Raw genomic sequence first — 72089 nt, 5'->3', positions numbered from 1 at the left:
ATTCCCCACACGGTGTGCTAAATGCTATACAGACAAATATGGAGGCAAGGTTCCTGACCCAAAGTGCTTAATAGCTAATAGGGTGACCAAGTGTTCAGTTTTGGACCAGAACACCCAGTCGAAAAGGGATCCTGGTGGTTCCGGTCAGCACCGCTGACCAGGCTGTTGACTGTCTGGTTCGTGGCATCGCACACTGGGGCTGGCAGGCTCCCTGCTAGCCGCCACACAGTGTGGCTCCTGGGCTGGGAAACAGCCAGCATGTCCGGCTCCTAGCCTTAGGGGCTGCCAAGGGGAGTCCTCATGCTGCCCCATCCACAGGCGCAGCTCCCATTGGCTGGGTCAGGGCAGGGGAGGAACTAGCGCCAGTCGCGAGCGCTCAGCAGGTGGCTGTTGAGAGGTCATGTGGAGTGCGCTTCTCCCGCTGCTGCCCAGCTCTCTTCTCCTCACGCTTCTCATGTGGCTGGGCTCGAGCTGCAGCATGTGCCCTGCTGTGAACTGCGGTGAACTGTGAACCTCGCCGGCACCCAGGAGTTGGAGGTATGCGTATCCCCGGCTCCGAGTGCTGGGAATGGGGCTGCACCCCCACCCCCCTCACTACATCCCTCCCCATCCCAACCCCCCCACACGCCCATCCCCTTCACTGCATTTCTCCCTGTCCTACCCCCGTGCCCCCATCCCCCCGTCACTGCATCCCCCACACCCCATCCCCCCCCACTGCATCCCTCCCTGTCCCAACCCTCCACACACCCATCCCCCTGTCATTGCATCCCTCCCCGTCCCAACCCCCTTACACCCCCATCCCCCTCACTGCATTCCTCCCTGTCCCACCCCTGCACCCCATTCCTCGTCACTGCATCCCTCCCCGTCCCAAACCCACCCCACACCCATTCCCCGTCACTGCATCCCTCCCCGTCCCAACCCCCGTGCACCTCCATCCCCCGTCACTGCATCCATCCCCGTCCCAAACCCCCTCCGCACCCCCATCACTGCATCTGTCCCCGTCCCAAACCCCCTCCGCACCCTCATCCCTCTGCAACTGCAGTAGAGGCTCATGAACTGAGGTCCCGGGTTTGATCCCGCCCACCGACAACCAGCGTCAACCAGCGTCTGTCGGTGTAACACAGCATCTGGCAGTTGAGGCCCTGATCCTGCAGTGAGCTTCATACATATTAACCCTTCTGTCTGCAATGAGTTCATTGCAGGATCAGCTCTGCAATTTGGCCCCATCTTTAGCATTGGGTTTCATCACAAAAGATTTGCACAGCTTCCCCTGATCACCACAAAAGTCTAATCCTCCTGCTTTTTTCCTTGTGGAAACTAACTGCGATTTTTAAAAAAAAAATCTGACCAATTTTTAAAGCTAGAGAAGTAGTCTGTCATCTTAGCCTTGAGAGTGTGAATAGACAAAATAACTTCAGACGCACTAGATCACAAAAGCAAAATGAAAAATTACTTCCTCTAACGTTTCCCATTGTGAACCTAACCAAAGGGATATTATATTTTTTATTCCCCATAAAATGATATTTAAAAAAAAAAATTAAAATCAGCTTATTTTGTAAGACTCCTTTTTTCAGATTCATACCTTTCATATTTCAACAATAAATCTTTAACTTTCTGTACAATATTTTATTATCCTAAATTATTCACCTATCAAACTATTGCCACTGTAGTTCAGAGGATGATCAATGCTTTGATCAGGCATCGCTACTTTTTCATATTGTTTAGAAATATAAGTGATGAAAATTAATCTGTACTCCATGCCATAAAAACAAGTCTTTTAAGTGAAAAATCAACTCCAACATGACATGAACCGACAGTTCTCTCTACACCAGTCACCTTCACCTATACCTTCCTTAGGGTCTGTAACCAAGCAAAACCAAACAAATAAAAGGGGGACACATGCAGTCCCATGAATGGAATTAAATTGGATTAAAGATAAGGACAAAGTCCTCAGAATTCAAACATGGTGTTCCCTAATTTGTACCAGAATATAAGCGCATACTAATTGTCATGAAATTCACACTCAGTTTGTTATAGTAAGTTTAGCTACTCCAAAATGAGAGTTTATCAAGTATTTTGCCATCTGATTCTACAGACCTCTTGTGCACACAAAAATTCCATTGTGTTCCAAGTGGACAATCATGGTAGGATTGGATTTTTTGGCAACTGTACATTCAAGTGTGTTGGAACGACAAACATAATTATATAGCAATAATTTATTAATAAAAATCAGGCAAATTAATGAATATTACTTAAGTATAGGAAAAGGAAAAAAGCCAGGGATTTTATCACTGTGTTGTTCCACCTCCTCTCTCCTTCTGGATGAGCCTTAAAACCGTAGTTCTCCGCACCTCTGGGAATTAAAGATCCTATGATATTTTTTTTGAGAGTAGTGGTGTTAACTCTGTTATATTGGCCAAGTTCCAATTCTACCAATTACATTTTACCTATCTAAATTTCCTTTATAGTTTCTATTGGGAAAAAATGTGTTTAGTTTCTAAACTCATCTGATCTGGTATGGAGTATTGTAATGCAGTGTAAAACAGTTGCACACTTCACCCAGAGGTGACTGAATTTCAGAGGTGGGTGATAATACCCGTGTGTATCTTTTGTACAGCAATGTAAATATGCAATGTAATATCATTATTTCTCCATATCCAGCATACCAAGTAAAGTGATACTTTTCTTCTATGTGATCCTAAGAGGGATGAGATTTGTGCAAATCATAATGGCTCAAATCCTCACTTCCAAGTTTCAAAAGTGCATGTAGATGAGAGATCAGTAGAACCTTCTACTTCTGGCCCAAAATTGGCAGATACCCTGTGTGATTTGCTACCCAGCCAGAACTCCCCTATCTACCTCCTTAGTGCTGAAGAAGCTGAGCCTTCTGAAGCAAAGGGATAGGTGGCATAGGAGGGGCTGGAGCTGCAAAGTAAGCTTTCTATATCATTTTAACCAGTGATGCAGGGCAGCAAGCCCTGTCCACGTCTCGCTGGCTTCCTCACTGTGGGTTTTTCCACTAGCTGTGGCCATGAAAATGACATGCTTCTGCCAATGTGGCCTTGGAGGCTTTGTGATCCAAGAAATCAAATTCTCTCTGGATTTGTTAAATTCAACCTATTTGGCAGCCATTAATTCCATGTCTCACTTTTCACCACTTATCAGGTTCAATATTCTTTTGTGTGTGTGAAACATTTAAGTGGCAGTTGAGATGAAGAATAATTGCAGTCATACAATGTGACAGCACAATAGAGATATGCCAGATAGTTATTTTAGATACTGTGGTTATCCATATAGAAATTTGATTTAAAGATCACACTTATTTAAAAAGTACAATGTTATTACTTTCATTAGAGTTCACAGCAGACATAAAATGTCACTGCTGCAACAGCAACTACTGTAGATAGCTGGCTATTTTAGGTATTTGGAGGAAATATGGTTTACTAGCAAGAGCAAGCATTTTCTCCAGGATAAAGCACAGGCCTAATAGAGAAGGTATCCAGGTTCTACTTGCAGTTTTGCCACTGACTTGCCTTGTGAACTTTAGTAAGTCAGGTAGCCTCTCTGTGTCTCAGTTTCCCCCTTCAGTAAAATGAGGTTAATAGTACATTCCCTACTTCATAGGGATGTTCTAAGTCTGTATATAAACCTCTTAGAGATTGTTGCGGTGGGAGATGCTCTAGAAGTACAAAATATTAATACACAATATGAGTAATCCTCTTCTCTGCCTCTTCACCTGCTGCTGCTGCTTTTTGAACAGCTCATGTTGAGGAATAGGATTGTGACATCCTTATTTCCTTTCTCCCTTGTCATCTTCTTGGTTTTGCTGTCCTTGGGAACTGAATGGCAAATTGTTACCATTTCCAAGGTATCATGCCTCCATCTCTTCTTCTGACCTCCCTCTTCCTCCATGTCATTGCCCTCAATTCGTTTGCATTGTGGTTGAAATGAAATTACTAGAAACATGATGACAGGTTTCAGAGTGGTATCCGTGTTAGGCTGTATCAGCAAAAACAACGAGGAAGTGGGTGTGGGTTTTAGCCCATGTAAGCTTATGCCCAAATAAATTTGTTAGTCTCTAAGGTGCCACAAGGACTCCTTGTTTTTTTTTTTGTAGAAACATGATGTTATGTCTGCTATTTGCAGACAGAGCGCCTGGCTATAGCTATTACATAAGGCAGAGTGTACAGATTTTAAGTGATTGTTTTAGAAACTTACTTTTTAAAAATATGATCCATTCTTTTAAAATTGTGGGTATTTTCCAGATAGTAATCACTACTGACTGTGGATAAGAGATGTTTGATCCCAAAAATGTTTTCATTTAGACCTATTGCGTGGGGTTTTATCATTTCATTTTTGATCACCACATGGTACACTGCACCCTCCATAATATGAAATACTGTACTCTAAAGCCTGCATTTTATTTTATAAAACAAAATCAGTGATGTTAAATGAAATAACTAATATTAATGCAGTGTTAAGGTTAATAATAAAGGATAATACTCGAAAGTTTACATCTAACAAGCATAGCATTGTTTATTGTACATGTGAAGGAACTCTTTGGTGCTGTTAATAATCCACCAGGATTTTTTCACTCTGATAACAATCACAGCCAAGTTATTAATAAGAATACCTTGGTAACATAATCCAACAAATTCTTCCTCATAATGAGACATTATCACTAGAGAGCATTTAAAACATTATGGGCCAGACTTTGATCTCCGTTACAGCTTTGTATATCACTGGAGATACTCCAGAACTAGATTGTCATAGCTGAGATAAAAATGATTCACTGCACATCTCTACATTTGCACAAGGAAAACAGTAATAGAAAATATATATATTACACTCTCTCCCCCATATATGGTTGAAATACCATTCCAATAGAATTCTCAGTTTTTGAATTATTTTACTATGAATGGATTTCTCAACATTAACACTGCACTAACATTAGTTTTTTGCATTTATTTTCCTCTAGTTTCTTTTAAAAACAAACAATATTAAGAAAAATCACCACTAAATTGCTTTGAAGATGCCCCAATGATGTTGAAACATTTTGGATCAAATCCTCGTTAGCTGAAAAATTGACATTGTTTCATTTATGCCATTGACTTCAGTGGAGATCTACTAATTTACACTAGCTGAAGTTCTAGACGATGGTTAATAATAAGAATACTTTGTACTTTGGTAGTGCCTTCTATCTTAAGATCCCCAATTGGTTGTCAAGCATTCTCTGTCTGGAATCACTGAATTAACTGGAGAGCTCACACGCAATTGTAGTTCAAGACAATAAAAATCATATTCAGCTGTGGAGGACATAAATCTTATTATACACTTTTCCACAAATGCAGTGTAAAGGTGACAGATGACCAGAGCAACCTCAAACCACACACCTCTGAACAATTCCCTCAACCCATGTAAGACATATTGGAACTGAAAAGCAACTGGTATACACAACACTCTGGCTCACTGAAGAGAAATTGAGAACTATGTGGAAAGTGGAAATTGTTGGCAAGATACAATATTCCTATGGGACACACACCAGATGTTTCTTATTCCTGATGACCAAACTGCTGATTTGGACTGATAGGTTAGTAAAACGAAGGCAATCAAGAATATTTTCCCCATTTATCATGTCATTCTCCATTTTCATGCAGTATATGTCCTTTCAATCCCTAACTCTCAGCAGGATGTTTATATGGTTATATCTCTTATCTCTTTCCATTTCATATTGTTCTGTCTTTTCCCCCGTTATAATCCATAACTATTTCTCTGTCTCAGGTATTTCCCTTCTTTTTCTCTCCCATATTGTTTGATTACAGTAATCTCCCGCTGTAACGCCCAAATTATTTTTCTTCTGAATATTACACTCCTTCCAGTTTGCTGCACAGTCTGAAGACAGAATTTGGCCCCAAACCTTACTTTTCTCAAGTAGCATTTTACTTATCCCAATGTAGTTGTTATTATTCAGCTCTTTGGCCTTCACATCAGTTTAACTCCTCTGTCTCCATATGCATGACTTGCACTGTATTATGGACTCAAGTTCAAGTCAGCATGACTCATCTTTTAATTTATGTTTTAAATGGATATTTTGAGAGGAGAGTTTAAGGAGCTTTCTTCGCCAATAAGCCTCAGTGCCAGGATTGAATATAATCACAGTCCTGGAAGGACTTAGGGCTAGATTCCCAAAGACGACCCTCCCCACCCCATCATAGTTAAGAGCCCAGTGGTGAGTGTACTCACCTGAGATCAAATCCCCGATTATGAGCAGAGACTTGAACCTAGGTGTCCCACACTCCAGGTTAGTGCCTGACCTACCAGACTCTTGGGTATTCTAAGGCTTTCTCCATCTCTCCAGTTGAAGCGGCGCCATCTTGTATAATTACATATTAATTGGGCCAGAGAGAAAGCGTGAGTGAGAATGACTCTCTAATCTGGTGGTTAGGGCACTCACATAGGGTGGGGGGAGGATCAGGTTCAAGTCCCTGCTCCATTTGAAATTGTTGTCCTTTTTTTTTTTTTTTTTGACCTGAGCAGCTAGTCAAACTTTGGGGCCCTGGAGATGTTCTAGCTGGAAGTAGAAGTTGATGGAGTCTGGTATTTTCTTTGATGCCATCTTGTTTATTTACAAGGATTGTACAAAGTCCTGCTTCTCCAAACGCAGGAGGAACCAAGAACAAAAGAAGCAGCTTCTTAGCTTATACCCCAAGCCTCTTTAGCCAACAGACTCCAAAGCTACTGCTTGGCTTTCTTGCTTTTTGCCTCTGCTTGTCTGTGTCCTCCGCTTCTGTGTGTTCTTTTATCCATTCACACACACAGACTACTCAGCATAAGCTCTTCACCCACACAGTCCAGTCTCCTGAGTGGGTTTTCAACCCCCTTTTATCTTAGGTGGGGGGCTTGTGATTAACTCATCCTGACAGTTATGTTAGCTGAGAGTGCGTCACACCCAATCTCAAGGACGTTTGTGATCCATGCACTCACCAGTACCTTTCAGCATAACGATACTTCATTATTTATACAAAGTGGAGCAGCTCCAGTGGAGAGATTGAGAGCAACTGACCCCAGAAAGCTCAATAGCCAGGTGGTTAGAGCATTCACCTAGAATATAGAAAATCTGTCTTCCAGTCCCTCCTTCAAATCAGGCAGAGTGGGGATTCGAACATGCCAGGAGAGGAGAGCAGAGGCACCTGCAACCATTTGCACAGTGCATACCATTGGCAGGGGTGCCAAGTTATCAGTGTTGGGCCCTCCCAAAGGCAGTGGCAAGGAGGAGCAGCATTAGCCACCCCACTGCCCACAGGTTTGGACCCCACAACCCCTCCATCATGACAAGGGAGGGTGTGGGGCTGAAATTGAGTGAGTGGTGGTGTGACCCGTTGCACAGAGGTCACAGTCCTGGGAAAAATTGCTGGGGGTGCCCCCGCAGGAGAGTGCCCAAACCACTGGGCTATTGGGTCTTCTGGGGCATGCGCAACAACCAGATTCCTGACCTGCTAGTCCCCAGATGTCCTTTGTGCAGGGTAGGCATGCTCAGAATGCATCTACCAGGGAAACGCCTACTCTGAGAATCCCACAGGGGCTGGGGTATGAGTGAGGGCTCCAAGCAACTCGTTAGCTGCAGGGGTGGCATCGGGACTTAGGTAGCTTTTGCAGACCTACTTGCAGAAACTTAGATACGTATGAGGCTTTAGGCACCTACTTGGTTAAATGGCAGCTGAGTGATGGTTTTGTGAATGTCAGTGGCACCTAAATGTTGGGCTTAAAGAGGCAGTTAGGTGTCTAAATCGCTTTGTGAGTCTAGTCCTCACTGCTAGCAGCTCCTAGGTATCCCAAAGCAACTGGGGATGAGGTGGTGCCATAGCTCCACCCTCCTCACTACACTGGCAGGCTGAGTATGCCATACACTGCATCCTCTTACTGGCCGACTAGTCTCCCTACTTGCTGAGGCCTCTGGGAGCTCCATGGTAGGGGTGATTTCATTCTGCCTCCAACATAGCACAGTGCCTATAAGGCTTATTATTTTAATTTAAAACTGACTGCATAGTTTTACTTACTGAAGTGTCTATAATGATTTTGGCCTATGGATAGCATTATACACATGACATAGAATGTGTTTTTGTTTATCTTTCACATGTTCTGCACTCTAGTTAGGAACTCTGTATCCCTCCATGCTCAGATCTATCACCCCCTGGCTTTCCCAATACAGATATAATTGAGGCCATGATAGCATCTCACCAAATTTGATTCATATAGTGCTGAAGATAGGCTATATCTTCCAACGATGCACCAGTGATAGTGCAGATATTTCTATCTGGGGACAGAAATGGGTAGCAGTGACATCTCTTTCCAGAATGTTAAACAAAAGACTTTCAACTTGTTTAAGGCCCAAGTTCTGGTAGATGGGTTTTGTATATATATTGAGTAACTTTACTACCATTGAAGTTTTAATGCAAAAAACAAAACAAAAAAGAGTGGCAACATCTGTATTTGTAAAGCACCTAGAATGTTGGGGTCCTGATCCATGACAGGAGTTCCTAGATGTTACGTTAATACAAATAATAAATACTTTTTCAAAGGCTGGCAGTTTAGTATCAAGCATTTTATAATCTGTAGATTGCTCTGCTTGGCAGATTCCTAACAAATGCTCCAAATCTGGAACCACCATAAAATATTTATATTAAAAAGGCCATTTAAGCTTGTTTTTTCAAACAAAAAACTTCATCTGCCTGATAAACTCTGCTATCTGTAGTAAGTAAACTCAAAGTCCCATAGCAATCTTGCTGTCACTGCCATATTAAAGTGATTACATTGTGAATGATGAATAGTCCAAATCTTTAAAAGTTTAACTGCACATGCTTTGCTGCAGTAAGTAACTAGTATTTCACACATTTTACTATATTTTGTAGGGCACAAAGAGTGTTCCAATAGAACTAGACAAATTCTGCAAAATTTTCCAAGAGAAATAACATCCATTTCAGTGTCACTGCTTGCATTTTGTTTTTTGACATTGGAGCACTTTTATCCTAGTTAGTAAACTGATCTTCACTGAGAACTTTATCCAGCAGCCTAGAGTGTCCCAGATATCAGCCTTGCAGATCTCATTGTCCGATGCTCTGTTTCTATTTGTCCAGGAACTAGCTAAAGTTCTGATTGAATGGGTGGTAATTCCATGGGGGACTGGCATGTTGGATTTGGAAAATGCTACTTCAATTGCCATTTTGCTTTAAGCCAATGGTTCTCAAACTATTGTACTGGTGACCCCTTTCACATAGAAAGCCTCTGAGTGTGACCACCTTGAGAAATTAAAAACACTTTTTTATATATTAACACTATTATAAATGCGGGAGGCAAAGCAGGGTTTCGGGTGGAGGCTGACAGCTCTCAACCCCCCATGTAATAACCTCGTGACCCCCCTGAGGGGTCCCGACTCCCACTTTGAGAACCCCTGTTCTAAGAGATGCAACCCTGATGTTTTAGATCTCTTTTTAGACTTGCAACTGGGAATGAAGAGAGTGAGATTTATAAAATGACTGTTTTGAAGGAGTAGTTCTTAATGGCCCCTCTTAGGTCCAGGGATCTTAGCTGAACTCTCTTGATGTTCTTTAGTTTGTGTAGCAGTGCATTGGTCCTGGAGCACACATGCATAACTCATCATCCTGTTTCAAGGGTCTGGCTGACCAGCTCAGTCAGTTGATCAAGGGTCATGTGACAGGTCAAAGGCAGCACTTCCTATAAGAGGGAGCCTGCTCAGTCAGAGAGAGGTGCAGAGAGTCTCAAGAGGGCTATCTACACCAGAGGGAGGATCTGGTAGGAGATACCTGCAGGGAGCATGGGCAGAAGTGTTAATAATATGAGGCTTTAGGAAAGCCCATGCAGCAGGTCATGGGTTTCGGGAAGGAACAACAGTCTATGAAAGATGTGTTTTAAGTTGACATTGAACAGTTTTGCTAATAAATAAATAAACAAACCTGAAGAAAGGGACTGGAAATCTGCTCCTTTGGGGAGCCTTATTCAATGTACTGGCTGGTGAGTTAGCCCACTGGCTTATAATTTGGGGCAAGGAGAAGGAGGGGAAATGTCATCTTCACTGAAATGGAAGAAAATATGGATTGTAAGTATGATTGTAGGAGGCGGTTGAAGAACTGCCTTGGGTGGAAAAAAAGTCCCAAGCTGCCAGGGAAAATGGGCTCAGAGGTAGTCTCAGCACATCAGGTGGCAGTCCCAAGGGGGTTTCTGTGACCCAACCCGTCACAAGTAGTCATCTTGAAAGTCCAGAAGGTTCCTGAAAAGTTGATGTCGCACACAGACGCATCACTGTGCTCTTGTTCCTCCTTGTTTTGTTGTTTCCCTTTGTCTAAAATAAAAACTATTCAGACTAAAAGTGTATGGATGCTTTTTTGTAAATGGAAATGCCTAACGGAGTTGAGGAGAGCTCAGATCTGAATCTCTTTAAGTAAGCAGAAAAAATTCTATTGGACCTGTTACAGAGACAGTGAAATGGATGTTTCTGCTGCTGCACGTTAGAGTTGTGCATGCACTTGTAGGCATACTTATTATTTTTCTTTAGACTCTTGTGGTAGCTGTGAGTCACAAATCTAATAGTCTTATCGAGAGGGTCTCCAAAGAGATGCTAGTCCAGGGGTCGGCAACCTTTCAGAAGTGGTGTGCCGAGTCTTCATTTATTCACTCTAATTTAAGGTTTTGCGTGCCAGTAATACATTTTAACGTTTTTAGAAAGTCTCTTTCTATAAGTTTATAATATATAACTAAACTATTGTTGTATGTAAAGTAAATAAGGTTTTTAAAATGTTTAAGCAGCTTCATTTAAAATTTAAATTAAAACGCAGAGCCCCCCGGACCGGTGGCCAGAACCCAGGCAGCGTGAGTGCCACTGAAAATCAGCTTGCGTGCCGCCTTCGGCACGCGTGCCACAGGTTGCCTACCTCTGTGCTAGTCATTTACAGGATCCAGATGCAGTGTGTTTGGAAATCACATTAGGCCTTGCCTTCCCAGCTCTGAAGCAAATTATTTTCCTAGCTAAAGCAGAACTAGAAGAACAAGTGACATCATGAGACACCATTACACACACAAGGGAAAGGACTGAAGTTTTCTAAGATTAGTTTTAACACATTTAACCTTGGCCTTAGCTCTAATCATGTATTAAACCTACAACTGACAGGCCCTACTTTTAACAATACATGACTCACACAAGCTGTAACAAAGGCATCAGAATCTTTCTTTAAACTATGCTCTTTCTGTTTGCTCACTAGATCCTTAGAAGCTGAAGTGACCTTTAGTGAAATGATTGGTTTCTTAATAAGCTGTAAGATATAGACATTAGTTTTGGTTACTGTGGATCAGTTATCTGCCTTGTACTTTTGCTTCTTAAAACTTTTTTGGAAAACTCTATAGTTTTTTTGGTTTTCAAGATAAAGATTCTCTACATCAACCATAGTTACCAGAGACTTATATAAAGGAATAACATGATTCCATTTAGACTTTGTCATTTTGAGAGTCTTTGAACATGTTTACCTTTCCTTCTTAATGTTTAAGGGCTAGATTTGGCCCCACTAATTTACTTTGGGGCAGTACCTTATCCCATGAGTTATCTCATTAATTTCAAAATCTGACTTTAAAGAATTAATTCTCAGAGTAATTATGATGCCAACTTTTTCATCCTCAAACACTCTTCCGGAATCAAAGTCTTGTTCACGTTAAGATTAAAAGGAGGAATAGGAAGCAGAAAGTTCTCTGTCCTCCATGGAAGAATTGGATTTATTTAGAAGAGAAGTCTTGAAAAAAAACAACAACAACAAACCTTGAGTATACAAGGTTTATCACACAGATCAGATACTACAGCCCTTATTCATGTTGGGTAGTATTTATACACATGAGCAATCTTATTGAATTTTGATTACTTGTGTGAATAAATACTACTAAGCTTAAGAAGAAGTTCAGAATTAGAGCCAATTGGAAGTGCAATGAAAAGAATCCTTTCTTATATCACTGTACCTGGCCAAGGATTCCAAATTTAAGAGAGGCTCTGCTAGAGGGGGGGAGGAATAGCTCAGTGGTTTGGGCATTGGCCTGCTAAATCCAGGGTTCTGAGTTCAATCCTTGAGGGGGGGACTTGGGGCAAAAATCTGTCTGGGGATTAGTCTTGCTTTGAGCAGGGGGTTGGACTAGATGACCTCCTAAAGTCCCTTTTAGCCCTGATATTCTATGAAAATAAAAAGTCATCTTATTTCTCAGCCTATATAATCAGTCTGTTTTTTTCTAGTTTCCACTGCCATGCAATGCATAATATTGCACAAGGAAAAAAGAAGATGCAGCAATTTCTGCTTGTGAAAAGTAAATCATCTTCAGGAGAGACAATTAAGAGAACCATCCTTGGATCTAGTAGATAACTGTCATCCTGGTCCATCAGCTCATTCATTCGTTTTTGTATGTTTTTGTAGTATGTTTGTAGTTTTACACATTTCCATAGTATGTATCAAATCAGTATGTACTGCATTACATCATATATTTTATAACTATGATATGTGTGCATGAAGGTATAACTGATACCATTCCTCTGGGATCAGAGGCCTACAGCTAGCTGGCTGGCTAGTCCTGTCTGCTAAACCTAAGAAAGAGCTGGATCTTAATTAGCTGACATTTATAAAAAAAAAGGGGGGGGCAACAGGATGGGGGGAATGCAAGTCTGGAAGTCTGAGGGGCCAGGTAGGGTTGCCAACTTTTCACTCGCAAAAAAACGAACAGCCTTGCTCCCCTGCCCCGCCCCTCCTCCAAGGCCCCGCTCCTGCCCCGCTCCTTCTCTGAGGCCCCACCCCCCCACTCACTCCATCCCTCCTCCCTCTGTTGTTTGCTCTCCCCACCCTCACTCACTCGCTCATTTTCACCAGGCTGGGGCAGGGGCTTAGGGTCTGGGGGGGCTAAGGGCTCCGGCTGGGGGTGTGGGCTCTGGTGTGGGGCCAAGGATGAGGGATTTGGGGAACAGGAGGGGGCTCTGGGCTGGGGAAGGGGGTTGGGGTGCAGGGGGGAAGAGGGCTCTGGCTGGGAGTGTGGGCTCTGGGGTAGGGATGAGGATGAGGGGTTTGGGGTCCAGGAGGGTGCTCCAGGTTGGGACTGAGGGGTTTGGAGGGCCGGAGGGTGATCGAACATAGGAACGGCCATACTGGGTCACACCAAAGGTCCATCTAGCCCAGTATCCTGTCTTCCGACAGTGGTCAATGCCAGGTGCCCCAGAGGGAATAAACAGAACAGGTAATCATCAAGTGATCCATCCCCTGTCACCCATTCCCAGCTTCTGGCAAACAGAGGCTAGGAATGCCATCCCTGCCCGTCCTGGCTAATAGCCATTGATGGACCTATCCTCCATGAATTTATCTAGTTCTTTTTTGAACCGTGTTATAGGCCTTCACATCATCCTCTGGCAAGGAGTTCCACAGGTTGACTGTGCGTTGTGTGAAAAAATACTTCCTTTTGCTTGTTTTAAACCTGCTGCCTATTAATTTCATTTGGTGACCCTTAGTTCTTGTGTTATGAGAAGGAGTAAATAACACTTCCTTATTTACATTCTCCACTTCCGTCATGATTTTATATACCTCTATCAGATCCCCTCTTGGTCGTCTTTTTTTCTAGCTGGAAAGTCCCCGTTTTATTAATCTCTCCTCATATGGAAGCTGTTCCATACCCCTAATCATTTTTGTTACCCTTTTCTGAACCTTTTCCAATTCCAATATATCTTTTTTGAGATGAGGCGACCACATCTGTATGCAATATTCAAGATGTGGGTGTACCATGGATTTATATAGAGGCAATATGACCCCCTCAAAGAATTCTAGTAGATTGGTGAGGCATGATTTCCCTTTACAAAAACCATGTTGACTATTCCCCAACAAATTATGTTAATCTATGTGTCTGACAATTTTGGTCTTTACTATAGTTTCAACCAGTTTGCCCGGCACTGTAGTCAGGCTTACCAGCCTTTTATTGCTGGGGTCACCTCTGGAGCCCTTTTTAAAAATTGGCGTCACATTAGCTATCATCCAGTCATTTCGTACAGAAGCTAATTTAAATGATAGGTTACAGACTATAGTTAGTAGTCCTGCAATTTCATATTTGAGTTCCTTCAGAACTCTTGGATGAATACCATCTAGTCCTGGTGATTTATTACACCTCTACCCCGATATAACGCTGTCCTCGGGAGCCAAAAAATCTTACCGCATTATAGGTGAAACCGCATTATATCGAACTTGCTTTGATCCGCCGGAGTGCGCAGCCCCGCCCCCCCAGAGCGCTGCTTTACCTCGTTATATCCAAATTCATGTTATATCGAGTCGCGTTATATCGGGGTAGAGGTGTACTTAGTTTAGTTTTATCAGTTTGTTCCAAAAACCTCCTCTAATGACACCTCAATCTGGGATAGTTCCTCAGATTTGTCACCTAAAAAGAATGGTTCAGGTTTGGGAATCTCCCTCACATCCTCAGCCGTAAAGATCGATGCAAAGAATTAATTTAGTTTCTCCGCAATGGCCTTATCATCCTTGAGTGCTCCTTTAGCATCTCAATCGTCCACTGGCCCCACTGGTTGTTTAGCAGGCTTCCTGCTTCTGATGTACTTAAAAAAATTTTTGCTACTACTTTTTGAGTCTTTGGCTAGCTGTTCTTCAAATTCATTTTTGGCCTTCCTAATTATATTTTTACACTTCATTTGCCAGAGTTTATGCTCCTTTCTATTTTCCTCACTAGGATTTAACTTCCACTTTTTAAAGGATGCCTTTTTGCCTCTCACTTCTTCTCTTACTTTGTTGTTTACCCAGGGTGGTTCTTTTTTGGTTCTCTTACTATTTTTTTTTTAATTTGAGGTATACATTTAAATTGAGCATCTATTACGGTGTTTTTAAAAAGTTTCCATGCAGCTTGCAGGGGATTTTACTTTTAGTGCTGTACTTTTTAATTTCTGTTTCACTAACCTCATTTTTGTGCAGTTCCCCTTTCTGAAATTAAATGCTACAGTGTTGGGCTGCTGTGGTGTTTCCCCTGCCACAGGGAGGTTAAATTTAATGTATCACGACCACTGGCTCCTCCCCAGCACTACACATAAGTCTATCTAGATGTCTCGAGAGATCCACAACCTTCGCACCAGGCAAGCAAGTCACCATGTGGTTCTCCCGGTCAACGCAAACCCAGCTATCTATGTTTCTAATGATTGAATTGCCCATTACTAATACCTGTCTCTTCCTAATAACTGGAATTCCCTCCCCGGGAGAGGTATCCTCAGTGTGAGAGGATACCACAACATCATCAGGGCTGGGCAGAGGGTTGGGGCGCTGGGTGGGAGGAATGACGACTCCAGCTGGGGGTGCAGGCAGTGGGGTGGGGCTGGGAATGAGGCGTTTTGGGTGCAGAAGGGTGCTCCAGGCTGGGACTGAGGGGTTTGGAGGGTGGGAGGGGGATCGGGGCTGGGGCAGGGGGTTGGGGTGCAGAGAGGGGTGCAGGCACCAGGTGGCGCTTACCTCAAGCAGCTCCTGGAAGCAGCAGCATGTCCCCCCTCTGGCTCCTATGTGGAGGCGTGGCCAGGTGGCTCAGCACGCTGATCTGTCTGCAGGCACCGCCCCCGCAGCTCCCATTGGCCGCGGTCCCCAGCCAATGGGAGCTGCAGAGCCGGCGCTTGCAGTGGGAGCAGCATATGGACCCCCCTGGCTGCCCCTACACGTAGGAGCTGGAGGGGGGACATACCGCTGCTTCCTGGAGCTGCACGGAACCACGGCAGGTAGGGAGCCTGCCTTAGCCCTGCTGACCGGACTTTTAACGGTCTGGTCAGCTGTGCTGACCAGAGTCACCAGGGTCCCTTTTCAACTGGGCATTATGGTTGAAAACTGGACACCTGGCAACCCTTGGGCCAGGGGCTGTGCTCCCTATGGACTGCTCCTGGAGCTAATGCAGAGAGGAATTGTTCCAGCAACCAAATGGACAAAAGAGAGACTGTGTGAAGTCCTTGGTTCCTCAGGCTGTGGGGTAAGAATCAAGAAATTTTTGGCTGCTGAAGTTACTGGTTTGAGGGGCAGACTTGGGGAAGGGACTATTTGGCCTGTGAAGTTTTTATTTGTTTTGTGAAAATGGCCTAAAATAAAGCCCCTGCCCCTGCTGGAAACTGCTTCCCTGGATTCCCTGAGAGAGCTCAGGCAGAATTGTCCCAGGGAGTGAGCTGGCTCAGCAACAGCAAAACCTGCTCTGGCAGGAGAAGGACGCTATACGATAGGCCCCAATCCTTTCCAGTGTGGTTTTTAGCAGTTCAATAGTGATCATGAATTGAGAAATAATATTGTACTTTAATTCTTTATTGCTATCATTTGTGTTAATGCACAGAAGTTCGCCAATGAAAAGAGAGTCTCTAGGTATGTTTTTTTATATATTTTTTCATGATTCCAGTTTTCTATCATTACATCTACAAAATAATTTATTTGAAGTTGTTTTTTTTCCAAAGGCTTTTAGAGGGTTTCTTAAACTTAGCTGTTCTGGTAAGTTTCCTGAGTAAGTTTGGTTGAGGGATTCTGTTTCTGTTTTAAATTTTTTTGTCTGGGGAGGAAATAAACAATAGAAGAGTCTGTGAAGGGAGGCCACATTCCCTTCTCCTGGGATCCTTCCTGTCACCACCAATAAATAAATAAATAAATAAATAAATAAAAATTCAAGCTCCTTATCTTTGCTTTCAAGGTCATGTGTAATCTTGTCTTCACCTACATCTCAGCTCCCATTTTCTCCTAGACCTTCTAATCCACAAAGGATAAAATTCATCCATGGTACTAAAGGGCCAGTGCCAGGCCTTTTGTACCACTCAAGCCAGAACTGTGAGCAAAGAAGCCATGCAGGGGTGTCTCAGTGACCTCTGCAAACTGTTGAAACTGTTTTTGCACAAGCCCCTTGGGGGGGCAGCAATGGGTCTGAGCTATGGGATCCGCTGGCACCACCACATAATGCAAGTGGCATGGAGGGACTGGAGCTGCAACGCCAGCCTATAGGCTGAAGCAGTGGCCATATGGCCCACTATGCACACATGTCCCTAAATGGCTCTCTCTTGAGATTTTGGATGTTTAACCATGATGGCATAATCAATTTTCCTGAGCCTTATGTGAGCATAACAAATTTGAGAAACTGATAAGTATTTATTTCATTGACTTGTATAAATTTGAGACAAATGTTTCAGAAAATCAATAGCACTTTACTGGATTCATGAAACCAGCAATCTTTTCATTGATTTCATGCAACAATTAATTTGATCCATCGATTGTACCAATTACATTGTGAATCAACTAACCCTTCCCTGTCCGAGAATGATATTATGCAAAGCACATATTTTAAAATAAACGTTACCTAAGTGATAAAATAAATATTGTAGTTAAACTTTTTTTGCTAAGTATGCTGCCTGTAACATAACGTAGTTCGAGCAGCCAGACTCTGTGCTGTGGTGTTGCTCAAGGGCTGCGAGGGAAGCCTGACCACTCCACAGCAGAAGAGCTACTCTGTGCCTCCAGAATGGAGTAGCCCGTTTATCACTTGCACCTTCCCCTTCCATGGATAATAATGGCGGGTGGATCTGCATAGTGACAGAACCACTGACTCTACCACCAAACACTCAATAAACAGTGGCATGGAGGGAGAACCCTTGACTTGACTCCCCTATATTAACTCCCCAAATCCTGCACCCCTGTACAGCCAATCTGCAGCAGTTCTGCTACAAGAGGGCATCCTTAGCCACAGAGGAGGAAGCAAGATTTCCACTGAGAGGTCTGAACTATTTCTGCTCATTTCACTGAGACTCAGAGATGTTTCTGAACTATTTTAATGTTACCCCTTGATTTATATGGCATTTCCAAGCTTCATTAACTGCCCCTCTCTCACCTACCCCATACTTTATGCACACTTTGATTCTACTGACCACTAGTGCTCAAACTTCTGGCTGGTGACCAACTAGGAAATTTGTCAGGGGTTAATTATGTTATTCGTTAATTTGAACTTTTTTTCTTTAAAAAAAATGCAAATTATAAAAACAAACAAAAAACATCCTCAAACAAATTTACCACCAAGTATTACCATGGTATCTGAGCACTTTCCAGTAAAAACTGGAGTCTGATTCTTCTCTTACTTACCAGTCTAAATCAGAAGTGTTCACAGTGACTTCATTGGAGTTAGAATGAGACTTATAGAAATGTAGAGCTGGAAGAGACCTTAAGAAGCTATTAAGTCCTGCCCCCTGCGCTGTGGCAGGACCAAGTAAACCTAGAAAATTACACCATCCTGAAACTGGTGTAAGGAAGAGTAAATCAAGCCCTTTGTTTTTTGTAAAAATCTATTCACAGAAAAGATTAATGACAGTAGGTTATGCTGGTACTGCATGGAACCGACTTTGTTACACTTTTTTTTGGTTGTTTTTTTGCAGTCTTATTAGCTAAGGCTGAGAATAATCCACTCCAATGTCTTGACTGCAGATAACGTCAGTAGCGTGGTAGGAGTGTATCAGAATGCCTTTATGAAAATAACAAAGGTAGGCAGATCAGTGTTTTGTGAATTTGTTTGTCTTTCATTTGCTAAATACTGGGATATTAATTCCTAGAGTCTTTTAGAGCATATATAACTAGCAGTCTTTCAGGGCTGTTGTGACCCAGGGAGCCAACTCCCTGTGACCTCAGTGCCAGCTCACACCAGGCCTGACATACTCATTGCCCCAATTCACTGTTGTCATAATCTATATCTAAAACATGTCATGTGTGATCAGTTTGCATATGATACCTTATACTATCACTAATGTTATTGCATGATATATGTACAGGTGGTATATAAAGAACTCTAGAGGTGTGCTGGAAATATGTTCTTAAAATGTGTTAGGCTGGGGTTATGAACAGCTTGCCAATCCCAGACAAAGAAATGTTGTTTTGCCTGCTTGACTGTGCCTCTAATGTAAATTGAGCAAGTTGAGTCCAGAAACAATGGATGTACATTTACACAGAAGGTAAACAAAGCCATCAAACTAGCAAATGGGGGAGATGTCCACTTAATGATCATGACGGGGGATGGAGGCTGGATCCTCAGGAAGCCTTCTTGGCTCTTGAAATAGAGACAATGGACTTTGGGAAATATAAGCAGAAACAAAGTCATTTTGGCATCCATCATCTGAGGGACACAAGAGGCCAGAGCTCTTAAAATCTGAGAAAGGTGGATCTCTCTGGGAACTGACTGTTGGTGAGAAACCTGCTTAGACAAAGATTGTAACTTGCTGAAGTTAAGTTTTAGTCACTAAAATTGTTTTGTTTGTAACCTTTCATATCTTGAAATTACTTAAACCTGTGTGCTGTGTTAATAAAACAAGAATTAATTTATTACAAAACCATCTCAGTGCTGTTTTATTTAAGTGAAGTGTGGGTCCGCTGCTAATCTAACAGGCTGATGAGTGCTCTGTCTCTTTGAAGGCAGTGAACTGACCTTCTGTGAGTGTCCAGTGAGAGGGACAGACACTGCTGAAAGATGCCTCTGGAGAACTTGGGAATTGAGGTTCACTGATGGTTACTTGCAATGCAAAGTTTGGACCGGCAGAGACCTGAAGAGTTTGCTGGCAAGGCAGAGAAGCTGGTGTGTAGGGGAGCTGACACATAACTTAGCAGCAGCAAAGCTCACTCTTGCTGAGGCAAAGCGGTAACACAATGGCTCACAATTCTGGATGACCTGATCAGGATGTCACAGCTGTGTCTTCTCAAACATTATTAATAGCCCTTAAGTGGATTTGACATGCAGCAAACAATAGTGCTCTGTGCACATTTGAAAAATACAGAGATGCATTAACCAGGTAATTTTCCTTATTTTGTTTTGGATCATGCTCGTACGTCAGTTGATGTACTCAGCACTGACTAAGAATAGCATAAGTTAACTTTTTTACTGGGTTTTAAGTTATATATGATCAAAGAAATATTATAGATTTGACATTAGATATAATACAAATAAATGTATTTTGCTCCACTTTGAGGAAACAGCTCTTGATAAAACATCTCATGTGTTTAACAAGATGACCATGTGTTACACAGGAAATGACAAAGTAAAAAAGAGGAAAATGGTATAACTTGGATATTCATAATTTTTTCTCACAACTAACATTTAAAAAAGAAGTCAAGGGAATTCCTGCTATTGAATTCAATGGCAGAAGATAACCATTTCTTTTCATGAGTAGTTCACTCTGTGTGACATAAAATATTATTTGATATGAAGAGTTTGACCTAAAAGTGTATTTCTGAAAGCTTGTAAGTGGCTCTTAGAACTCTCATGTCAGTAGAATAGAATGTTATTGCAGGATAAGGACTTTATTATAATATAAATGGATCCTTTCATCCAATCAAAATGCAGGGTAAAAGTCATCTTACTGTATGATTCCTGTCTTTGTATCCACTGTTCAAATAATGCCATACCAAGTATTTAGCTATCTGAGTAGTCTCAACGCCTGCAAGTTCCAAACACAAAAGAAAAATTCTGCTTCTTGTTTCAACAATGATCAGATTGTCCTGTAAATCAAGGAGGTGACAATATTTGTTGCCCCAAGTCTGATTACACACTGAAAAGGAACTTTAGAAAAGGCACCTATTGGTTTCACATTTGTATCTCACAAGCTGCCATAACAAATTCACGAATGTACAAGGAACAGAAGGTTATCTGTGCAACCTCCATTCTGTCCCCTTAATCCTGGTATTTCCTAATCTTTGAACGAATTACTCTGTAACCCTAAAACCAGGTATTTTAGCATAAGTCTTTTTACTTGTGAGTGAGACAAAAACTTTTATCAGGGAATTAATGATCATCCGCTCACCCATCATATTAGTAAAATGTGATTGCCTAGCTACAAATATGACTGCAACAATATCACCTTGCTCAGTAGGTCTCTGGGTGTCATATCAGCTCACTTTAGTAACAAATAAGATTTTGCTACTTATGGGCCAGTTGGAAGCTAATTTAGCCATACAAGCCATACATAGTCTCTATAAACTACATTTATGGTTTAAATGGCTTCTAATTGGCTGAAGCACTTAAGTTATGTAATCCAATCAAAAAGCAGTAAGTTAACATTTAGGAGGAGCGAGGAGACAACACAGACTTTATGAGGCACCCAGGGAGTTATATTTGGACTGTGATCCAGTGGAGACAGTGAATGTGGGCAGCAGGGGGTGAAGTGGGGAATTGGAGGTCCGGATGGAGGAGAGAGACAGATGAGATGAGGAGCTGCAACAGACTTGGCAAAGAAAATGGGATGAAGAGCTGCAGGGGGCACTGACACTAGGTGAGAAGCCAGAGGAGGGGTATTTGGACTGGGAGCCAGTGAAGAAAGGGAACATGGGTGGGGAAAGCAGGGAGAGGAAATATAGGGGGACTGGAGTCTGGCTGGTGGGGAGGAAAGGGAGACTGCAGCCCAGGGGGGAGAGACAGATTGGATGAAGAGCCAAGTGGGGGGCAGGGGCTGGAATTGGCTAGGCAAGGAGACTGGGGACAAAGAGCTGGTGGGGAGAGGAGGAGAACTGGGAATGGTGGTACAAGGATACTGGAATTGGGTGGGAAACTGGGGCAGGACGTTCAGAAATGTGAGAGTAGGTAAGGACATCGGGACTGGAATGAGACACCTGAGAAGTGGAGACTGGGACTGACGAAGTGAGGAGAATGGGACTGGGATGAGGAGCCAGGGTTAGGGAAGAGGCAGGACTAAGACAGCGATACGCTGGTGGAGACAGTGCAGAAGGGATCACACTCAGGAGGAATGAGCAGATGAGCCTGTGCCCACCTGAGCACACTCCCTTCCATAGTCTGGAATGGAACTCTGGATTCCTGAGTCTCATCATTCCTTTGCTGACAGCAAATATCTGTGAAACCCACTGGCAAAGTATCTCAGCCCTCTCTAGTACTGGTCCACAGAGAGGATTACAACCTACTACTGCTATCAGTTACTCCATTAACACTGTTAGCATAAGATTATGTGGTGGAGCTAAAAATCCCAACCCTGCTGATGACCCATATGGGTGTCAATATTATTAAGGTTGCAAAGTCAAGCACTCCGAAGTTAGGAAATGCCAGAAATAAGGTTGTCCTTACAACCTAAATTTGCCCCCTTGTGTATACTCATTATGACACAGTTTTTGATTACATGATCACATAGTGTTCTTCCCACAGGACCTATGCCTCATTCATTGCATAGGATGGACCTGCTCTGGGGATGAATCAGGGTTGTGTAGTGAAGGAAACTATTGTCTGTAGGACCCTGGCCTCATTTGTTGCAGAAGTTGGAAGGTGTATAGTGAATGAGGCAGGAGATTTCTGAAAAAGTGAGGATGGTCTCTGACTAAGGTAAGTGCATGATGCCCTGGAGAACTGCTGTGATCCCTGCCTGTGCCACAGAGTTCCTATGTGATGCTAATCAGGTCACTTAAACCAAACTTTTCACAGCTGGTTACAAATTGCATTGCTCATTTTCTGGATGCCTGACATGAGGCCTTGGGGTCTAATTTGCAGAAGCCTTGAGCACCCACAGCAGCAACTGAAATCACTGGGTTCTATGCTTTGAAAATATGAAGTGCATATAATACTTAGTACTCTGAAAAATAAGGTCCTAGGCACCTTAAATTTGGCATCCAAAATCATAGACTTTTGACCTTACTCTCTCAGGGGAAAAAATAATATTCCCTAATCTCACAAGAGTCTTGTGAAAATAAATTCATTAATGTCTGTGAAGCTCTTAGACACCATAATGATAAGCACCATAAAAAGCCTGTGAGGAAATTAATAATTCTATCTTCAGAGAAAGGTTTGAAGTAGGCAGTAAACAAGGCCACACATAGAACAATGAAGAAAAATAAATATATTGAACAGTTGCTCACTCATTGAGCACCATCCATTCTATGCACCGAATGAGGCAGGGGTCGTAGGCTATAGAAAAAAATAGTGTGTGATCATGTAGTTAGACTGTATCATAATTCATGCACACAAAGGGGCCGAATTAGGGTTGCACATGCAACCTTAATTCTGGCGTTTCCTAACTTTTGAGTGCTTGACTTTTCAGCCTTAATGAAGTTTTTAACCTAGTTTTTGCATGTGTAAGTTGAACTTTGCATCATACCCATAAAACCAACAGCAAAGCATAATAAAACTGTAGTTAAGCCATAAAACACAACAACTAGCAGTACAATCTGGCTGTAATAGTATTACATAAAATGAAGCTGAAAGCCACATGACTTTACTGACCTGGATAGTGAAGTTACCACCTTAAAATTCATTTCTTGGTTTGTTTTGTTGCTAGTATATGGAACTATATAAGAAAGGAAAATAGATCCATGAATTTAATGGACATGATATAAATATACATTATGTTAACAGAAGTATTTATTAGCAGAAAATTAAGATGCTCCAATACTTGTCATGATGTTATCTTTACAATGTAGTTTAATAAGATGATATCTGGGCTTTATAAAGTAGGTAATAAATCAAATAACAATGTTATTTGGAAAACTGTTCTTTAGCAGTGCACAAACAACAGCATTGAAATATCAAGTCAATATAAATCAGCATTATAATAGAAACTAGGTCATTGAAATGGGACATCCAGCTCTGCTTTACTGGAAAGTTTAGGTACACAATGTCGTGCTGAAAGTGGATCCCAGGATATTTTTAACAACTGTAGGTGTCTTTCCATTTTCTGTTAACTGATATCATGAAAGCACAACTGCAGCCTAAAGCCTTCCCTTCTGCCTCACCATTAGAAAAAGACACAAAATCAAAACCAATGTTGCAAAAACATAGCAAAAGGAAAGTAGAATGTAAGAATGGCCAAACTGGGTCAGACCAGTGGTCCATCTAGACCAGTATCCTGTCTTCCAACAGTGGCCAGTGCCAGATGCTTCAAAGGGAATGAATAGAAAAGGGCAATTATCAAGTGGTCCAGTCCCAGTTTCTGGCAGTCGGGGATTATGGGACACCCAGAACATGGGTTTGCATTCCTGACTGTCTTGGCTAATAGCCATTGATGGACCTATTTTTCTTTATGAACTTGTCTAATTCTTTTTTTAAGTCAATTATACTTTTGGCCTTCACAACATCCCCTGGCAATGAGTTCCACTGGTTGACTGTGTGTTGTGTGAAGAAGTACTTCTTTATGTTTGTTTTAAACCTGCTGCCTGTTAATTTCATTGGGTGACCCCTGATTCTTATGTTATGTGAAGGGGTAAATACTTTCTCCACACAATTCATGATTTTACAGACCTCTCTCATATCTCCCCTTTGTTCATCTTAGAAAAGAGATTACTATCTCAGTCTTTGTAATTGACATGTTCCTGAAAACATCTCTTACATTACCACACCAAGCCGCTATGAAACCTGCTCTGCCACCAGATTTTTGCACTTTTAATTTTTATCAGTGAGTGTGATTTTATTCAAACAAACAAAAGGGGAAGATGACTAATTAATGGACTTCACAGGGGAAATAGTGAAAATTATTATAGACAAAGTGGAGTAAAATGCACAAAGTAATATTTATATTCTCTAATCTCTTTATTAGGTGTTATTTGTAATAATAGTGCATTAAAAAGATTATGCTGATTGTGTCCCTTGAAAAATTTAAGAGATACAGTAGAAGTCATTATAAAATCAATATTTGGTAGCTGACCATACAGTTACCAAAAGTATTTTCTATTCTAAATAAGGGGGGAAACTAGTCATTTCAGCTATATCTCATTTACTGTGTGGTAAATGTCAAATGTTGACTGTGTCAGAATCAGGTTTATTGTTCATTACATATTGGTCAGTCATGATCACAGAAAACTTTTAATAGCTGCCTGCTTGTTTTGTGTGTCCTACTTTTATTATTTTGGCAACTTAATGCCCTCAGTCCTGATTTTTCTAAATGGTGTTTGTTGGTTTCCCAGGAAGATGAAGATAAATGCTGTGTTATGCCAAAAAATAAATTTTGGTATGCTTTAAGTATCAACATATTGTTCCCCAAATCCCAGCAGCCATGGATTGAGGGTTAGAGATTTGATTTATCAAATGATGTTAGACTTACAGTAGTGAGGACTAATGTTAGGAAAGATTTTTGTCATCTGGGTAATAACGGCTACTGATGTGAAATCCGAAAGCTTTGGCTCAGCATTGCTAAAGCATGAAAGAACATTTTAAAGACATGAAAATAATCAATGATGGCTCTATTTTGAGAACACTAAAGAATGTGAAATGCTCAGAAATTAAATTGGTGACCTGGAAAAGAAGCTCAGATTAAAAGGTGGCATGCTGTTAAGAATTCCTGAAGGTGCAGCAAGAGGGGGAGAATATATTTTTCTGCAATGAATTTTAAAAAGGTTGAAGATGACATAAGAGGAGCAGATCCTACATGTAGCAGCAGATTGTATGTCACAACATCTGCATAGAATTTTGCAGTGATCAATTCTGGGCTCAAATTGAGAAGGATACTGAGGAAGGAATACTATCCTACTTCATAAAGTAATCAATATAGGAAGAAGACAGAAACTATAAAAGTCATGATAATGCATTTTAATAACTGGCATGTTAATCTGAGCATCAGAACCGCATAAAAATTATTGAATGCTCATTAAAAATGTTTGGCTTTTATACGTGGAAGCAAATACAAAAAATATGGGACATCTTCTAATCTCAGTATGTAGAGAAGGGGACTAGGTGTCAGCACTTGTATGTGCTATTCCTGACTCTGCAACTGACTGTTGTATAGCTTTCTGCATGTCACTTAACATCTTTAGGCCAAATTCAAGGATGATACATCTGATAAAAGATACGTTAGTATAAATTGGTGTAAATCATTATAAATTGGTGCATATTATAAGCTGGTATCAGAAGGGTGTGGTTTCAGCAGGAAAAGTAACAGAGGTGTAAGAACATATACAATAAAGAACCTCCTGGGGCTTTCTTACATCCACCTGCTGCAACCTCCTCCTCCCACTCCCATGTAAATTACTCCACTTGTACACACTTAGACCAACTTACTGACATAGCACCATGTACATCACTCCTGAATTTAACCCTCATTTCTGGGTCCCCATCTTCAGACACATACAGGGGGCCCAATTTTCAGAGGCTGGTTGTTCAGAACTTACTTTAAAGGGAATTAATTTTCAGTATCTCAAGTAGGGCACCCTAAAATTGAGCTATCCAAAATCACTAGTCACATCTGATAATCTTGGTGAAGACGTCTCTCTGATAGTGCTTGGTAGAAAAGAAAGGTGACAACCAAATAACTGCATAAAACATCTCATTGTAAGATGCTATGTGCTGTTCTGTTTTCATTACAGAGCAATGATTAAGTTGGTTATGGCAAATCTGCACTGGTGGAAGCAGCAACATCTTTCAATCATTGACATTCACTTCCCCAGAGAACCTTATTTAGCACAACAGGCCTGGGAGTATTTTTTTTAAGTTAAAAGGGAGATATGTGAGAATATTAGAAGGACCTTTTATGTGCAAAAGAGAGTATTTGTGTATATATGGATGGATAAGTGTGCCCCTCAAAGCATCAGTTCAGTATTTTCATTAATGACTTGGATAATAGAGTGGAGTGTATGCTTATACAAGTTGTAGATGACACCAAGCTGGGAGGAGTTGCAAGCAACTTGGAGGATAGGGTTAGAATTTCAAAACATCCTTGACAAATTGGAGAACTGATCTGAATTCAACAAGATGAAATTCAATAAAAAGACATGCACAGTACTTTACTTAAGAAGGAAAAAAAAAAAACAAATGCACAACCACAAATTGGGGGGGGGGACTGTTTAGGGGATAATACTGCTGAAAAGGGTCTGAGAGTTATAGAGGATCACAAACTGAATGAGTCAACAATGTGAGGCAGTTGTGGAAAAGGCTAATATCGGTTTGGGGTGTATTAACAGGAGTGTTTTATGTTAGACATGGAAAATATTTGTTCTGCTCTACTCAGTACTGGTGAGACCTCAGCTGGAGTACAGTGTCCAGTTCTGGATGCCATACTTCAAGAAAAAAGAAGACAAATTGGAGAGATTCCAGAGAACAACAACAAAACAATAAAAAGGTTTAGAAAACCTCACCTATGAGAAAAGTGTACAATAACTGGGCATGTTTAGACTTGGGAAAAGAAGGCTTAGGGGGACCTGATAAGCTTTTAGATATGTTAAGGGCTCTTATAAAGAGGACTGTGATCGATTGTTCTCCACATCCACTGAAGGTAGGACAAGAAGTATTGGGCTTAATCTGTGGCAAGGGAGATTTAGGTTGGATGTTAGGAAAAACTTTCTACCTATAAGGCTAGTTAGGCTTTGGAATAGTCTTCCAAGGGAGGTTGTGGAATCACTGTCACTGGCAGTTTTTAAGAACAGGCTGGACAAGCACCTGTCAGGAATGGTCTAGGTTTACTTGGTCCTACCTCAGTGCAGGGGACTGAACTTGATAACTTCTCAAAGACCCTTTCAGCCCTACATTTCTATGATTCTGTGTTGGACTAGCTTCTAATTCTAAGCCTCCCTCCATGTGTCTCAATTCATACACCACTTTCCACATGAGTGACGTGCACCAGCAACATGACCAGCAATCAAGACAATTCTGAGAAACACCATGCACTATGACTGTTCTCACACACAAAGGCGTTTTACCCAAGCAGAAGCTGCCAAAAGGAATTGACTGGAATCATGTGATCCCAGTCAGTTTCATTCCATGTCACATCTGGTGGTAAAGTCTATTTCTGTAGCAGTGTTAATCCTTGGCTGCTGCTGGTAGTTTGACCCAGAATAAGAAGAGACAGATACAGGAAATAAAGAGGAGCAAAAGAAAGGAGAGTTAAAGTAATAATGATGGTACAGTGTACTTCTGTAGTGCCTTTCTTTTAAGGATCTCGATGCACTTTAAAAGCATTGCCAAATTGAGAAAGTGAGAGAGCAAGGAATAAGAACAGGAGACACAGAGTGGGAGAGAGAGAGAGAAAAAAATATAGGATAAGAGAGGGGGAAGCACAATACAGAGGCCTTCATTGTTCTGATCAGTGGACAATTAAAAAAAAAACCCACACAACTATGCAAAAAACATTGTATGTCACATGCATGTGATTATCCTCCCCAAATGGATCGTAAATTGCATCATGTATAACCAGTGTAGGTAGGAGCCAGTTGGTACTCAACCTGCCCATCAAAGGGAATGTTTCTGTTTATTACAGAGATGCAGAAATTGACAAGGTGTCTGTGATTACCGGAGCCTGCTTGGCAGCCTTTGTAGAGCACCATCCCCCACCAATAGCTAGGATAGCACAACAGCTCAGGAATTGTTCTGCTCATGTCTCTTGTGTGACTGCCACCAAATCAGGAATGGACAATACAGACAAATATTAGCGAGCACCAGGAATTTACTCTTATACACTCTAAAACCCCAAGCTGGGCAGATGTTTTAGCTGACAGACACTCCAGGACCTTTGGCAACACTTGTATAGTTTGTCATAGCAATAAAGGTATTTTGAATTTGACTGCTACAGGTAGCAAGCAGTTCCAGAAGGGATGTTGGAGAAGAACAGGTTTGGGTTTCACCATGGTACATGCTCAGTGACAGATAATGAAGCAATTTCACTAGTACCTGGCCTATGAAGCAGGAGGTATGAGATTGGGGATGTGCCAATGGCACATCTTAGTTCTTACATGGTGACTAGAGTGCGAGAAGTTTGGTTGTTACGGGGTTAGGCAAGGAAATTCAAATCATCACGCCATGTAAAGGACCTTAATTACACCTGAGGGTAGATTGAAAAGATAGCAAAGGCTGACTTCTGCCACCATCCCAGACCCATCATCATACTTCAGGCCTGTGACAGCACTTCAATAATACTATTGATGCTGGTGAACGATCTGCTCTTGCCATAGACAAGGGGTCTATGCTCATCCTGCTAGATTAGTCAACAATGGTTGACACCATAAATCATGGAGTGCTGCTGATTCACCTAAGAGAGCTGGCAGGAGAGTGCAGTCACAATGAACAGAATCTAGTGAGTCCTCTCAGAAAGATCCCAGAGAGTTGTAACAGGCAGTTGCATCTCTGCCATGAGAGCTCTCTCTTGTGAGGTGTAGCTCAATTCTACACTCCATCTTGCTCAGTATATGTGTAAAACTCCTAGAAAAGATTATGAAATGAAATTTATTTCTTTGCCGGCAGTATGGAAATGATAAACATATAAAGAAATGCTTGGTTTTTTTAACAATGCTTAATTAACCTATGCATGCTATTGCTATATGATATTACTGAGGCCAAGAGCTTAGCATGCTTAAGAAAAGGATTAGAAAGGATTAGACATTAATGTATTGGAGCTGTTATGTACATAAAATAAGGTTAAAAGAAAGGGAGGAAAAACCCCCAGTAAGGGATATAAATATTTACAGAGATTGTAAGCTCTTTGGGGCAAGGATCTTTTTGTTTTGTTTTTTTGTTTTGTATGTGTACAGTACCTACCACCATATGCCCCTGAGACAAGATTAGGATCGCTATGTGTAACCATAATACAAATAATAATAAACTCTTATGCTTCAGATATAAATAGGGCCCTACCAAATTCATGGTCCATTTTGGTCAATTTCATAGTCATAGGATTTTAAAAACTGTAAATTTCATGATTTCAGCTATTTAAATCTGAAATTTCACTGTGTTGTAGGGGTCCTCCTGACCCAAAAAAGGAGTTGGGGGGGGGAATCACAAGTTTATTGTAGGGGGGGTTGCGGTTCTGCTACGCTTACTTCTGCACTGCTGCTGGCGGTGGCGCTGCCTTCAGATCTGGGCAGCCAGCTGGAGAGCGGCAGTTGCTGGCCATGAGCCCAGCTCTGAAGGCAGAGCCACTACCAGCAGCAGCGCAGAAGTAAGGATGGCATGGTATGGTATTGCCACCCTTACATCTCCACTGCTGCCTGCAGAGCTGGGCCCTCAGTTAGCAGCTGCCACTCTCTGGCTGCCCAGCTCTGAAGGCAGCAGCGCAGAAGTAAGGGTGGCATGGTATGGTATTGTCACACTTACTTCTGTGCTGCTGCTGGCAGGATGCTGCCTTCAGAGCTGGGCGCCCGGCCACCAGCCTCTGCTTTCTTGCCACCCAGCTCTGAAGGCAGCGCAGAAATAAGGGTGGCAATACTGCGGGCCCCCTAAAATAACCTTGTAACCCCTCTGCAACTCCCTTTTGGGTCAGGACCCCCGATTTGAGAAACGCTGGTCTCCCCCATGAAATCTGTATACTATAGGGTAAAAGCACACAAAAGACCAGATTTCGTGGTCCATGATGTGTTTTTCATGGCCGTAAATTTGGTAGGGCCCTAGGTATAAACAAATATTAACTGCCCAGTGTTAGGAATAAAGTTCTCTTGATGGCAGGTTCTCATACTTCTCAGGTAGGGGTTTCTTGCACCTTCCTCTGACCATTGTCAGAGAGGATATCTGATTAAATGGACTGCTGGTCTGCTTCACACTGGTAGCTCTTATGTTCCTGGGTAAGCTTTACCTCAATAACAATTCCAAGAATACTTTGGTTAGATACAGAAATTATTGAAACTACACTGATGGTGAAGTATAAATACCTGGGGAAAAAAATCTTAGCCCAAGCATCCACCTAAACTGTCTGTGAAGAAAGGATGGCGAATACAAGCAAAGCTCCTCCTAAAGAATTTTAAAAAAATTAATCCTGGAACTAACATGTAGTTTGCAAGCCTGTTCACTCCACTTGCATTTTGTATTCCTTTCCCTCACCCTGCATGTGTCTTATATATTTAAACTTTTCATGGCAGGGATTGTGTATTACTCCATTTGTACAGTGCCTAACACAATGGGGACCTTTCCAGGGTGGCATCCAGGAGTTACTGAAATACAAATTAATAATAGTGGTCAGACACTATGCTGATGGATGCAAAACAAATACCCAGATAGACAGAAGCAGATGAGCCATGCAGAGTAAACTGCAGCAAGAACATTAATGTCCATCCATGTGGTGACATTCCACTAGTTAGTTCTCTACTCTTTTTCCTTTTATTCTCAAGATTTTTTTCCAGAACCCCATTTTTCCCTCTCAACTTTTATTCTTGTGAGACTGCCTGTTCCTATTCACTCTGTGCTGTCTATTATTCACCTGGATTGCTACCTCTTTCTGGGACCTCCCCTGTCTGCTGATGTGTTCCTTTACTTTCATACTGGCTTATATTACTCCCTACATAGGTTAGAGCAGCTAGAGCAGTGGTAGGCAACCTGCGGCCCACGGGCCGCACATGGCCCGTCAGGGAAATCTGCTGGTAGGCTGTGAGATAGTTTGTTTACATTGACTGTCCACAGGCACAGCCGCTAGCAGCTCCCAGTGGCCACGCTTCGCTGTTCCCGGCCAATGGGTGCTGCAGTACATCCCTGTGGCCCGTGCTACTTCCCGTAGCTCCCATTAGCCAGGAACAGCAAACTGCAGCCATGCCTGTGGACGGTCAATGTAAACAAACTGTCTTGCAGCCCGCCAGTGGATTACCCTGACTGGCCGCAGATTGCCCGCCACTGAGCTAGAGACTATTTTACTTCACACATGTTCTGTGCCTTTGTCAAATGCATACTTTTAGGTAATTATCTAGTGCAGGTGTTTTTCCTCTGGCCAGCCCACACTGTCTATTACAATAGTTCATATCTACTGAGTTCTGTATGCAAAGAGAACAGCCCATTATCCTTTGTGCCCAGATGCAGCATCACAGTGGATGGAGGTTGGTGAACTTTAGTCTGTGGCCACTTTTGCACACAGTTTGCCCCATCTCCTGTGCCTTGTGCACTGTGCAACAAATGGGATAATCAGGAACAAAGGTGGACATAGCAGAAATAATAGTGTTAATCTTAATATTGGTATTTCAAATTGTTTTCCACTCACAGACTCAGATGAGTCATTTTAGCCTAGAAATAAGATACCAAAATACATTTTCATAATTGTATATTGTACTCTTAAATGAATAATTCTGAGACAGTCCTTGCCGTTGGCTTTTGCCTCAACCTCCTCTATCACTACCACGCAGTGCTGACAGGAGGGAAGGGGAAACAATTGTACTAGGGCCCCAAGCTCAGAGGATCACCCAAATGTAGTAGCATCTGAGTAAATAAAGTGAAATGAGAGGGGATTTGGTCACAGCAAACATGATGTACTACAGCCCAAAAGTTCTCTCACCGGGCCTGCCACCAAATCCAGCCTGGTCACTTTACACAGCATGGCTGTGGCCAGACACCTACCTCCAGTTCAGATACATTCCCAGACCCACCAGCAGAGACTCCAGACTGAACTCTAAAGCGGATTGGACTAATTGGGGAAAAGTCCCTCTTATTCCAGAATAGAAGTGTCCACACAGGCTGTTATTCACAACTAGCTATTCCAGAGCAACTTCACAGGAAGACAAGCTTTTAGGCTACCTCTATGCTACAGACCCTATGCCAGCCCAGCTGTGTCGGCACAGCCAGGTAGGGTAGAGGCAGCCTACACTGCCAGAAGGGGGTTTCTGTCCATGTAGGAAGGCCACCACCCAGAGCAACATTCACTCTGGCGAGAGACGCTCACATCCATTGAGACAGCTGCATCCACACGAGAGGGTTGGTGGCACAGCTGGGTTAACAGAGGTGTGAGTAAACTTCTAATACAACCGGCTACAATGTTTAAGTGCAGCCCAAGCCTCAGCGTGGCTGCTCCCTCTTTGAAGAGGTTTAGGACAGCCTGGCTGTGTGCAGACTCAGAACCTCAAGGGCCTGTCATTGGCGGGGCCAGGCAGCTCCTTCCCCTCCCTCGTGGGGTAGAGCCCCGTAGGGCGCAGCAAGCCCCACCCCTCTGTGGCCCAGCAGGGAGCAGCAATAACAAACCGCCGCCGTGCCACCGCGGTCGCAAGAGAACCTCACTCTGATTGGCGAGAGCGACTGTCTGCAGCGATGAGAGACGCGTTGTGATTGGCCGGCTGTTGCCGGTCGGCGGCGGAGGCGGGGAGGCGGAGCGCATATATGGGGGGGTGCCCGCGCCGGCGGCCGGTCGGAGCGCAGCAGGCACTAAAGAAGCGCCACGGGAGTGCAGGGCAGGGCAGAGGCGGCACCGGAGGCTAGAACGGACGAGTGGCCGGGGGCGGACCGCGGCGCACTGGGCAGGGTGTGTGGCTCGGTCGGCAGCGGCTCCGGTGTCCGAGGCGGGGGCCGCGCTGGCGGTGGATGTCTGCCCCAGCCATGCTGTGCTATGTGACCAGGCCGGACGCGGTGGTGATGGAGGTGGAGGTGGAGGCCAAAGCCAACGGCGAGGACTGCCTCAACCAGGTGAGTCGCCGCCCCGGGGGCTCCCAGCCGCGCGGCTCCTCAACGGCCCTTGAAGCCGCAGCCGTTGCGGAGAACGCGACCAACCCCGAATCCCGCACCCCGACCCTTCGCGAGGCGGGGGGGCTGCCCCGCGCGGGGCTCGCGCGCCCTTAGCTAACGTTCCCCGGCGCGCCCACCGCCCTCGACGGGGCGGTTGCTGCGCGGGAGAGGGGGGGTAGGAGGAGCCGCTGGTGCTTCTGCTGCTTTCCTGCGGCGCGTCTCCCCGTTCCTCCTCCATGCTGGCTGCAGAGGCTGCGGCGCCCTCGGATGTTCGGTCTCCCCCGGGAAGGGACCCCGCGGGGTGGGGAGAGGCCTCCGCGTCTCCCCTCCCCTTGCGGCGAATTCGTCCTTCCCAGGCGCAGGGGTGAGGGGGCGGGGCGGGACCCCCTTGCGCATGGAACCCACCCTAGGCCAGACCCCGGCTTGTGCTCGGGGTTCCCCCCGCGTGGCACCGCAAACATTCCCCTAAGCATTAGACACGTGGCCGGGAGGGGGCTACCCGGGTGTCTCTGATCTGCCCGCCCTCCCTGCCCCAGCTGAACCCTGCTGCCTGCTCAGTTGACTCCACGTTGCCCAAAATAGCCAGACCTGGGTCACTCCGCCTGTGTTGGGCACCTAAACAAGTGGCCTGGTTTTCAGAAGTGCCCTTGGCTTTTTTGGGAGTTGCTGATGCTCATAAGAAGGGCTGTGCTAGGTCAGACCAATGATCCCTCTAGCTCAGTATCCTATTGTGCAGGCAGTGACCAGTGCCAGGCGCTACAGAGCATGAACAGAACAGGGCAGTTATTGAGTGATCTGTTCCCTGTGGGTTCCCTGTTATCCAGTTCTAGCAGCTGGGTAAACAGAGGCTAGGGACACCTAGGCTCTGAGCATGGGATCGCTTCCCTGACCATCTTGGCTAATAGCCATTGATAGAGCTATCCTTGGTGAACTTAACTAATTCTTTGTTGAACCCTGTTGGCCTTCATGATATCCCCTGGCAATGACTTTCACAGGTTGACTGTGCCTTGTGTGAAGAAATACTTTCTTTTGTTTGTTTTTAAACCTGCTGCCTACTAATTTCATTGGGTAACCTGGTTCTTTGAGGGTAAATAACACTTATTTACTTTCTCTTCACCATTCCTGATTTTATAGATCTGTCATATCTCCCCTTAGTCCTCTATTTTCCAAACTCAGCATCATGGAGAATCAAGTCACTCTTACTTAGGTGCCTAAGTTTTGGGGAAAAAATAGTGGTAACTCCTGTGATGTGTGTTTGGACCAACAGAGATGATTCCTGTTTTTATTGCCATTTCATATACATATCTGTAGGTTGCCATCTGAACAGCTTCTTTAATGCTTTGCTTAGTTTTGATGACTTCTTACTGAAAAGTGATTCAGTAAGATAACTTTATTATTTGAGTGTTGAGGTTTTGTAACATGTGAGCAGTTTTAAAAAAGCTACACTTCTGTGTTTGGGTGATGGTTTTGGTATTAGCTATGTTGTAGATCCACTTGTACAATACTTCCATTTTTTATAGGTATGTAGAAGGTTGGGGATTATAGAAGTTGATTACTTTGGACTGCAGTTCACTGGCAGCAAAGGAGAGAGTTTATGGCTGAATTTGAGAAATAGGATCTCCCAGCAGATGGATGGACTAGCTCCTTACCGATTGAAACTGCGTGTCAAGTTTTTTGTAGAACCACATCTTATTTTGCAAGAACAGACAAGGTAAAATTAATCCAATCTTGAGTCAACTTCATTTCACATTTTCATGTTCTGTAATTTAATACTGTAAAGTAGCTGTATGTTGTCTGTATCAATCATTTAGTACCTCTTATATTCAGCTTACTTGCTTTTGAGCTGTATATATAGCTTGCTGTGAAAACCTAACCTGACTTTAAATGTATTGTTCTGTCTTTTTGGATATTGAAGAGGAAGGGTGCTACTGTAACTTATTCATAATATGTAGCTAAATATGAGAGCTAAGAACAGCATCGTTATTCCATACATATTTAATGCTACAAGTGAAAGAAAAATACAGGAGGTAGCATGTGATATTTATATTGCGTTTGCATGCCCGATAGTAACCTCTCTTCCAGCATGTTACTGCAGGTCATTCTAAACTGCTTGTGCAGGAAGTTGTTTCTACCACAATGCCTAAACTTGCTAAACTCCTCTTAGTCTAGTGTCATATTACAATAATTTTCGAACAGCTATAGGTCCTCTCTCAAGCTACAAAAGGAACAGCTGTTTTGCTTCTCCTGTAGAAGACCTACTAACAAAGCACAATAACTAAATTGATGATACATTACATTTCAGAAAAATGCATAGTTGCCAACCTTTTGAGTTCCAAACTCCTGCAAAAATAGTAATGAAGTCTTATTGATTTTAATTTACACTAGAAAATGTGTCACATCTTTACTTGATGGGTCAATAACTTTCTTCCTTTTGAACTAGCAACATAAAGCATTTGTATATTTAATTTCTGTCAGCCATCAAGTTCTAGTGTTAGATGGGGGCCATAAACTGATGAACTCTATCTGAAAACAAGCAGCACAAAATTATGATCTACTGTCTTAATGTGATATTCAAGTTTATGACCACGAGTATCCCAGGATTTCACTTTGTTTTACCAAAAATGTTCAGCTAATTCATTTGTACAGTGTGGTTGACGATCTGATCTGAATGCTTATTACACAGGAGAACTACATATTAGGCATGTCCTTTCCTCCTTTTTATGATGTATGAAGACCTGAATTTTTTTCTTTTTAAAAATTTGTTTTATAATAGAAATTCAGATCCTTTCTATCTTGGAAATTCTTGGTCATCCAGAGATTTAGTGAAACTGCTTGACAACTTACTGAAAGTAGAGCAGTTGAGAGGGGAAAGCATTTGAGAGTGGTACTTTAGTTTACATATTGAACTCCAAAGAACATTTGAGAGCAAGAGGCTCTTGTATAAAGATAGAATACTGCTGGGTATTCAGTTAAGGTGTGAGAGCTCACAGCCTAAAGCCTGAGAATCTCCAAGAAGTCCTCTATAACAAGGGAAGAACTCGCTTGACGTTCTTGATATTTCTCCAGTTGAAAAGACGGGAAAAAATGTATAGACTTCCTTTATAATAAAAATGCACAAACTTAGTTGTAACTGAGGGCTTGTCTACACTCCAAACGTTAGTGGCCCAGCTATGGCGCTGCAGCTGTGTGCCTGTTATACAGTAGTGTAGATGCTTGCTACAGTGATGGAAGGGATTTTTCTGTTGATTTATCGTTAATTCACCCCCTCGAGAGGCGGTAGCTAGGTTAACAGAAGAGTTCTTTCATTGAAGTCATAGCGTCTATATCAGCACTTAGGTTGGCTTAACTACGTCTCTCGGGGTAGCTAGGTCAGCCTAAATTTTAGGTTTAGACCAGGCTTGAGACCACCTATCTTTGTTGTGTAATTTACACAAACAAACTTTTTTGCACTCACATATTGAGGTAAATGGATCTTTTAGGCTGCATCTGCGCTAGATAATTAAACTACTAACTGAACTGGTGGGGTTACAATAGTGCAAGCTGCAACAGTATAGGCCATACTAAGCAATGCTCTTTTGGATATACACGGCACAACAGCACCCTTGAACTGCATAATGTCTGTTTTTCTTGTAGTCACATTTCTGGGTTAATTCAGTTAATTCCAATATTTCTGTCCTGCAGAAAGTACTACACGTGGGCAGTGAAGGCCAGGAGCTACAGCCTGGTACACATTTACACACGCAAACTGCAGATGCCATGGTTGTTCTCAGGCCTGCATGGAATAAGGGAAGGACATTGAGGAGGGAGAGCAGGCCAGAAGCTTGTCTGAGCTATCACTGAATAGTGAGCAGGTGCACTGGCATTTTTGGAGGAACATTTGTACCATTACAACTGCAATACCTTGTTTCTTCATTGATCATTGCAACCAGGCAGATAACACAGGGATGAATGACTTGATAGTCAGCCTTATTCAAAGCAGTTGTGTAAATACCTGTCCATTGTTGATGATGATTTTGTATGCAAAAATGTTATTGGTGTCAACCACCGTTTTGGCCATTTAACATGACAATTCTCCAGTGTAGATAAGGCCAAGAGGTCTAGTTTGTACCACATTACATACTGTCTCTGAAGTTAGCCCGTGTTCTTCACACCGCAATACCATGACATATGCAGATCACAGCACTGGATTTTCCTTAAATTAACTAAATATCATAATTGTTTTTAAATTGCAAAAGCATGTTAGCTGTAAATTACTAGACACTACAATATTGAAGAGCCGGAGTGACACAGTTGCAAAAAAGTGTTTGAAAACCCCTTTTTTGAATGGTTTTAAAGACAGAACACAAATAGACAATTTTACTGTTTCATTAGAAAGATCTCTGTATGCTAACACTTATGATTCAACTTAGAGGCCTGGTCAATGCTTAGAAGTTAGCTTGACCTTGCTTCATTGCTCAGGGTGGTGAAAAATTTGGTGCTCTGAGCACCATAGTTAGGTCGACCTAACCCCTGGTGTGGATGTAGGAAGGTTCCATTGACCTAGCTATCACTTCTTAGACGGGTGGATTAAGTACATCAAGAAAACCCTTTCATCGATGTAGGAAGTGCCTGCACTGTGGCTCTGTAGCTGTAGTGTAGTCATGGTCTGAGTGCTTAGTTTAGTGTCTATAATTTTCATGTCAGTTAAGTATTCAAAACAACGTCTATAAAATAGATGCAGAAAGCTGTTTTGACTGCTGAATACTAGCCTCTTTTTTGCCTACGTGGAAAATAGTGTGACTCTTAAATATTTTCTGCAGTCTTTATTTTTCTTTGCATTGCTGGGCTTTCCAGGGCATAGCAGATTGTTAATTTGTCTAACCTTTACGGACATGAAACAGCTTCCATTAGTTAAGTAAGTGGAGGTGTTGCATGAAGTATCTTATGCCTACTAACTTTTTCTTCCTTTTTAAGAGTGGGGAAAAAGTTGCTTTTATTATTGGTGCTCTAGTGTGGGTTTCAGTTTATTGGCTGGCTGCTGGTTTTTAAATCTAAATCCTTTGTTGTGGTGAATTATGGCTGCAAAGTTAACCAGTCTAAACTTGTATCCAGTGAAATAAAAGGTAAAATGGATCAATGCAGGCATAGATCTATTGAAATAATATGCTGTGGCAACTCAAATTTCACAAGCAAGTCTTCTCAGACCTATAGAAAGGAGCAGGCCTATTTCAAAGACCTATGTTATAGACGTTTCCAGTCTGAGGCTTCAAAGGTGTCCTTTGAGTAGGAAATAAATTCCTTTGAGAAAGAGAATACCTTTTCATTTTATCTGAAACATTACCAGTTTATGTTCTAACACAGTTTAAAAGACATTTCCATCTTTTGTGGTTTTCAAAATATTTTTTTGCATTTGTAAATAGACATTTTAACAGATGGTCCAGGCTTTGTTAAAGCAGTTTGTTCATTAGAATAACCTATGCTGTCAAGTGATCACTTTAACAGGGTTCTTGCTCCATTTAATTCGAAGGAATCCGGATTTAAGGAGTGGTGTTTGCTGTATCAAAGAACTTGCTATAAAACAGTTCTCTGTAAGAGAAGGCAAATGGGATTTTAGAGTAGGGAAGCAAATGGGTTTGAAGTTGTGATCCAAGATGATTGGCAGACTTCAGAAGAAGTTTAGCTTTATACTTTCAGATGGGTTTGTTAAACTTTAAAACCTCAAAAGTGACTAGGAGTGGCTCTTTTGTTCTTGTTTTAGCACTGAGAGGCTTCAGAGGCGGCTGTATGGCTCCCTATGGTAAAGTAATGGTAATGTAACTTTAGGTCATTGACTGCGAGTAACCCCTGAATAATAGCTACTAGGCATGTCTAACAAATCAGTGACTGCTGCATTGGAACACAGCCCAGGATCTGAAGACATTCAGTTCCTGATTGGCTTAGAACTCTTGTCTCGAGGCAGAAAGTTCTGCTTTTGTGGTTAAAAGGTTTCTTTGTGAAATAAGTACAAGTAGCAAAGAAGTCTAGGAACTTGTCACCTTTATAACAATAAGCAATGTTTGCCAAACTGTGTGAAGGGACAAATTGCAGTAAATAGTAATACAAAATAATAAAGCCGTACATTTCAAAAGGAAAAGTCTGTTAAGATAAACTCAAAACTTGAGCCCATATGTACAAAATGTGCATTATTTATGAAGTATAGCATTAAAATTAATTTTAATTATTCTGAATAACATAAAGATTATTCTGAATAACATAAAACAAGCTTCATTTTTATTTTTTAAGCTCTTTATTTAGGAAGGTTTAAACAAGCTTACGAATCCTTGCCTGGTAAATATCAGAAACCAAGCTATCATTACAACAGTTCTCTTTTGTATAGAGACATTATACAGGAATTTAATCATCAAATCTTTCTATTAAACAGGGTGTTACCATATTAGAGTAAGCATTTTCACAACACCTGTATTGTTTGTAGTGATTTTATTAAATTGAATGAAATCTCTATATACACCTATTTAAGACAAGGCATGTCTATCAAATGTTAATATTTAAAAAAAAGATGGGTGTATTTTGTCTGAGTATTGAATAAAAGGTAACCAAATATCTAATTATCAGTCTGCCCTCTGTTTGTTGGGTTAATTGGTGTTCATTTTTCCATAACCACAACCTCCCATATTTTTTTGAACCATTCCTCTGTGGTTGTCTGTTTTTCTTTTTCCAGTATGAGGCTGTCAATAGTGGAGCGGCTATTAGCAGATGAGACCAATTCTTCTTTTCCTTTTGTGTGACCAGTTCCACTAGGAAGCCCCAACGGGATTACCAAAGGAGTCTTTGGTAATAAATATCCAACAATTTGTGATATTTGGTTATGGATTGCATCCCAGTACTCTGACTGGACATTGACCACTGGATAAGCATAAAATCTTTCACCATAATTTCTCCAGCATTTATTTCCTTTTTATATTTTTAAACTGACTGATGTGAGGTACTGTTGGAACAGTATCTGAAAGAAATTTTATTGTGTTACTGAGGTCTTTTCCAAATCAAACCCCATTCCTCTGGGGTAATTTGTCTGTCAACATCTTTTTTCCATTATGTAATATATGGACACTTAATTTTGTTAAGAAAGCTTTCTGCAAAGATTGATGTAAATTAGTTGTTTTGTTTCCTAATGGACCAGAAGCCATCACTTCTATTAAAGTTAGCTTTCTGTTTAAAACAGGTTTTCTAGAAAGCCGAGAAACATAATGCCTGACTAAAATAAACTTTATTAATGTTATTTCAGTAACCTGACACTGAGACAAAGTAGGTTATATAATTTACTTGTGTGACTGGGTTGAAAATCAGATATTCATATACAGCTCTTGGCACCTTTTTGTCAAACTGACATATTTCACTGAAAAGTCTAATGAATTAGCATTTAAAATAGCTCTGTTTTACTTGCTTGAAAACTGTTTTGTTCAAAAATATGGCATTGCCATATTCCATTGAGGAGTGTTTTGTGTACTTGTGTATTTTTTAAATATATGTATAGTGACTCAGGAAGGAAAATGCAAAATAAGGATTCTGGTTTAAAGACCAGTACAGTGAACTGCTTCATTGCCACATTACCTAGTTGCACCTATGGGCTAATTTTAGTAAGAATGGCTGATTTGTTGATGTAAATTTATAGCTATTTTAGACATTTGATTATATGGGGGGGTAGAGTGAGGAAATGGCCAGTTTCTCGCTCATTTTACATAGTAACACTGGTTGCCCATGGACTTAGATTTAGATATGTTGCTCTCTTATTTTATAAGAGCAAGTAAAAGCTAACTGCTGCCATTGTTTGTTGAATGCATCTAATTGTTTATCTGAAGCTGAGTTGAATAGCTGTTAGTAACCTTTCACCTACTTTTACAGAGAGCAAACTAGGATTGCGATACTGGGAAATATAATAGGAGTACACCAGGTGCAGAATTTTAGTTTCTCATATCAGGTGACTTATATTGGGTCATCTTGTTGGGGTAGGTGGGCCTTATTTTTTCAGCTTTTCAAGTGGTGATTTTTCAGCAGAATAACTCCATTTTGAGAGAATTAGACTTCATAGTTCAAATTCACCTCATGCAAGGAGCTGCAAATTACATTTCAGTATCCGTGAGAGGGCCCCCAGGTACTGGAGCAGTTTAGCCACCAAAGGACTGGCAGTATTTCTACCAGGAGCACAGTAACTGGAGGTTCCAAGAGATGCATGTTCCTGGTTGTGCCACCTAGTTTTTGGGGAACACTGGTCATCTGTTGCCTCTCCCGCCACAGAGTGGAGATTGCAGCTCTTCTTTTTGCTACCTCAGCCTCATTTCCTTGTAGGCACCATTCAGCTGGAGCATGGAACAAGAAAAGGATTAAGATAGCACTGTTGGACTGTTCCCATATTTACCTTACTAGACTAAAAAGATTTTTAATTATCTTTGTATGCAAAAGGAATATTTTGAAGTCAGAACTTGCATATTAAGTATGAACTTTTTTCTTGAAGGGAAAGTAGAATTTCAAATCGGACTTAAAATCTGGAATAGGTACAATTATACTTTCTGTGGGTTGCTGAATTTTGCCCCGTCTAAATTTCATTATGGTTCCTAAGTACCTGTTTCTGTTTGCAACAGCTGTCACTCCAGGGACTCTGCATAAATCACATATTAAGGGAGGAATAGTAGGCACAACATGTAGATTTGTGTTAGTGATTAGGATTGGTAGTTTTCAGTACCCCTAAAATTATTTTCATACTGTCGACCATTCATACAAAAATCCTTATGTTGACCACCTTTTCTGCATCAGTATTGCTTTTTTACATTGAAAAAAATTAAGTGCTATCAAAAAGAAAAATCTAAGCCAGTATGCATTTGATTCTGAAATTTTTTTCTAAGGCCTGGTCTACACTATGGGGTTAGGTCGATTTTAAAAATGAACGCGTCTACACAACCAACCCTGTTCTGTTGACCTAAAGGGCTCTTAAAATCAACTTCTGTACTCCTCCCCGACGAGGGGAGTAGCGTTAAAATCGACTTTGCTGGGTCGAGTTTGGGGTAGTGTGGATGCGAATTGACGGTATTGGCCTCTGGGAGCTATCGCAGAGTGCTCCATTGTGACCACTCTGGACAGCACTTTGAACTCCGATGCACTAGCCAGGTACACAGGAAAAGCCTCGGGAATTTTGAATTTCATTTCCTGTTTGATCAGCATGGCGAACTCGGCAGCACAGGTGACCATGTAGTCCCCCAGAATCGCAGAGCGTAGAATGTTTCTACACTCCCTCTATCACCTCCATCCCTGAAGTTATCGCAGATTAGAAAGAGAAAAAAAACGCACTCTCAATTACCTGTTTTCCAAGCTCATGCAGTCCTACTGCATCGAGGCATTCAGTGGCAGAAGCTAGGAAAGAATTAAGGGAGCGCGAAGAGTGGAGGCAGGACGCGATGCTGAGGCTAATGGGGGAGCAAACGGACATGATGAAGCATCTGTTAGAGCTGCAGGAAAGCCAACGAGCACAGACCCCCGCTGCATCCACTGTATAACCGCCTACCCTCCTTCCCATGTTCCGTAGCCTCCTCACCCAGATGCCCAAGAATGTGGGGGGGAGGCACCCAGCCACTCCACTCCAGAGAATGGCCCAAGCAACAGAAGGCTGTCATTCAAAGAGTTTGATTTTTAGTGTGGCTACAATAAGCAATGTGGCCTTGTCCTTCCCTCCTCCCTCACCCCACCCAGGTTACCTTGTCCATTATCTTTTTTAAATTAATAAAGAATGCATGGTTTCAAAATGATAGTTACTTTATTTTGAAGGGGGGAGGGTGGTTGGCTTACAGGGAATTAAAATCAACAAAGGGGGTGGGTTTGCATCAAGGAGAAACACACAACTGTCACACCAAAGTCTGGCCAGTCAGGAAACTGGTTTTCAAACCCTCTCTGATGCGCAATGCGCCTTGCTGTGCTCTTCTAATCGCCCTGGTGTCTGGCGCGAAACGGTTGTCTGCTGTTGCTTTCACGGAGGGAGGGGCAACTGATGACATGTACCCAAAAACACCCATGAAAATGTTTTTGCCCCATCAGGCATTGAGAGCTCAACCCAGAATTCCAATGGGCAGCGGAGACTGCAGGAACTGGGGGATAGCTACCCACAGTGCACCGTTCCATAAGTCGATGCTAGCCACGGTAGTGAGGACGCACTCTGCCGATTTAATGCACTTAGTGTGGACATATGCAGTCGATTTCTAAAAATCGACTTCTATAAAGTCGTCCTAATTTCGTAGTGTAGACATACCCTAAGGGTTTGTGTATGCTGCTAAAACATCAATAAAAATAATATGAAAAAGATTAGGGCAGTATAAAAGAGACAAGATTAAAATCAACTAATTTTAATGTCATAGGTGCTTGGCCAGAAGCCACTTGGTACTGTTGTTCCATCTGCCTGAAATGCTTTATTTGGTCAAAAAAGCCTTGGAAATCCTGAGTCCTGTCTGGGCTACAATTAGCTAGAAATGTCAAATTGAAGACTAAGGGCTTCTCTACATGAGTAGGCATACCTAACTAAAGGTGTAAAGTTAATGCACATATATTAGTGCATTAAATCCCTGTGTGGATCCTTGCATTCAGAAGTAAAGTAGCCTTAATTCCAAGGATCAAGCTACAGCAAACTAAGGCCATTTTACTTCTAAATGAGAGCATCCACTTTGGGGTGTAATGCACTTTAATGTATGCACCTTAACTTCACCCTTAGTTAATTCTCTTAACTTTTGTGAGTTATCCTCTATGGACAAACCTTTAGATACTTTGCAATTCTGACAGTAATTCTGTAGATTATATTTTGAGGTAGTCTACCTTATATCCAGAAATATCCTGGAGCACCTGGCTTCATTTTCAAACAAAAATATTCATACTCAAAACGGAAGACAAGCTTTAATATCCTAAAACTATACAATCTTGGGTGCATTACACTGGAGGCAAGAAATTTTGAATGATTGTCATGCAGGAATACTACAGCTAAACTTGAGAGGAGGATTTGTCCTGCACTGCAGAGTAGTAAAAGATTAAACTCTTTAACTTCAATATTTTCCTATTAGTGTTACAGCCTTATGTGAATCCAAGATGGCAGCCCTTCGAGGAAGGTGTGGGTGACTTTCTGTTACTGCACTGGAAAGCAGTTTTTCTGTATACAAGTGATTTCAGAGTTGTTGTTTTTCACAGGCTTAGTAATGTCAGAAGTGTGCCAATGTCTGGGAGATATTAAGATTAACACAAACCATGGTAAAACTTCATTTAAGAGTGAAATTTTGCATTATGAAGATTTGCTGTGGTTTTTATAGAGGTTTTAAGGTTGAAGTGAAACTGTACAACTGGTTCAGAAAAACAAATTAAAGAGCTACTTGTTTGAATCAGTCACATGATACAAGAGAAGCAGGAATCTTAGAACTCCTAAAGTACTGACTTTTTTTGTAGCAATTCTAATGAGACTAAAGTAGTGTTTTTCCAGCATGTTTCTAAGTGTTAATGTATCCTTGCATAACTAAAATGTTAAAATATAATGTAGCCATGAAACTGTCAATGACTGTTTAATTCAGTTTTAAACTGGTTGAACTGAAATAGTTTATGGCAATCTGTGCAGTTTGTTTAAAAAAACTGAATAGAAACCAACTTAAAGAAGGCTTCGGTTTTTGAATTATTGAACTATTACAGGAATGCTCCTTGGGACTGCCACTTCATTTTTATCTTGACTTTCCAGTCAGTATTCTGAATGTGCTGAATCTCTCTGCCTTGTTGAACAGAATGTCCTAGAAATGAATGCATTGATATGAAGAATTGAGCACCTTTTTACCTTAGAGAGCCACCTGAGAATGCCTATCCAGGGAATTCTTGAAGGAGTCTTACTTGGGATATTGAGAAGGCAGCTATTCACTAGCTTTTGGAGATCCAATAAAAGCTGTGTGCTCAAACCCCAAAACTATGGTAGTTTGCAGAAATTTGGCTAAATGCTTCCTGGTAGTTAATCTCAATAATATGGCTCAAGAATGCTACAGGCAGTCCATTCAGCCCTGCAGATGAACTTTGCAGAATTAGGAGTCTAGCTGTTAAGTCAGGTTCCCAGAAGGGGACATTCCAGTTTTACCTTGAATATGTCCAGGAGAAAAAACAGCTCTTCTAGTTCACAACTCTTCATGTTAAGTAACACACCAACATTTTAATTTGGTGATCTGCCCTGGGTAGTATCAACTGACTTCACCAGATTCTGTCGTTCTGGTTGTTGCATGTGTATCAGGCAACTGGAACCGAGATATTGATTTAAATTGACTGATAAAAATGACTTTGGGGAGTGTGAACAGAAACAGGTTGTATGAAGAGAGAACACTGGTCAAAATAATTAGCATTTTAAACTGAGTGCTCTGTAACCACTGATTAATTAAAGCCTTTAGAAATTTTTCCATCCAATTTTGCTTCCTTTCTGTTCCATTCAAGTGTCCTTTTATAAAAATAAAGGTGAAAAAGCTACAGTGGGCTTTTATCTGAAGTATTTATCTGGCCCCCATTACCATGGTATCGGAACACCTCACAACACCTCTGTAAGCTAGGGAACTACTGTTATCTCCATTTTATAGATGATGAACTGAGGCACAGAGGCCAAGTGACTTGCCCAAGGTCGCACTGGAATTCTGTATCTTCCCTGCATCTTCACTTTTTAGGCTTGATAGGTCTTTAGCAAGAGAAAGTGGAGGTGGTTCTAGAACAGTTGCCTCTCTTGTAGTTGCTTCTCTAATTCATTTCTATCTGCTGGAGAAATCTTGTAGCTTTTTCAGCTCCCTGTTAATGTCTGTAGGGCCTTTTCAGTAACTGTAGAGATTGTCTTGCTGTTTTTCCTGTATAATCAAAGTGCTGTCAACTGCACAAAGCACACTGAAATTTTTTTTGCTTTTTTCAGTTGTAATCTTGTCACTTGCAACTATAGTAGGAGTAAATTTTTTCAGGCAGATAATGTTTTCAAGTTTGCGGTATCCCTTTAAATGTATCTGATACTTTGATTTATGTATGTTCAAAGAGCAGTAGTATGCAGAAACGTATGAACAGGCTTTTCATTTTTCTAATCTGGGGGGCAAAGTTGAACAAATGATTACTGATAGACAGCTGTCTTGGCCAGAGCAAGTCTGAGTAGTTTAATTTAGATAACCTGCATTAATTGCTCTTAAAAAGTTAAATATATTGTCAGATTGCATGCATGTGGCTAAAATTTCAATTTGATATAACCCCTACAGTTAAACATCTTGCAATTTTTTTTATAATGCTTCAGTTTTTTTGTTCGAGGTAAACTGTAAAGCAAAAATAAAATTAATTTTTTGCTTTTTCTTTCATGATGCGTAAGGATTGCTTTATAAAACTATTTGGTATATCAATTCTCACTCTGGTGTGTGATGGTACAGTCAGATTGAAGACCTAAGCATCTCTTCTCTTCTCAGTCCCCCCGTTGAGGGGGGTCGGAGGAGGAAGAGAGCTGCAACTCAGGTTGCAACTCATCACCACTCAGGCCTTGGCTAGCTCACATTATTTTTAGTCTTTACGATATTTTATTCATTAGATAACTTTCTCATTCTAACTGTAGCAAATGTGAGATCTGCTGCTCCGTGCAGCAAATTGGGTGGCAAATGTGTAATGATTACCAAACGTAAAAACTTACCCGACTCAGCATGTCTAAAGTTAAAAAGGTAGGGAACTGGTGAACAAATTAGCTGAAGTAATGAAAATGGATAATTCTTCTAAAATAAATGGTCTAAAATAAACATGGTCAAAAATTGTTTAGCAAGATTAGATAGGTTTTATGTTCATCTCAAAATGCAGAAAATATTTAATTCTTCAAGATCAAATATGCCATTGCATAAAACTTTCACTATTGAAATGGAAGAGCAGAATATAGATTCCCAAATAAGGTCTGGTCTACACTGTAAAATTAAATCAACCCAGCTATGTTGCTCAGGGGTGTAAAAAATCCACACCTGTGAGTGATGTAGTTAAGCCAGCCTAGTCCCTGTGCAGACCATGCTAGATGGGTGGAAGAATTCTTCAGTTCACCTAGCTACCCCTCTCAGTGAAGTGGATTAACTACAGCAACAGGAGACCCCTTTGTGTCACTGTAGTGAGAGTATATACACTGAAGTGCTACAGTGGCATAGTGTTGTAAGTGTAGACATAGCTTAAAGCCTGGTCTACACTGAAAAGTTAAGTCGACCCAACTACATTGCTCAGGGATATGAAAAATCCACACTCCTCAGCAGCATGGCTACGCTAGAGGGTAGGTCGGCTTACGCAGCGTTAGGTTGATAGAATTCTTCCGTTGACCTAGCTACTGCCTCTTGAGCAGTTGGATTACATACCCTGACAGGAGAACTCCTGTTGGCATAGTAGTGTCTACACTGAAGCGCAACAGTGGTGCAGCTGTAGTGTTTCAAGTGTAGACAAGTCCCAAGACTTTCAGCATGCTTGTCACTGTTGAGATGTAACTACAATGATCACTTCAGTCCCTGTTCCAGACTTTGGAGTGGCTCAGCATCTTACTTCAGGATGAGTCTCTGCTTTAACACCCAAAATATGGCAGATTAGTCCATGATCACATTGATTTACATCACCAGTTTTAACTGATTTAAGTTGGCAAGCAGGAAACCGTGACTCTTAATCTTGTTTTGCATTTGTACTCTATAGTTAGTTTCCTGAAGTAAGGTTGATTCTCATTGGTTGGTAACCCTTAAAACATGTTGATTTGAAATGAAATGTAACCTTTATGTTAAAATGTACTTTTGCTAACAATATGGATACAGTGTATCTACACATTTAAGCAGTTAGAGCTTAACATTCATTTGTTCGGGTTCTTAATTTTTCCATTTTTATTATGTTAGAAAATGAGTGAAGCATTTTCATATTTACTTGATTAATTTTTTTACATGAGACTTGTTTCAAGCTATACGTGGATGGAAAACTAAATTAAATGCACATGTAACCCTTCTGCCTTTCTGAGTTGGCAGCAACAAGGGCCGGGTTCAGTATCTAGGGGTTCTGTTTCAATAACACAGTGCAAAACTGGCTTGACCTGGGACAATTACAGACCACCCCCCAGGCGCCTCTAAGGCAATACTTGCCTCTCACAAGCACAGAGTCTGAGTGTAGCAAAATCCTTTTAATAAGGGAGGGAAACAATGGGGCATTATGTTGGGGAACACCACAAACAGGATTCATAACACAAATCATGAGCAAAAGACATCCCCCCTAAGTAAGTTTGGCAGTGTCCTTTTCCCCTTAGGGTCTTAAGTCCAGCAACCCAAAAAATCACCCAAAGTCCCAAAAGTCCAACAACCCAAAAGTCTGTCCCTGGTCAGTGCAGTCCCAGAGTTCAAAAGTTTATCTGCGGAGTTTTACCTCCCAGCCTGGGGGGAGAGCGGTGTTAAGGGGCACCTTACGTGATCAGAGGCCGACTGCCCCGCCTCTCCATGGGGTTCTGCTGCAGCCTTCACAGTGAGCCGCTCCACCAGCCATCCCGTGAGCCGCTGCCAACCACTCTGCTCCACCAGCTGTCCCGCAAGCTGCTCCAGTCATCCTGCAAACTTCTCTGCTCCACCAGCTGCTCAGCAACATATCTTCAGCCCCCCCCCCCCCACAGCACTCAGTGATTTCAGCTCGTAGTAATTTTAGTTCTTTAGTGATTTTAGCTTGTAGTAGGGGAGCCTCAGTGCTGGTGCACCATTGGCCCAAAGTGAATCCAGCTCAGCAGCCTGTAACTAGACTCCTATTGGAATTATAATTAGCTCTGATATTCCACAATAGGGGGGGAGAGAGGAGGAGGTGCAGTTGGTATTTCGGGCCCATACCATCAGGTACAAATACCTGTCCCCAGCCTCTCAATTCACTGGGTTTTGGAACCCATGTCCCTTGTCTAGCGAGTGCTACTTAGTTGATGGCGAGTCGCTCTGTCATAAAACAGTTTCATTGTCCTTGATTCACATAATCAGGGTAACACTTTTTTCTTCCTGCCCCAATAACAGAGAAACTGGGTATCCCACAGCAGCCAAAGTGACTATTTGGGCTCATGTTAGACAGGGTGGGTGTGCCTATGCAAACAAGATCCGCCCCTGAAGTTCTTTTCCACAACTCACCACAATTCACCACCAGATGTCAGGGTAGAGCTCATCCTGACTCTGCTTACACACACACACCCAATATTTTTTTTAAAATTTGGTTTTATTCATTCTATAAAACTACCTTCAGTGTGCTGGATACATAAGATAAAGTTTATCAAACGTGTTTTGCTTTTAAAATTGTTTTGTTAAACAAAGGAAGTATCTGTTAGTGAATTGAAATTGTGGTTTCTGGTCATCAGGCTCTTCAAGATTTTAGAACTAGAACATCTCATCTTCACACCTCATTTTTATTTATAATTCAGAATATTAAAACAGGCTTTCCTACTTTTTTTCAATTCCCCTTTAGTTTATTCAAAGTTGAGAAACCAGTCATTAAACTGAACTGGTTGAAGAAACGGACATGAAGAAAATAGTCTCTGCACCTGCAGAAGAGACTACTGTCAAAAGCTGTTTTAGCATTTCAAACTGATTCCTGGTGCTTAGTGAGTGAGTGCCACCAGTTCAGTCGTTTGACTTCTTTTAAAACAGCTGAAAATATGTACTGCTTGAAGTTTATTTTCATGTACTGTAAATTATTTTAATAGCTTATAAGTAGTTTAGGTCTAAATATAGGTTGTCAATTTTAAATTGGTTTAATTTAAATTGATTTAAGTCTGAATTTTTTAAAAAATTGATTTTTATCCATCCTGTTTTTTCAATTGTTTAGCCAACATGACAAATCCAAATGTAAAGGTCAGAGGTTAAGCCCAGAACAGCAATAACTGGCTGAATAAATATGCTTACAAAGTAAACATAGTATATGTTTTCACAGCACTTTTGTGGGTTTTTCAAGTATTTTTCACTGGATTCTTTCAGGCTGGGGAAAATCACACCACCTCTCTAGGAGTACTATAGGAGAGCTGTTTGTTTTGAATAAACAGGGAAATCTCCCACAGATTTCTCAACTGTAATTTCACAGAACTGCATCTGTTGATTTATGCTTAGTATTTTACAATATTCACTTCATTTAACTATGAATGATAGTAGTGCATACTGAAGTAAAGCATATTTATTTAGAAATGACAGTGCAGCAACATAACTACATGGTAGCCTTTTACATGCTATATGAGTGCTTTGTTTCTTTAATCTGTAATTCTCACTTGATGAATGTAACATTTCAGATGTTCACTGATAGTGAGAATTTTTTAATGGCCTTAAGATATTAAAGTATTTGCTCTTTTTGGATTTGCTGGACAGTTCAGTATTTAAATGAAGCTGCTGAAAGACTCATTTTTTAATGTAGGCTGGCTTTTGAAAAGATAGCATAATTGTTAACAAAACCAAGTCAGTTTTCTAGCTCTGATGCCAGAACTATTTGGTATTTAATATGCTCAGTGACCATTCTAGAGTCTCAAACAATTATTGACTTCTATGCTAGTCAAACTTTTTAAAAATAAAATAATTCTCTTGCAGGCATATGTTTTTCTTGCATATAAGGGAGGATCTTTTGGCCGGTAATCTTCAGTGTTCTTCAGAGCATGCCATTGAACTTAGTGCATTGTTGGCTCACATGAAGTTTGGGGATTATAACCAGAATACTGCCAAGTACAGCTATGAAGAGTTGTGTGCAAAGGAGCTCACTACTGCCACCTTAGAAAGGTAAGTAACTGCTGTAACTACTCGAACAACCAGTGACAAAAGTTGTTTAAGAATTTAAATTAGTAAATGATGATGTCTGGTTATTTGGTGCTAAAATTTAAGTGTAAGTAGTGTTGCAAAAAAAAAAATCAAAGCTAGTGTTAGTCAGCTATTCTTTGAAAGGAAACCAAACTCTAACCAGAATGTTTTTAATGAAAATGGCCCTACATATCTGCTGCGTTTGTAGACGGTAGTGTACGTTTCCTTTTTTGGAAATAGAAAGCGGTAACTGTTTAAATTTTCCTTGATTCGGAAGTAAAGGCAGGCTAAATAGTCTGCTCAGGGTAATTCCAGTTACCTTGCCCAGCTCCATACTGTGTAAGGACACTGCTCAAGGGAGAGCCAAAACTATTGCTTTTTGATGGATATGCAAGTAAAATCAACATCCCAAAGAAAGAGAACTTGCGAAATGTTGGCTGATAGTTTACGTGTACTGTACAGCAAAAAAAAAAATTTCCCTGGAACCTAACACCCCCCCCCCCTTCCCCATTTACATTCATTCTTATGGGGAAATTGGATTCACTTAACATAGTTTCACTTAAAGTCGCATTTTTCAGGAACATAACTACGTTAAGTGAGGAGTTACTATATATAATCAAGTTCAAGAATTTCATATAGAAGACTACATTTGTCTAAAGGCACAATTTTTGGACTTTAGATACCTAGACTCTCCATAATTTTAATTTCCTTAGATTGTATTATAAACAAGCCCAAGACTACTCCCTGCACACGCGCGCACATTTTTGTAGTGTAAAATCTGAACATCAAGGAGAAAAATTCTAAATGTTGTATCTGCATGCATGTGAATTTTTTACTGCTAGGAACTTGTGGTCTGAAAGCCTTTCTACACAAGGGATACAGTTTCTAAAATAGCATGCAGCTTTTTCTTTTATATTTTTTTTAATATATATGTTTGCCAAGTAAATACAATACATGGATCCTTTTAAATAGTCCAAGAATATTTAATTAGTTGTCACTTTAATGATCAGAAACATGTAGCCAGCTATAACTAAACAGACCAAGTAATTTAGTACTTTTATATAAGCACCACCTAACTTGATCATTTAGAATCTTGTTTAAAATGAGATGTTGCTGTAGATTACTGCATATGGCTGAATGGTTCACCTATCATCCATCTTTTTTATCCACAGTATTACTGCAAAGCACAAGGAACTAGAAGGGCTGAGCCAGGCTTCAGCAGAGTACCAGGTTCTGCAGATTGTGTCAACACTGGAGAACTATGGGGTAGAGTGGCACTCAGTGAGAGACAGTGAAGGGCAGAAACTTCTTATTGGTGTTGGGCCTGAGGGCATCTCCATCTGTAAAGATGACTTCAGCCCCATTAACAGGTAAGTTCCTGGGGCGAAAGAATCTAATTGTCTGACTTTTCTGTGAGCTATACTTTGGTTCTATATGTATATAATCAAAACTGTTCTAAAGGAACTGTGTTAAAATCTTTTGTATCTTTGTTCTGGTTTGGACCATGCAAGAGCTGCCGGACCATGCAGTGACTGGGGATTTATCCACTTCTGATAGCCTTTTCATCAGGAGACCATTGATGATGTAAAACACTGTGTTTGGGGCTATACAAATAAGTTATGTGCTTCCATGGGGGACTGTATTAGTGGTATAGCTGTCCTGTACTTGTTCAGTGCAGCATTTTCAATCTAACATAGAAGATTGGAAAGGCCTCTTTGTTTGCAAATGTAGCTGTTAATTTCTTCTGGGTAGTCTTAAAGGATGTTTCTCATAGTACAATATGTTAGTGGCTGTAGAAATTGCCCTAGTTTTTAGAGGGAGAATAATCGCCCCCACACACACTACTCATCATTTTCTATTCACATTTAGGATTGCTTATCCTGTTGTTCAAATGGCAACCCAGTCTGGGAAGAATGTGTATCTGACGGTCACCAACGAGTCTGGTAATAGCGTAGTTCTCTTGTTTAAGATGATCAGTACCAGAGCAGCAAGTGGACTGTACAGAGCAATAACAGAGACACATGCATTTTACAGGTTTGTATTGCTAGTGGAGTAAATCACTCTTCTTACCTTTTCAACAGCAGTTGAGTCAAGGATTTAAACTTTGACACTTCCTCACACTACCTTGCATTTTAGATATTCCTCTGCAGAATTCCATCATATTTTTGCTGCTACTCCTGTGCACACAACACCAGGAACAGCAGCAGTGGTATGAAAAAAAATTCAGACATAGTTCTACTCTGCTTCTGTTACATCCAAGAGCTGGATAGATTCTAATTGCTGAGGTTTTCTGGGGTGGGAATATACAATTCAAGATAAGCAAACAAGATATTTCTCTGTACTATCACAATATAAATAGCACTTCCTCAGAATGAAAACTAAATCAGTTTCTAATAGATACTTGTTTTCATTTCTAGCATATATAAGTTTATAATTTATTAAAAACATCAATCTGTAGCTTCATTCCTCTAATTCTGTTTTTAAAAATGCTTGCAAACACAATTGTCATATATAGAAACAAAATGATGTAGGCTAAACATGCTATGGATGATCTTTCATCCTTCGGGGGTGTCTGAGCTCAGGGAACAAATAAGATACATTGAGGTTTCAGTATTAACTAATCAATTTTTTCACTTGTCTCATGGGTTTGTCTTGTAGGTGTGACACTGTTACTAGCGCTGTCATGATGCAGTACAGTCGAGATTTAAAGGGCCACCTAGCATCCTTGTTCCTGAATGAAAACATTAATCTTGGCAAAAAGTATGTCTTTGACATTAAACGAACATCAAAGGAGGTTTATGATCATGCGAGGAGGACTCTTTACAATGCTGGCATTGTGGATCTTGTTTCAAGAAGTGACCAAACACCACCAAATTCTCCCCTTAAGTCTTCAGAAAGTAATATGAACTGTGACAGCTGTGAGGGTCTCAGCTGCCAGCAAACAAAAGCTCTTCAAGAGAAGTTGCGGAAGCTGAAGGAGTCTATGCTATGTATGGTGTGTTGTGAGGAAGAAATAAATTCAACCTTTTGTCCTTGTGGACACACAGTATGCTGTGAGACCTGTGCTGCCCAGTTGCAGGTAATTGCAATGTCACTTGGGACATTCCACACTGGTTTCACTTTACAGTTTATTTTTTACTAGTATAATTAACTGATCTTGACCAATATACTCAGCAAAGTTTGATTGGTATTCAATTTGCATAATGTCTTAGTTCACAAGAACATTATGTTTAGATAAGCTAAATAGGTGGGGCTGTAGTGTGAAGAAAGACAATGTAGGTGAGGTAATTTATTGGACTAGTTTCTGTTGGTGAAAAGTTTTTGAGCTTGCACAGAGATCTTCAGGTCTGGTATAGTATGTAGTCATTCCTTTTGATGAAAATTAATGTATTTTTTGCAGAGAAGTTAGGAACTAGTGGCATGAAAGTTTCTTGTGGTGTCATGTTGGAAATATGGAGACAACAGACCTGAATACTTCAGTCTCACCAACAATGTTTATTCATTAAGGTGATGACTTTGTGCTCATGAGACATATAGAGTCTCAGAAAATTGTGATGGAGTGTTCCCTAATACTTTCTTTCTTCTTCTCTCCAGTCATGCCCAGTTTGCAGGTCGCGGGTAGAGCATGTCCAGCATGTGTATTTGCCAACCCACACCAGTCTGCTCAATCTGACAGTGATATGATCTGTGTACACTTCTAAAGCATCATGTACTTTTTACAAACTGCACTAAGATGAACTACAGCCATTGATTGTGAAAAAGGCAATCACTCCAGCTCCTGCCTGCAATGAGAAGCATAAACCCCACTACATCTCTGGGTCGGAGAGGGGTCAATATTATCTGTTCAGCATGCCCAAGAAGAGGTTTTGGGACATCTTGTGAAAACAGAACTCTAAAAAAATTCATGTCATCTAAAGGAGGAAAAAGGTCTTCTTGATGCATGAGCTTGCAATGTGGCAATATTGCCAAAAGCTAGGTAATTCTGGGGAATGTGGTGTAAAGTCTATTTGATATACCCAGCAGGGATAATTCAATATGTAGTTTTACACATTTTATAATTGGTTTTACGTTTCTTTTTATTTTGTTCCTTTAGTGTGATCACTCCATTATTTTTAATAGCAAAACTAGTTTTTTACAAATTTGTACGTCAGTTTTAGTGTGATGTTTATAGTTTGTGTTTAGTAATTGTTCTAAAGTGAGGGGAAACTATTTTAAAAATCAGTATTTTTAAAAACCTGAGGTTGCAAGGCTTTAAGCAAGCAGTTGCATTTAAATCAGCAATCTAATCAAAGCTTAATTCATATGACAGTGATAATTTTGGAAGTTTTTTTTAAGCAAATTTTAATTTCTGGATATTGAGAGGTTAGTCAGGAAAGTCTCTCCTGCTTGGTAATGATGCTCCACTGAGGAAATGTTCTGGGGCTTTGCTTGCAAATCAAAAGGGAAAACCATTTCCACTTAGGAAGGATGTAAGTTATGTCCAGGTTGTCACAGATTCAACTGTCAGCCTGTAAATCTGCCTTAGCTGTGGAGGCTGATTTTGCTTGAACTATCAAATCCATTTTGGCCTAAAATAGTGTAAACTTTGTATAATTTTTTTAAGTGCTTTCATAAGTTTAACTTTTGAGTTGCTTGGTTATCTTTCTTGCTAAAACTTTTTATCTTCCACCCCCATTTGGGCATTTTGGACTTCGGTCAACTAGTGTATTCTCCATGATTTAGAGGAAACTAGAAGACCATATTTGGGTGCAATACTAGCTAAATTAAAGCTAGAAAACTACACTGTCACTTTACTGAGATTTTCTGAGTATACTTTTCATATTGCCTTAATGTAGCAGTAATGTGTGTGTATGCATTTGTTTCTTTGCACAGACTTTTGTCAAAATATTAAAACTCTACTTTTTTATCGCACATATTAGCATATAAACCTTACTCCAAGAGGTATTTATTTTTTCACTTTGTAAAGAAATTTTGTTTCCACATGAAGCAAGAACTCTGTCCTATATCATAGACAACTTCTGTCTTTTTATATTCAGGTTAATAAAGGACTTTAAATCAGATGTCTTCCTACATTATTGATAGTATTTGGAAGTCTGCTTATTAGCTCTGTTGTGAGAAATCCTGCTGTCATACATAATTTAACCCATTCTTTTGTAGTTAGCATATTGCCCATTCTTTTTCCTAAACCTGCATATTTTGGGACTGATCTAAGAGGTACTGATCTAAGAGGTACTGACCATTTGTAACTGCCATTCAGGTAAATGGTGCTCAAAATCTTTCTGGATCAGACTCTTCTCTTCTGTGTTCTTCTCTTGAGCTAACTGGAGGAAGCTTTTTTTCATGTTGTAGCTACCTTTTGCTTTCAAGTGATATGGCCTAAAACACCTCACTAGGCGCAGGGTCCTTAATTTTTCTTATAGAAACATTCAGAGGAAATACAAGGTTTCTGTGACTAGAAACTGAAAAATAAGATACTGTTTGACCTAAACAAGCTGCTTTCAAGATTTAAACTTAAACTTTGTTTCATCAGTCCAACTGAAGCATTTAACAGAAATCCTTTTTTATACTAGTGTGTAGACATTTAAAGTTGAGCCACTAATCATCAGCTATATCACTCTTCAATTTTGAAGGCTTCATTTAGCACTACTTACCCTATTGAAGCTAAAATCTTTCCACATTTGGCCTCTACCTGAACACAGTTTAAATTGAGAATCCCAGAAACCTTATTACTTGAACCTATTAATGTCATCTTAGAGCAAATGAAACAATGATATTCCAGCTCAAAATAGTGTAGTAGGTGAAAGTAACTTCATGGAATTTTAATATGTATAGCAAATTATAGTGGCCATTTCTAAATACTTTGGAATGGCCAGGCCTGAACCAAGCACTGTACTTCTGTTTGCTTTTATTGTAAGCAGTTATATGTCCAAAAGGCCACTATGGTTAGGGTGGATAGGAGAACTACAGTCCCTCTTGAAAGCTGAGGCAGAACTTAAGAGACTTCTCTGAAGAGTTGTTCAGAGCTACCTCTACATTTTCTGCTACTTAAGATGAAGTAGCAGTTGTCGCTGGTTGAAGATACTGCACAAATCATTGCCTGCCACAGACTAGCTGTCAGGCTTTGGCCCGCCTTGCTGCGGACTAGTACATCTTCTGTTGCCAGATGCTTGATTATATTAGCAGGGTATGTCTTTGCACTGTTGTCAGTCCCAGCTGTGAGGGGAGTAAATCAGGTTCACAGACTACAGTGATGAGTATGATGTAAATGCTTGGAGCTAGATCTATGGGACTGAATCAATAATGCACATATCACTCCTCCAAAGACAGGTTCACATTTCTTTTCAAGGAAAATTCATTTTGATGAATTCAAAAAGCATCATCAGTCACTGGCAAATATATTCCAGACCTTGGTATCTGACTGATTTCCTTTTAATACTTAGAGTTTTGAGAACCAAGGAGTGCAGAGTAGCTCTACTATCCTTAAGGGTGTGGAGTGCTTTATCATTATTTAAGCTTAAGAGCTCACGATACTTGAATGGTAAATCTGTGATGGTTGTCTGACCATGAGAACTGTAATCAGGTTCTGCGTATTGTAATGTCTGTGGCCACCAAATAAGCTGCCATGTCAGGCATCTAAAATTGCCTACAAAGTTGTCTTTGCCATGTGTTGCCCTTCTGACATGATCTCTCAAGTTCTGCTCTGGTATTTTGTGGAAGTTTATCCAGAAAGGGTGTCCTCTTACGTTAAATTGTATTTTGCCAAACAAACTTGATAATGCATGTTTGTAGTGTTGCAGAAGAGTAGGTTTTTCTGTTTAGCAGGTTCGCTTGTCATGGTCTGTTTCTTTAGGTGTCTAGCATTTGGGAGTCCAAATGGTTTTTTCCTGCACTGGAGAGAGAAGTTACTAGAGTTTGTATGGGAGTAGAAGTACTTCAGGCTCTTGTATGGAACTTGGTTCCTTTTAGCTGCCCTCTTGCAGGTTGTTCCTTGTTAAACTTTCTGGAGAAAATGTCGTGATGAATGGTTGGAGTGAGTGGGTAATTCACCCTTTTAGTTTTATGGGAACTAGTAACTACAGCCTATTCACTTCTTAGCATGATACTGTAACTATAAACAGTTTAAAAGAATTAGCATTGGAGAGAAAGCTATGCTCTTGTTAACACGGTTCAAGAAATTAGAGCTGGGCCAATACCTAACCTTTCAATTAACTGGCAGTTCCCATAAAGTTGGTGTAATCCAAAATATTCTTGAATTGTTTGACTTCAAATAAAAGTTGTCAGCTTTTCCAGTAAAAATGAGGAGTCCTTCTAGCACTTTAGAGACTAACAATTTTATTTGGGCATAAGTTTTTGTGGGCTATAACCCACTTCATCAGATGCATGAAGTGGAAAATACAGTAAGCAGGTATACAGCACTTGTAAGGCAACGCCCATCTTTTCCAAGTGTGGGGGGGTTAGTGCCAACAAGGCCAATTCAGTCAAGGTGGATGTGGCCCATTCCCAACAGTTGACAAGAAGGTGTGAGTATCAACAGTGGTCAACTGCTGAGAATGGGCCACATCTACCTTGATTGAATTGGCCTCGTTAGCACTACAAAATTATTTACCCTCTGTTCCAGTGTGTCTAAATAATCATTGGCACAAAGATTGAGGGCCCCAAGCACTAGGTTATAAATATCTCTTGGCCTAAGTATTTTATACAAATACTTCAGCTTCTGGGCACAAGTCTTTTACTAATAGACTGACAAAAGTATCCAAAGATGAGGCTTTATGCAGCAACAAACATTTAATTTAACATAAGCATCTTCCCCTATTAAGAGCATAGGTATCTGAAGTGAAAGTATTGTCATCCCTGAACTAGAAAATGATCTTCCCTACTCTTAACATTGAAACATTTGCATTTATAAAACATGATCACTACCTCAGCTTCAGTGTATTCACATAAACAAATACACAACACAAGCTATCCTCTTCATTGCCTTTAGTTACATCTTTGAGGTGAAAGAATAGTGTACTGCACCAGCCTGAAGTCCAAAACAAAGAACTTGCCAGCTAAGTGGGTATCCCCAAGTAGCTAGTTGGTTCTGTAGACAAGTGATAGAATCTAAATCCCTGTATCACAAGAAATCTGGCTAACACTGATAACCAAACTGTAAATTAATATCAGGCTTGATTGTTTTAAGTCAAGGTGGTTTAAGTAATTGGTAATCTTTTTCCATTTGTATTTTACCTTTCTAAAGAAAGGTGCATTCTCATTAGTCCATATACTTTACAACTAAATAAGCCTTTATACTAGATTTGGTATATCTGGTGAGCTAGGAAGGTACACTAACTAATTTAAGCCATATTTTCATTTTAATCGTACGTTTTTAGTATTCGAAAATGGTGAATGATAAATATTGCTTAGCTACTAGACAATTAACTTTTTGCTCATGATTTGTGTCAACCTGCATTAGAATGCTAACTGGACTTTAAACTATGGCTGTCAAGCAATTTTTAACTGATTAATTGTGTTTTTTTAACAATAGAATACCATTTATTTAAATATTTTTGGATGTTTTCTACATTTTCAAATATATTAATTTCAATTAGAACAGAATACAAAGTGTACAGTGCTCACTTTATATTTTTGATTACAAATATTTGCACTGTAAAAAAAAAAGTATATTTCAATTCACCTACTGCAAATACTGTAGTGCATTCTCTTTATCACGAAAGCTGAACTTACAAATGTAGAATTAGGTACAAAAAAACCTGCATTTAAAAATAAAACAATGTAAAACAAGTCCACTCAGTCCTACTTCAGCCAATCGCTCAGACAAACAAGTTTGTTTACATTTATGGGAGATACTGCTGACTGCTTTTTATTTACAATGTCACCTGAAAATGAGTGGGCATTCACATGGCACTTTTGTAGCCAGCGTTGCCAAGTATTTACATGCCAGATATGTTAAACATTCATATGCCCCTTCATGCTTTGGCCACCATTCCAGAGGACATGCTTCCATGCCGATGCTTGTTTAAAAAAAAAAATGCATTAATTAAACTTACGACTGAACTCCTTGGGGGAGAATTGTATGTCTCCTATTCTGTTTTATCCACATTCTGCCATATATTGCATGTTATTTCAAGTAGGAATGAGTGGACTTGTAAGCACTAAAGTCTTGCATTATTTTGTTTGAGTGCAGTTATGTAACAAACAAATCTACATTTGTAAGTTACACTTTCTCAAAGAGATTTGTATGAGGTGAATACTATCTTTTGTTTACAAATATTTGCACTGTAAAAAGATCAAAAATATAAGTGAGCACTGTACACTTTGTATTCTGTTATACTAGAAATCAATACATTTGAAAATGTAGAAAAACATCCAAAATATTTAAATTTCAATTGGCATTCTACTGTTTAAGTGTCATTAATTGTGATTACTTTTTTAATCGCAGTTAATTTTTTGTTAATTGTGTGAGTTAACTGCAATTAATCAACAACCCTACTTTAAACATAACAGCATATATCTTTTTTTATTAAACAAAACTGCCTTAAATGTTTGATATACTTTGCAAAAATTGTTTCACATTTACAATTTACTAAATAATTTAAGGAACAGCAGGATTAATAGTGAATGATTATTTTAGGTCAGTCTGCAGAAGTTTTCAAATACACTAGAATTTTGTTCAGTTTGTTATAGCTTTACTGCTACTTTTAAGTATTCTGCTGTATGGGCATTTCCTGATGTATCAATTGTTTCTGTAAGAGACAACCCCATCTTCTGTTACACAAGCATATGATAGGTGGAGCCAATGATCCACTAATAAGACAGATTAACACATTTACTGTCAATGCTTTTTGCATGCTGTTTGATTTCCTTCTCATATACTGTCCAGAAACCTTCCTCCAATGTCTGCTCAGCCAGATGGAACATAGCTTCATCATAAGGATTGAACCATGTCATTGAAATGTTTTGTTCTGAACAAAATGAAAGGGAGAATTTGTTGCATAAATGAACTGAGCATTCTCTTCATCTGAGTCTTGATGGAATTTGCTGGTCCTGATTATGAACTCATCCATGGGTTTTCTGGATTATGAAGTCTTTTTTTTGATACTGGTATTTTATTGTCTGATGTAGACCTTGTTGCAGCACTTCCGGTGGTAACCAGCAGATGATGCTTAAGTTGCAGGCGATGAACATTCATAACCCCTTGTGTCCAAGTTGGACCATGAAACACAATGGTAAAGAGGCACTCTTACTGAATTACGCAGTGCACTGCTTTAAAAATAAGTACCATTGTTTAGATAGTGTAACTTATTCTAAACCTAGTTTTATAGGGAAGATGAAAAATCATAACTATTACCTAAATCTTTTAAATGCTTATCTCTAGCAACATACCTAGTAAGTGGGGGGGGGGGAGAATTAAATGCTAGAATAGATAAATGCCTAATAAAACATTACTTTTAATCAGGAAATCTTCACCTAGTTTTAATGTAATTAAACATCCTATCAATTTCAGAAGTAATGGTAAAAATGTAATTGATAAATACTTCAAACATACCAATTATATCTTGAACAGAGTTTGTTAATAAGTAAGCCATCCCAACCACAAATTTATGACAAACCAAGTTATTTAATGGCATGTAAGACATGATAGGCAGTCCAAGGGAATGGTGCAAAACTAGGTTTATTAACCAGTTGAACTAGATTGTTGTCATGTCCCTATCGTTAAACTCATTGCCTTCTGAGGAGCATTGTTCATAATGTTTCATTCTGACAACCAGGCCTTGCATCTCTTTGTTGCAATGCTTATATTGAGCAAGTGTTTCTTTTTCACTAAAGGTACAGGACTTTCTTGAAAATATTCTCATATAGGGTCTTTTTTACAATCTGTACACATTGCAGTTTTTCCCTGCAGTTCCCCATGCTAGAGGCTGCCCTCTGAAGAATGTTGTCCCTTCTTTACAGTGTCTCGTGCCTTCCCTGTTACATAACTCCCCAACCTCTCGGGGAAGTTTCAGCAACACTGAAAACTTCATCTATATAACCCACATGCCTTTTACAGGGCAGTTCTTTGAGAGACTGAGACGGCTGACACTAACAGAAATCCACTAATTTCTTTTTCTGTACACATACAAGGAGAGAGAGCAAGATCATCTACTTGAAGTGCCCAGAAGCAAGGGCCGGTAGTTACTGGCCTGATTGTTTTTCCATAAGTGGGAGACTAAATTTCCATGGGAAGGTGAGTCATAAATATTCTTAAGGTGAGAACTGAGCCAGAGTTCAGGTAGGAAGAAGCTATAAAACAGGACTGAGACCACCTGGGGCGGGGGGGTTAGTGGATGATCTTGATGAGATACATGAGGGTATCCCCTGGAGTCAGAGGCTGGGTTCCAACACCTATGACGACTTTGCCAGTCTCTTCCATCCAGAAGCACAGCCCCTGGCTCCCCCACAGGAGCAAGCCCTTAATAGTGTCATAGTAATAAAAATTGACCTTAAGAGTTGGCTGTTTTTCCCCTGACACTTTGTTTATATAGAAATGCCGCCTTTAAACATCAAGTTTTTGGCTCAGTGATTCAGCATATTTGTTTTTATTTAAATTTTTAAAAGATAAGTTTAGACCTTTATATTAAATTCAGATTTCTTTTTAAACAGGTTTATTTTTTTAATTAGATTGAGAGATTTTTAATTCATCCTGATTAGCATGGATATGATTACATTGACAAAGGGGGTGAGGTAGTATCTTTATCGGACCAGCTTCTGTTGGTGAGAGAGACAAGCTTTTGAGCTTACACAGCTGGTAGGCCAAAATATGCACCCATGTTTTGAAATGTTTGGCTTTCTACAAAAGCAGATTTTAAAATAGGTAAGCAAGACTTACACTGCACCTGTACTGAATTGACTAGGCAATTTGTTTGACATGATAATGTAGAGGGATTATAACTGCTGGAAAAGGGCTTAATGCCTAATTAAGAATTGGGTTTCAGTTGATCTTGCATTGTAACAGACTGAAAGTTTACATGGGAATGCCCTAATTCACTGTAATTCTGTGGCTGCATTCCCCTAGGAGCTGCCTACATAGCGCAGCAGTGACAGTGGAAAATATGAGACATGCTGTAGACCAAAAGTCCTGTTACCAAAATGGCTATTACTCACTGTAGTATGCTACAATTTAAGTAAAGAACATGGAGCTGGCCTGTTGAGTGTGAGCTGTAATTAGAAAGTAGAACAAAAACTGCTTGAGTGTGGTTTTTATTGTTCCATATGGATAGGCAAAAGACCTTCCTTTTCTTTGCAAGGCACGTATTGCAGAAATCCCCAAGCCTTTCTTCCCCTGCCCTGACTTCCTCTTTCATAGCACAAAACCCTGGCACACTTCAATCACATATTGTGCAACTGAAACTAGCTGGATGTGTAGGGCAAATCTTTTGATGGTTTAAAAAAAGTATTTTGCTGTAAGGGATAGAATTTTTTTTAAAACTGTTTTAGGAAACTATGCTATAGTGTGAAATAAAGCCTCCTCAGGACTTAATTTACAGTCTCTAGTGTTTCTGGGTATCATATTGCCAGAAAGGTGCCTAAGCACTAAATAGAAGCTGATGACTGCAGTGAGAAGGGAGGAGATCAGAAGTACATTTAAAGTTAGCAAAAAGCTGGTGTCTAATCCTTTACTCATTTGAGAGGTACTTAACACATACCTATTTTGTTTTTAAACATTGCAGATTGAAATCTCATCAGAAGTTTAGGAGGTAAAGTAAAAATCAAGCTACACGATTCCACACAAGCTATCTTAGAAAGGTTGAAGATGTATAGGTATTTGCTTTGTTCACATGGCTTTCCCCAAGAGCCCTGCTTAAAATAACATACTTGACAACACATGAAAATAATTTCTCTTACCCACACAATGCAGAGTTCAGTTGATAGGTTATGATGGGGGTTTCTGACAATAGTATGTATTTCATGGAAGAGCACTACACCCAATCCCCTAGGAGCAGAGATCTGCTGAAGGAGGCTAAAGAATTGAAAAACAGGAAATAAACCGGCTAACATCTCAAAATTAAACTGTGCTGCAGTACATGTCAATTGTTCTTTATGGTGAAGGCCAGTCCCTATTTCCCAAGAAAATATTGATAATTTTTGCCTTCTCTCCTTCCAAAAGTATTTCCACAATTTAAATATTAGCAGATATGGAAGTGATGTTTAAATAAACACTACTGCAAATTTGATTGAAATTAGTGAGGTTTATACTATTTGTACTTTTTTTTTTTAAGTATAGAGGGCCTCCCCTGTATTTACATTCTTTAGTAGTCATTTTTCTCCTTGCCTGGAGACAGAATTTTTAGTTTTATACAACAATGATCCTGTATCCCTTGTGCACCTAAAACTCCCAAAGAAGTCTGCCTAACTCCATTCCAATGCAAAAAAGTATATTTGGGCTAACTTATAGAAATAATACCTATGTAGCACTTTTAATTTCAAGCACATTACAATGTCATCAGTGTCATTATCCCCCTTGTACAGATGGGGAAACTGAGGCACAGAACAGTGACGTCACTTACACAAGATCATTTGGCAGGTTAGTGACAGTCACAACTCTTCCCCCCGGCCTCCTGACTTCCAGTCCAGTGCTCTATCCATTAAGCCACATTCCCTACATACACATAATGAACATTGTGTGAAATATTCAGTGGGCCTAGTGACATGCAACATATTATTTTAAAGGCTACAGCCTCAAGTTTTGCTACAAGTAAAACTAACTGACTAGAGGAGAAAAGCACCAGCAATGGGCTAGCATGCTTGCTTATTTGATGAATCACAAACCATATTGCTCTGTATCGCCTCCTACCTGACAATTAATAGTACAGCATTAATAGTGACCACGTGCTCTCTCTTCTAGTCCTCCCGAAAACATAGCAGTGATCAGCCGGAGAAGTAACAGGTCCCAGACCAAAAGATAGGGTTGCCAACTTTCTGACTGCAGACAATCAAACACCCTTGCCCTGCCCCCTGGCCTGACATCCTGCCCCTGCTCACTCCGTCACTTGCTCTCCCCCACCCTTGCTCACTAGTTCATTTTCACTGGGCTGGAGCAGGCGATTGGGGGGTGGGTGAGGGCTTCAGCAGAGGGGCTGGGGGCAGGCTCTGGGGTGGGTCTGGGGATGAGGGATTTGGGGTGGGGGGGTGGGGGGTGGGCTTTGGGAGGGAGTTTGGGTGTGGCAGGGGGCTCAGGGCTGGAGCAGAGGGGTTCAGAGTGCAGGAGGAGCTCAGGGTTGGGGTGTGGGATCGAGTAGGGGGTAGGGCTACAGGAGGGGTTCAAGGTGTGGGGTCCAGGCAGCGCGTACCTCAGGCGGCTCCCGGAAGCGACCAGCATGTCCCCCTCGCTCCTAGATGGAGGCCCGGCCAGGTGGCTCTGCGCATTGCCCCTGTACACAGGCACAGCCCCGCAGCTCCCATTAGCCATGGTTCCCGGGCAATGGGAGCTGTGGGGCCGGCCCTCGGAGCCCCCTGGCTGCCCCTGTGCCTACGAGCGGGAGGGACGCGGAGCCAGGGCACAGCTGCAGTGCTGCAGCTATGCCATTGCAGTGCTGTAGTGTAAACACTTCAGGCATGGAAGGGGTTCTTCCATCACTGTAGTAACTCCACCACCCTGAGAGGTGGTTGCTAGGTCAGTGGACGAATTCTTCTGTCAACTAACCCGGGCTTATGCTGTTTAATTACATCACACAGGGCGTGAAAATTTTCACACCCCTAAGTGATGTAGTTAAGATGACCTATAAGCTTAGGTTTCCCTTGGTTTCTCTCCTGTGCTCTATGAAACCACATTCAAAACAACTGGCCACATGAAAGTAGCGGACATAGATTTTGAGATTTGTTTTTCTGTGATATATCAGGACAGTTTTATGTTCTCAATAAAACACCCTTAGGGACAATTCTCATCTGTCAGCCTGCATTTCCCTCAGGCTGCATCTATTTCTCTCAATTCACAGCCAAGCAATACATGGGCACACTGATCATAGAGACAGAAGGGTCCTATCTCTGCAAAAGAAATATTTGCAAATAAGATTTCTTAAATATAGTTTTAAGCCAGAAACAAGAAACTCTATATTTCATTTATGTACATTCTTGGAACTATCAATTGTCAGAGCTTACTTCAAGTAATATGCAGTCAACTACTGTTCTTGACCTTCACTCTCAGTTTTCCGTAGTAACACACAATAGTGAAAATAGTGATGTGTTTAGCTGGGACAGATTTTTACTCTAAAGGCTCAACTAGACCAGCTAGACTTTGAGTCATTGCTTGTGTGGGTGCTTGCAGGCTGGTAGGGGTGGACATTTGCTGGTTCACCTAGGGAAAGGCTAGTGAAGTTCCTGTTTTGGGGAACCAGAGGAGGAAAGTGGAGCGCTACAAGAGGAGAAAATCACTGGGTACAGGCTGTGGGTCCAAATTGAGAGAGCAGATTTATGGATCAGATAGAAAAACTGAGGAACAAGATTTAGTTGGTTTGGAAGGCGGGTGGGAAACAGATGGGAAAAGGACAGACGTGACTCAAGAGATTTGACTAAGCAGCCAAAATTTGAGGAAGGGGAAAATCTGTCCTAACGTTCAAACCTCTGGGGAGTCCATTCATCAATTTGCTCCCCAGAATAGTCTCCTTCTGTTGAAAAAGGACACTTTTTTGATCACAGAAATCACCTTTCATTGTCTTGCTTTAAATTGCCCAATAGTAAAAGAGAAAGCTTAACTATGCTACAAATAGGGATATTAAAAACAAAGAAATGACTCAACTTCACATGATCACTGAGACAATTAGTGGCCTGCATTCCAGTTCAACTCACCCTGAGGCGATACCTGTTTGTGGACTAGCTCTGGAACCTTTTCAGACTGGTTGCCTGAGATCCTTACCACCACCTAGAGGTTGCTGGAATCTACTGCAGAAATAGCTACAAGAGGAAAGAATTGGCTGAATTTACCTTACTAGAATTAAAGAATAAAAAAAGATAATTACATGAATATCAATGACCTCTTGGGATATATCTATACACACACTTTATATATATATACACACACACACACATGATTAGAGGCTTAATTTACTCAACTAGATTCTTGCTTACATGTGTGGAATTGAACAAGTCATCAAATATGGGGAATTAGGAAGGCGTTTCTTTTCCCCCCACCTTCCTTTGGAACATGGAGCAGGGATCATCTACTAGGACAGGGATACATTTGAAAATGGCCATTGGGAAGCCCAAGAAATCTATTGCCCCTGATTGCAAGGGACTGACATCGGTGGACTTCAATTCTTCCTTTCATATTCTATGATAAGTGTGCCGACTTTGGGAACAAGAAAGTAATTTGTACTTCTGACTCTGAAGCCAAGGACAAAGCTTCTAGCCTGCCAGAACCTCATTCCAAACAGTATCTCAAAATGAATTGCCCATAACTGGGTTTTATTAGATTTTTGCAGCGATACTGAATGATAAATGCTTTCATAGTTATAGTCATTTTTCTATTGAGAAGGCTTGTGTGGGTTATAACACGATCTAATGGCTGGAAGTTGAAACTAGACAATTCAGAATAGAAATAAGGTCCACATTTTTAACATGGAGGGTTATCACTCATTTAACAAGAGTTGTGGTGGATTCTCCATCACTGGAAATTTTAAAATCAAGATTGGATGGTTTTTAAGAGGTATGGTCTAGTTCAAACAGGTCTTAATTCAGGAAAGTCTTATGGCACGTGTTATGTGGTATGTCAGTTTAGATCACACTGGTCCTTTCTGGCTTTATAATCTATGATCTATCCTATGAAGTGGTGTCAGAAGCAGGGTTGAATCAAGACATTTCCAAATCTCTGCTTCTCAGTTAAAGCAAACACTATCTTAGGCAGAACATTTGGCTTTTTAGAAGGGAGAACTTGGGGGATTGGATGGCTTTGGAGATTGGGATACAGTCTTAACTGAATCCATTCCAGGTTGATGAGGACCAAACATTGTTTCTGTTGGATGGCTCTTGGGTAGTTTGTCTGGTTTCCAAGAGACAAGTGGCCATATGAGCACTGGGATCCTTGTGGGCAGTCTGAGCTGAAAGCCAAGAAGGACTGAATGTCATGAAGATGGCACAGGTTTTTTCCTCTTTGAGCTGGTCCCTCTAGCACACTGCATTGGGCGGACACTGTTAGCAACCTTACCATACTGCTGCCTGTTCTGTTTTGAAACAGAACTGCCAGTGCTACCACTATGACACATTTCACAAGCACTCACATTCACCCCCAATTATAAAACCATCCAGAACATAACACAGACAGTCTATGAAAGAAGAAGAGAAATGTCAGTTTCCCCATCTCAACATACTGAGCTCTTAACAAAAAGAGATGGAATCACAGAAACAGATTGGACAAGTTTAACTTCAATTTTTTGCCAGCTGAAGTGAAGGATTCCCCTTAAGTGCCCCTTTCTGCTGCTGCCACCAGACCTAATCCAAATTCCCTTTCTTGCCTACCCTACGTGTTGACTCCTGCCTAAGATCCAGATCCTGTTTCTGCCCTCCTGACCTAGGGTTGCAAGGTGTCCGGTTTTTTACCAGAACCCCCAGTCAAAAAGGGAACCTGGTGGCTCTGGTCGGCACTGCTGTCTGGGCCATTAAAAGTCTGGTCAGTGGCTCAGCGGGGGCCCAGGGCTAAGGCAGGCTCCCTGCAGCTCTCAGAAGTGGCTGCCAGGTCCCTATGGCCCCTAGGCACATGGGAAAGCCAGGGAGACTCTGCACACTGCCCCTGCCCCAAGTGCTGGCTCCACATCTCCCATTGGCTGGGAACCGTGACCAATGGGAGCTGTGGGGGTGGCACCTGTGGGCATGAGGGCAGCGCACAGGGCCTCCCTGGCCACCCATGCACCTAGGGGCTGCAGTGATCTGGCAACTGCTACCTGGGAACCATAGTAAGCGCCACTGGGACCCTGCAACCCCTCCCGTACCCCAACCCCCTGCCCCAGCCTGGAGTCCTCTCACAGAACCCCCCCCCCGCACCCCATCCCTTCACCCCAACCTCCTGCCCCAGCCTGGAGCCCCCTCCTGCACCCCAAACCCCTCATCCCTGGACACACCCCAGAGCCCGCACCCCCTTCCCGCACTCCAACCCCCTGCCCCAGGCTGGTGAAAGTGAGTGAGGGTTGGGGAGTGCGAGGGATGGAGGGAGGGGGGAATGGAGTGAGCAGGGGGAAGGGGCTGGGCCTCAGGCTTGGAGGTGGGGCTGGGGTGTTCAGTTTTGTGCCATTAGAAAATTGGCAACCCTATCCTGCCTTGATCTAGCCCTTGCACTGTCTGCTGGCTCCCTTCTAAATCCTGATGGATTCTGATCCACTGCCACTTGCTGGGACCTCTGGAAAAAACATCAGCAAGATTCTGAAACTAAAATTTAAAAATGTTTAATTACAACTGTTGATCCACTCCTGCCAGCATTAGTCCTCCTGATCCAGCTGCCATGACTCACTCAGCTCACTACCCCACATGACATTTGCTGTCTGAGTGGCAGGAAGCTGTGTGGCAGCAGGCAGATACAGTTTAGCATGGCATACAGGGGACAGGCTGACCAATGGCATAGGAACAGCACAGCTGTAACACTCATTTCGAAAAGCATCTTCTCCTCAAGCTACAGGGGAACAAATGACTATAGAAGGATAAGAGGAAGGTGAAAGGCAAGTTTCCTCAGCAGGCCAATGTATTGGGCTGTGTTTTTATTAAATATTAAGAGAACCGCATCATATGTGTGTCTTCCTACTTATAGCCATGTAAAAAAAACCAACAAACAAGCCAGTCTGCCACAGCCACGCCCCTGATCCAAACCTCAACCACAAGGGAACTGATGATTACTTTCAGATTATTCTTCTTCAAGTGATGGTCCCTAAATGTATTCCACATGTGGGTGCGGATGCGCAACATGCACCCGAGTCTGGAAGTGTTTCCAAGCAGTATCCATTGACCCACACATGTGTAGTATGTCTCCTTGTGCTCTCGACCGAAGGTATAAGGGGCAGTGCGGGTAGACACCAATCCAGTTCCCTCTTGCCACCCTATGGCCTGAGTCAGAACCTTTGCTCCTTCTTTGCTTTTAGTACCCTAAGAGTTGTTCCTCGGCTTGTAGATAGTTTGTAGTTTATCATAGTTTATAGAGATAGTATAGATTAGTGTAAAGTAGTATATAAGTTCTCTGTCCGGGAGTTCATCCCCTCACCACCCGGGCACTATGGTCAGGATCCCAGGCTTCAGAAACAGTGTCTCCTGTCCTCATTCCTTCTGTACGAGTGATGAGCACCAACAGTGCCTCTACTGTATGGGTGAGGCACACATCTCGGTGACTTGCACTATCTGTAAGTCCTTTCCGCTCAGTACCAGAGAGGACCATGAACGCCACCTCTGCAAGTACCTCATGGAGGAGGCAATGAAGCCCTGAGCACAGTCAGATGCTGGCCAGGGACACCCCTCTCCCCAGTACAATGGTCACTGCCAACTGTGAGCACCCCTCCGAGCACCACTCATAGTGTGGAACTGCTGGCACCGAAGCCTAGACAAGCCGCATCATGAGAGTAAGAAACTCTCTCACAGGGACAAGAGCAGGTCCCCGCAGTGAACTGCTCATAAAAGCAGTGTTTCCTCCCCAAGCTGTGCCCGGTCAGATGAGATGTTGCATGCAGATCCCATGGGACCAGCGCCAAAGACCCCCACCCCAGCTTGAGGGTAAAGCCAAGAGGAAGCAGGATCCATCGGTATCGACGGTGAGCCCAATATCAAAAGTCTGACTGCTCCGATTGCAAGCATGAGTCCAACTATTCTGCCGGTATTGCCTCACCACCATCTGGACTGACTGACCCCAACTACTCCACCGGGCCCCACTGCCATATCTATGGGCACCCCACAGACCCCTGGCCACATGGAAATGTTCCTTACCATGAAGGAGGTCATTCTGCCATATCCGCAATCTCCACTCCTCTTGGGCCTGACTCTTCTCTGTGATGTCCCCACACCCAAGGATGAACCTCTACACCTGATGCAGGAGAGGCCTCCTCTTCCATGCACCACTCCACAGCCCTCCAGTACTGATGGTCCCACTGCTTCTGACAGAACTGTCTTCTGACTCTGAAGAGTCCTCAGACGTAGCAGTGTAGGAGCCCAGACACACGGCCCAGGCACCCTTACCTTCCTTCCTATGACCCACCTAGGGAAGCCTGGTACTGCTTCCCCTGGGACCTTCCCTGACCAGTGGAACCCTCGTTCTGGCCCTACTGGAGCCTGTGTGACTCATGCCAGAGATGTCTGGAGCCATTGCAAGGGTCCTGCTGTACTTCCTCCTGTGCACCCTCCTCCACTGTTGGTGTACGAAGAGGAAGACGTCAAGTCACTATCACTGGCACCACTGGTCCCAACTGGAGCCTCCTCATCACCGGATGAAGCAATCATTCCCCTCCCACTCTCTCCCCCTGATGATCAGCAGCAGTATCTACAGATTCCCTTGGCAGAAGTGCAAGATCCACATCATCACCTCCTGGACATTCTACATCCACAAAGACCTTCCAGAGTGGCTCTCCTGACAAACAATGCCAGCCAATCACCTGCCTGAACAGCGTGATACATGTCAGCCTCATGAGCCCCCACACCAAAGAGGGCTGAGAGATGCTACTTCATGCTGGCCAAAGGGGCCGATTTTTTTATTTACACACCCAACCCCCAATCTCTGGTCATCCAGGGGTTTGCAGAACAGGCTCAACAGCAGCCACAAAAGTCCACCCCACCTGACAAGGCTTCCAAGAGAACTAGACCTCCTGGGCAGGAAGGCCTTCTCATCGGCTGGACTACAGTTCCACATTGTGAACACTCCGGCTCTGCAAGCCAAGTATGATTTTAATACCTATAACAGGCTTCAAGGACAATCCCAGAGTTCAAGGACAAGCTCCCTGTTGA

General features: G+C 41.5%; 1 protein-coding gene across 1 annotated transcript; it reads left to right on the top strand.

The window, feature by feature from the left end:
* Positions 1–33103: 33103 nt before the first annotated feature.
* On the top strand, positions 33104–56189 carry MYLIP (myosin regulatory light chain interacting protein). Its single transcript, XM_024200755.3, has 7 exons — positions 33104–33333; positions 34893–35083; positions 50943–51128; positions 52319–52516; positions 53016–53180; positions 53805–54225; positions 54741–56189. The coding sequence occupies exons 1-7, from the start codon at positions 33232–33234 to the stop codon at positions 54828–54830; spliced, it is 1353 nt and encodes a 450-aa protein (XP_024056523.1). The 5' UTR covers positions 33104–33231; the 3' UTR covers positions 54831–56189.
* Positions 56190–72089: the final 15900 nt, after the last annotated feature.

Source organism: Terrapene carolina, unplaced genomic scaffold (genome assembly GCF_002925995.2).
Source record: "Terrapene carolina triunguis isolate 2854851 unplaced genomic scaffold, T_m_triunguis-2.0 Scaffold58, whole genome shotgun sequence".
Lineage (NCBI taxonomy): Eukaryota > Metazoa > Chordata > Testudines > Emydidae > Terrapene > Terrapene triunguis.
This window is presented reverse-complemented; position numbering and strand designations above follow the sequence as displayed.

Excerpts from the sequence above, each read along its gene's own strand:
- MYLIP (XM_024200755.3), top strand. The coding sequence starts at position 33,232 with ATGTCTGCCCCAGCCATGCTGTGCTATGTGACCAGGCCGGACGCGGTG. Across the intron at positions 33,334-34,892 it reads GCGAGGACTGCCTCAACCAG|GTATGTAGAAGGTTGGGGAT; the intron begins GTGAGTCGCCGC and ends CATTTTTTATAG. Across the intron at positions 53,181-53,804 it reads GAGACACATGCATTTTACAG|GTGTGACACTGTTACTAGCG; the intron begins GTTTGTATTGCT and ends TTTGTCTTGTAG.